General features: G+C 40.6%; 3 protein-coding genes across 12 annotated transcripts in view; 2 read left to right on the top strand and 1 right to left on the bottom strand.

The window, feature by feature from the left end:
• The window catches only part of LOC137258785 (QRFP-like peptide receptor), a 53,554-nt gene extending 48,966 nt beyond the window's left edge, over positions 1-4,588 (top strand). For 9 of the 10 annotated variants that reach the window (XM_067796472.1, XM_067796473.1, XM_067796480.1 and 6 more), the window contains one exon: positions 2,622-4,588. In XM_067796472.1, the coding sequence (XP_067652573.1) occupies positions 2,664-3,920 (1,257 nt within the window). In that variant the 5' untranslated portion in view covers positions 2,622-2,663 and the 3' untranslated portion in view covers positions 3,921-4,588. Of the gene's footprint in view, positions 1-404; positions 505-2,621 lie in introns of those variants that run through there. The other variant, XM_067796477.1, reaches the window with a different exon arrangement.
• A 5,672-nt stretch (positions 4,589-10,260) lies between these two features.
• On the top strand, positions 10,261-19,329 carry LOC137258052 (glutathione S-transferase theta-1-like). The gene is made up of 4 exons (XM_067795597.1): positions 10,261-11,041; positions 16,053-16,183; positions 16,529-16,648; positions 18,545-19,329. The coding sequence occupies exons 1-4, from the start codon at positions 10,901-10,903 to the stop codon at positions 18,903-18,905; spliced, it is 753 nt and encodes a 250-aa protein (XP_067651698.1). The 5' UTR covers positions 10,261-10,900; the 3' UTR covers positions 18,906-19,329.
• Positions 19,330-44,017: 24,688 nt separating this feature from the next.
• Positions 44,018-70,706, bottom strand: LOC137258706 (serine-rich adhesin for platelets-like). Its single transcript, XM_067796397.1, has 8 exons — positions 70,661-70,706; positions 67,440-67,617; positions 65,839-66,056; positions 64,792-65,037; positions 63,416-63,982; positions 62,707-62,980; positions 45,214-45,295; positions 44,018-44,176 (listed from the first exon to the last, which is right to left on the bottom strand). The coding sequence occupies exons 1-8, from the start codon at positions 70,704-70,706 to the stop codon at positions 44,018-44,020; spliced, it is 1,770 nt and encodes a 589-aa protein (XP_067652498.1).
• Positions 70,707-72,089: the final 1,383 nt, after the last annotated feature.

The following is a 72,089-nucleotide window of genomic DNA, read 5'->3' as shown; positions in this document are numbered from 1 at the left end:
TCTGTTCTGCCATGTACAGTTGTTGACTTCTTGTCGATCTTGGCTCAGTCTGATATATTTCCCATGGACATCATGAGTCTTTGTCTTAAACACCTCCACCCTACTTCGAAATATTTAAGGATGTCAGCGAGACCGTGTATGGCTTTTCGCATGTTCTTATGCTTTTAGCATATTCACTGTGACCTGTCTATTTATCATCCGATTATTGAAGGTGTCATACCAACACAAAGTAATTCTAGGGATTGTCGCCTGGGGTCGCCCACCCCAGTGATAACTCATTCACTATTGCTGAGGTGATTTCCAATTTTAATTCTGACGTCACACTGCATGACTGACATCTCCGGGTGTCCCCGACACTAGTCACGTGATCCACGATATCGCTATCTACGTTATCTCAGTCGTTCATTCAGTAAAGCAAATACGCCGTGTAGTACACACGCAGGAATGTAGGATAATACCCACAGGTATGACGGTATCACGATGGTATAGGAATAACCTAGACAGGTAAGGAAAATTGTGCAGACAGTGAAATAATGCTATGTTTAGAAAGCACCTCAGGCTGAAAGTATTCAATATTCATGCTTAAATCCTTTCAGTGACCTACAGTAGTGTTGAATGTGTGAAAAGATCCGAACTGTTTCAGCGTAGTGACTGAATGTGTCCTTCATACGTAGCCACATGATATCATGTATATATATATATATATATATATATATATATATATATATATATATATATATATATATATATATATATATATATATATATATATATATTGATATCATGTATAGTGTATCTATAGTGTCTCCTCATAAAACCCAAACAGGAATAAACGAGGTATATTCATGGTTAAAGTGTACACAATATAGAATGGCGGTAGCTCATATCCCATCATTTGTAAGCAACGATGTTGACATTAACTGATGAATGTTTCAAAGTTAGTGTTGGGGAGAAGATTTGCTCTCAGAGAATGGGAGAAAATAGCGTGTGACCTGTAATATGTATTGATATAATGGTATAAGTGATGGACACATCTGTATTGAACACGTGTTCGTGGTGTATCGATGGGCAGATCGCTCTTTTCCTCATCTGTAGCGGATATTTATCAATTCCCGGAGGCCGCCCTCTAATTATAACACAGGTAGCCGGTTGCAGGTAGTGACCTGTTGACAGTGTTGACAGGTGTCACCATAGGTAAAATGGACAATCCCAGCCACAGGTGTATGCTGCATGTCAGTGGTGTCATGGCAACGTAGGACTGAGTGGCTGCTAGTTAGAAAGAAACTCGCACTACCTCCGAACGGTCGAGACTTGTTTGGGATGAACTTCCAAGATCACGCTTTTATAAACATAACAGGTAAACGTACCAATTGCCAGGCACGTGAGTGGTTGAGTGAGTGATGGAACAAACCTCGCTTCCTCTGAACTGAGTCATTATTGCATTAACCGCTACGATTAACACTCGTGCTGCGCGAATGCAGAATTAATGCCACATGAACAGCAATTTCATGCATGTATGCATTCTGTCTATTGCCATTGTTGCTATATTATCAACATGTGGTGCTAACTTGAATATTTAATCAGTCACTCGTTAGCAGAAACATGTTTTCAATTAAGGTCTCGTCGTAAGAGATGAGGTGAAATGGGCTTTAATGTCTTAATGTTGAAAATATTTCGTTCAAATGACAACGTGTGTGCGTATATGTGTGACTGCTTGTATTAGCCCAGACTTCAGCTGGTTGTGTAGTGCCAGCTCACATAGATATCATTCCGCATATAGACGCATTATACTGACTCGAGTCCGCCAATCCTTGTTGTACCCATTAATGCCGAGCACAAGGCAGGGACCAACAAGTACCATATTTTGACGTCTTTTAGTATGGGATCCAACACGCGATCTTCCGCTCTCCGGGGGGACGCTCTAACCGGCCTTCCTGTAGGATGTAGAATTATTATGTATCTGTTTTGGGGACAATTATGAATAATATCAGATTAAAATGATTGCTGCAGAAAGATCTCTGTAGCGTAATATATGCTATATTTGGGATTACAACTACTAAGTATAGTAAAGATTCAAGTACTTAAATAGGTTGAATGTCATTCGGGATTTGAACCCACACTCTTAGACTCTCCCAATGTTACTTGAGAGACTGGGTGGTGCCACACCTAAGGTACCAAGACCAACGGTGAGTTCGATAGCTTGTTACTTGGTAACCTGTCGAGGATACGTGAGTCTGGTGTATACACATAAGAGTGACTGTAGACACGAGCCCACACGTCCGGTTTATCACAGGATGTGTAGATAAATATATACTACTGACGTGAGCATGTATACACATATTTATTTGTGTGAATACTGCTTATATATATTACCTATCATTGACGTATAGCAGTTTATTACGGAGGTGTGAATAACTGTAAATGTTTGGCTGAAGGCCCTGGTATATATCGTATGTACTTGACGTACAGCTTCACTTCCTGAAGAAAACCATAATAGGCTTCGAGTGTGTTAGGTGGTACAAGTGGCCATTTCCTCTCAGTTACGTTCATAGTATGTCTCTCGCAAAGCAGTGTATGAATACAACCAACGATGTGTGTTTAACACCTTTTTTGTATTACAGGCCATGTGATAACACCTGGAGTCTAGAGATCATCGGGGCATAATGATTCCTGCCATTGAGATGGAAACATCCAGGACGATGAACACCAGTACTCCAGACTCTCTCAGTGCCACTACATTTCCGTCCGACAACTCCTCCTCCAGCGACTACGACTACAAACACGACGTCCATGGACTATTCAAGTGGCACGGCACGGAGATACTATTCCTGGTGATCATATTCCTTGTGGGTACGGTTGGAAATGGACTTGTATTGTACGTTTACCACTTCCGGTGGAGACGCTCCAACTTCACCTTCTTCATCAAGGTCTTGGCTGCTATAGACTTCTTCAACTGTGTTGTATCAGTACCGTTGTTTTTTGTGATGACAGTAGACGGCAGTCATTCAGCGTTCGCTCCGCTGTGTAAGACGACATCGTTCATAGCTATCTCCAACGCCGCGTCATCTGCAGTGGTGTTGACAATAGTTGCCTTTGACAGAAACAGAAAGATCCACAGACCATTGAAGCATGAGATTCGTGAATCAACCACGCGTCAGCTGGTGGTGATCGCACTAGCGATTGGAGTAATAGTGTCTGTTCCTGGAGTCTTCTCCTTTGGAAGTAAATATACGCGTTATAGCGAGGACGGTAAGTTATTCTACATCAGGTGGTGTTTCTTCTCGGACGAGAAGCTAGGCAGTACGCTGGTGTACGCCTATGTAGCGGTGCTCGGTGCTGTGTTCATGGTGATCATGATGTCCATGTCGACTCTGTACTTCTCCATCTGGAGAGCACTTCGGGTTCACCTGCAGAGGAGGGAATCCCTTGGGTGCCACAGGTCCTCCATCGGTATGACCAAAAACGGAAACTACTACAGATCTCAAAAGTCTACAGCAAAGTTATTCTTTATCATAACAGTGGCATTTTTTGTGAGTTACTTTCCGTATTATATCAGCATTGCAGTATTTCTCATAGACGATTATAAGCATCAGTTGACGTCGTTGACGAAAGCTTTTGCCGACATTGCCAAGCTTGCACCACTGGCGAGTTGTGCTATAAACCCTCTTATATATAGTATATCCTCGGCGCGATTCAGGCGGGAGATTGCCCAGATTTTTAAACGTGCCGGCCGAACGTCTGAAGCCAAGAAGAAGATTCTGTTCAACTCACTAAATAGCCAAGAACAAGCCGGACAGCTGAAACTGAAACACTCTCGCTCACAGTCTGGCTCATCATTTGGACTTAAGTCAGTCTCAAATGATCAGATTGTGTTTGGAAAGATCAACATTCCTGGGACTGAGAAACAATCATACTCTTGAACTCCAAATGTGACTGCAGTGATATGAAGCCTTCTACATGTATTTTTCTACAATGGAAAAGACCAAAGCCAGTTGTTGCCTTCTTCCCTCTCATCATAGGGGACAATTCTCTTTGTGTCCATTCGCTGTGTTAATGCGACGTGAGAACAGTATCCTCCAATCACGGGTGTGCATGGTGACTTAACGAGTATTAATTTGGTGATCGATGAACAGAGCTTCAGGTAACATCGCGACTTTACAGAAGTATGCATTATAGATTTATATTTAGAAACATAGCATATGAAATGTCTTATAGCACCACATCTCACATGTCTTTTAAGAAACAATCCCGATTTCTGCCATGTGTTGAATCTAATTTTTCAACTTAAGACTTCACGGAGTTACTCATGATAGATTTCAATCGACTACGGTGTCTTTGAACATAGATGTTTGAAAAACGTAACTTACCATGTCACAGAGGTACGATATTAGTGGTTTTAATGCTAGCTAATTGTCAGGCTGTATGTGGATTGGATGGATATATTCAGGCTATTGTTAACGCGGCGGACCTTTGGTCACATTCGGTATGTTAGCATGCATGACGTCAGTCCAGGATGAGCAACATATATATTTTCATTTTAAATGTGTTTTCTATCACGTGTCAACTTCATATAAAATGTTTCATGTTTTGTTTCTTGTCATTTATGTCACAGTGTGAACATCAACACCTGTTGCTTCAACGCATGGAGTGTACCTAAGAATGTTGTTTTACGCCCAGGGAGTGAGAGAGATCCTTTTACTCTTAGCTATATTCCAATGATAGCACGGTGGGGGACACCAGATGGGCTTTACACATTGCAACCATGTGAAGAATCGAACCCAGGTATTTGGCGTGACGAGCTGTTACCACCGGGCTGCCCCACCGCCCCTTTTATGCTGCTGATATGAAACCGCTGCCTCGGCAGTATCAGTATCAGAGTGTTATCACAACCTTATGACGTAGACAACCTTATGACGTAGACAGCCTTATGACGTAGACAGCAACGTCACACGTTAACATATGCTATATCTGGGAGTAAACTATTGTAGTAAAGTACAAATTCTAGTACCTTTTTGGTTGAGCACCACCCGGGAACTTGATCTCCGGAACGCCGACCGACGCCTTGGTGTCCTTCGAACGCAGGTCGGGAGAGGCTCCATGGAGCGATTTCGTGGTGTAATTAATGAAAGGTATGCAAGATAATGTGTATAAACGTACAAACTCATAAACAGTTGTGCTGTTTATGTCCTCTGATGGTCATTCAGCATTGAAGAAAACATGGTTCTGTTAGAAAACAAATATGCCAAATTAAACTATCTACTATTGCCCTGCACTAGCGGCACATCGATACCAGCACATGAGACATCATAAAGTGTTGTTGGCAGTGCTGCCGCTACTGTCAGAGATTACTGACCATCATTGTTATTTATTGTTGCAGATGACAGTTATATGTGCTGGCCATACATGGGGTGTTGCTTGAACACATACCCTCAGAATGCACAGACTGTGTGTAACCTGTGCTTCCATGTTTTATACATCGTGCCGTGTCAGTATCCATTCCCTCGATGATGGTAATTTGAGACCTCTGACATCTAGACGACCGCTATCTAACCTGAGAACATGTATCACTTTTCATGTCACTACAAGTTCTATTTGGTATAAATATCACATTTAGGAAAATGATATTTTGTTACATATGAACTCTCGAACACATGGCAAGCTATAAACCATGGACGATTTTGATTAAATTTCAATTTCCTCATCCTATGTGTCCACACAGATGGTGCTGTTGTTTGTGTGAATCGCCCGACAAAGGCCACTTGCAGGAATAGTGTCCAGAGGGCTTATGTTCTTTCATGTACCTGGGGCTATTGTTATGACCAGGTGCTTGTTTCTCGCGTGCCCCTTTTCATCATCGATTTCCGTGTCCATCCCATTCATCAAGCCTAATCTACAGAACGCCAAAGGTTGTTGGGTTCCTATGGTATTCTTTGAAATAACAGGATAAAAAGGCAACAGGAACTTTTAATTTCCTTTTATGGAATGACATCAGAGACGTGTGAGACAATAGAATGTTCCTCTTGATTAGGCTTGGTAGTGTGTTAATCTACCGGGGACACTGTAATAGTGTTGCCGTCTTGTCCTGACGAACCTTTCAGCAGATGCTAAATGATTTCTGACCGCTCTGTAGCTTGGTGGGTAGCGCGTCTGCCTGTAGACCGTGAAGTCGGTGGTTCAATCCTCTACCGGGCCCAAGTTAAGATATATTGTACGTGTTGTTTCCCTGTCTGGTTCTCGTTGTTAAGGGGACATAACAACAAGTAGGTGCCGTTGTACAAAGCAAACTTATCGCTGCGCCTGCCGCAAGTCTGTGTTAAGGTATAGGAGGTAAGATCACCCTAACGCTAAGATCGGTTTGTATAACGGCACCCATGTCAGCCTGGCGTTAACGTTAATCTGTCGTACAAACTCTGAAACATGCATACTCATTGTAGCCCATGCAAGTCTATGATGAGTGGCAAGTCTAGATTTCCCCAGTTTCTGAAAATAAGGGAAGTTTCTGTGGTGCTTTATATTGTATTTTTCAAGTTAAAATCTTTTTCTGGTGTAGTAGATACAAGGCTAGCGCTGACACACGAACAGTCCCACGTACACAGTCACAGAGAGAGAGAGAGAGAGAGAGACAGAGAGACAGAGAGAGAGAGAGAGAGAGAGGCTACCCATTTTCTATCAAATGCTGGTTAGATACAAGTAGATACAAGGCTATCGCTGACACACGAACAGTCCCACGTACACAGTCACACACACAGAGAGAGAGAGAGAGAGAGAGAGAGAGAGAGAGAGAGAGAGAGGCTACCCATTTTCTATCAAATGCTGGTTGAACCTTAAATTTGACGGAGAGACACTTGTGTACCATTACTAAGTTACTTTGCAGGAACGACTGAAGGTGTAATCGATGTGAAACATGTCGCAACGATGCTATATGTTTGAAAGTTCAGCGAGTCTATATTCATTGAATAAAGTCATTACGAAAGATAATGACAATCTCTCATTTCAGGCGAGGATAATTTTTAAATTATCGTCGTAAATGGTGAGTATAATTCAAATGGGTATGTTGGGAATAGATAAACTTGAATTGGTAATTTAGCTATTGGATGCAGGGATCCCTTGGTAGTAGCCGATTATATACTAAATGTGAGCACGACCTCAGTCTCTCAGCCAACTTCAAGTATCCAGGCGTCAGCATATTCTATTAAAGCGGTACAGCAGCTTTGCAGATGAATGGTTGTCTTGCAAGGGAGAGTACAATTGTTGGTCAGAATAAACACGCTGATGCTATTTGACCGGATTCTGGTCAGCGTTAATGCTGCAATGTCATGAATATAGCGCGTGTATCAAACAATAACACAGTAGATGCTTGATTGACATCATTTAAGATGTTATTTGATGAACATAGAAAGCTTTCTGGGTGGTATGTTCTTTTTATTCCTGAGTACAACGTTTCAGGGCTTATTCTGGCCCCATCACAAAGTACAACACATCAGTTCTACCTGATGATGGGTCCAGAACAAGCTCTGAAACGTTGTACTCAAGAATCGAAAAAAAGATGTAACCCATTAAAACCTCTTTGTTAATCGTCCTGTAACCCCATTCACAACTAGATAGCATGTTTTAATACGATACAACAACGAATGAATAGTAGATGAAACATCGAAACTGCGTTAACATAAGTGTTAAATGTACTTATCAAGCTGACTGCGCAATCAATATTTTACGAGCGCTTTGTCCAGTCCTACAAAAGCTTACGTTGCCTTGAATCACTTCACCACTTGTGAATGGTAAAGGAAGACATACGTTCTGTTGTTATTCACCCATTGCATTGTCTCAACCGTCGACACGAAATACACAAAGAACTGCATTAAGCACCTATCTATGTTTGCAATGATAGGTTTTCAACACGTACATACAACTTACCGTGGTTAAACGATGGGACAACATGTGTTTGTTTACCCGTATGATCCTTTGACTAATTTAAATGACAAATTATTGGAATCCACGTTGATTTTATGATGGCAGCTGCTCGTTTAAAACACACACTAATTTCATACAAAACCATGTCATTACAAGAGACAGTCAACACTCTTCTCCTCATACCTCCTGCCAGCCGCCTGATCCTCTTATGCAGCAGCATACGCCGTTCCTCGAGTAAACCAGTTATCTGTACAGGAGGATCCCTTTGTTGCACTAGTAGTGTCCCCGATATGCTCCATTTAAACGGTTAAGATGGCGTCACTTTCAATCATGAGATGTGTGAGGGTGTGCTTTTCTAAGTTCTTTGTGTATACATGCAGTTTTTGAATCGCAATCCCAATAATGCACCTTACACACACACACACACAACCCTCCACATACATGCATGCATACATACACATACACACCCACGCACGCACACATGTACGCCGAAACATAAATACATATATACACACATACATACATACATACATACATACATACATACATACATACATACATACATACATACATACATACATACATACATACATACATACATACATACATACATACATACATACATACACACACACACACACACACACATACATACATACATACATACATACATACATACATACATACATACATACACAAAATGTGTCACATTCACTTGGTGATAGATCCAATAATGTATATTTTATTGCTCGTAGACGACCGTCCGCCCCAAACAGCATGGGGCTAGAATTTATTATATGACAGGCATCACACATACAGATTTCATATCACAGACTTTCATTTCTCTTTGTGGACAACCGCGGCTTTCATGTAGGTTTTTAATGGACACTATACACAGGTGTATATGGAAAATGGAAAAAAAACTGCTCGGCGGTTGTTACTTTCCTCTCCGTGAATAGGTGATTGTAGCGCAAAGTATAGACCCACCGTATGGCACTAGGTGTCTCATTGTGTCAGTGTGATCCACACTGATTTAATATCATATAACAAACACAGCGAAAGGAATCCAATAGTTATGTTACAATAGTGAGGTGCACACCTGACTTCACCTGATCGTTAGCCTTTGCTCTCTTGTATAAATATAGACATCTCGAACACGAGGTTCTCAACACGGAGCTACACGCGCCCACAATAGATCTGTATTGGTCTCGCAAAGACGATAATACTTGTGCTTTTCATATGACGGTGATGTTATCGTGGCGAGGTCTTAGAGTGTAACTTGATGATCTCAGTGTACCTGTACAACGCGGCTAGAGTCACTCTGTTGTTCAACTCCACGTAGTGTGGCTCGGTTTGAGAGGGGTCGAGGGTGTGTTGCGGTTAATCAGGGAACAGGTTAGCAGGTAACTAACTAACTAACTAACTAACTAACTAACTAACTAAATAAATAAAATAAAACCACATATACAAACATACACACAGTACAATCCACCCCACAGCAAAATACGATCAACCTATCTGATCTATATGACTTGACTGGTACGAAGTGGAGCGTTGCTTACAATGCCTATCACTTGATTGTCTGGTCCAGACTCGAATACTGACTGGCTGTCTTCATATACCCCAAATATTGCTGCATGAAGCGTTAACCACAAACAAGCGAGTGAGGGAGTTTAGTTTAACCCCGCACTCGGTAATGGTCCAGCTATATGATGGCGGTCTATAGATAATCGAGTCTTGACCAGACAGTCCAGTGATCAACAGCACGAGCACCGATCTGCGTAAATGGGAACCGATGACAAGTGTCACACACACAGACACGCACACAGACACACACATTTTGCCCAATATTTAGATGTGCACTCGGACGCAGATATCTATAATTGGATAGATAGGTATATAGATCAAGAAAATATTAGTTAAGCTGATGATAGATGTCTCGTAAATGGCCATGTGAAGGAACAATGAAGAAGCCGCATGTGACAGTCCAGTAAACACTTAAAACGGTATGACCAGCTATAAATACACTAATAGTGATTGGCACCATTGCCTGTTTAAAGCATGTGTAAGAACAACAATGATCTAAATACCTGGTTTTGTAAATCTACTCCCATTGTATTTAGCCCAACAACAATAGCATTGCCACCCCCTGCTGTGCTGTAACCGACACTAAAACGCCAAGCTTTGTTGTACGGGTGATTTTTAGTCTAAATGTTAACCATTGTGACCTCTTACATGTTTAGTTGCCTACACACCAACTGTGAGGCCGGTGACAGTACCGTGGGTATCGTCTTATTGAACTGTCGTACTTCTGTTGACAATACGTTTCGAGTTTCTTGACGGGCATGTAAAACAGATCGGTGCCTGTCAGGCCCACCTGTTGACGGCCACATTGACAAGTCACGCGCTGCCTGATCTCAACTACACCTCGCGTGCTGGGGTATGAAATTGAAACGTGTCGTTACGGTGACGAGCAAATATTGAGTGGTTGTGTTCTTAAACAGTTATCTTAGATCGAATTCCAGGACAACAGTATGCCAGGAAAAGTAGAACTTGCCCAGGAAAAGGATCCCCTCTGGGTGTTACCAGTAGTCAGACCGCTGAGGATAATTGTCGCCATGGACTAACCCAGATGCATTAAGGATCAAACGACAGTTGACAGATGTTTTCAGACCAGGGAAAACGTGATACAAAAATAATCCCCGTGGTGATGTTTATTGAAGACATGTAGATTCTTTGCTACTGTTACAATTTGGTCCTAAAACAGCTCTGGTAGTACGCTGACATTTTGTCCAGATCTTTTGTAGGACGTCATTATTGGACCTTATGAATGTAGACACAGTTCATCGTCAAAACCAATCTCACTTGGTTGCTTGTGTTGCTACTTTCTCCACATATGCTATTGTGAGAGGCAGCCGTGACTGACGCCAAACATGACCTCACGACTTCTACACACGGCATTGTTGGACTTCTGTATATAAGGTAAACAATGTCCACAGCCAAGATGCCAGGGCAAACATCCACCATGAACGGAGACGCGCACGGTCGAGAGAACAGCCGTCCACCCGTAGAGCTCTACCTTGTCAGAATATCCCCTCCTTGCAGAGTTGTGTGGTGGTACATGTTACAGGTGAGATCTCCACATTGCAGGGTTGTGTGGTGGTACAAGTTACAGGTGAGATCTCCACATTGCAGGGTTGTGTGGTGGTACTTGTTACAGGTGAGATCTCCACATTGAAGGGTTGCGCGGTGGTACATGTTACAGGTGAGATCTCCACATTGCACTGTTGTGTGGTGGTACGTGTTACAGGGCCGATCCCCATCTTGCAGGATTGTGTGGTGGTACATGTTACAGGTGAGATCTCCACATTGCAGGGTTGAGTGGTGGTACATGTTACAGGTGAGATCTCCACATTGCAGGGTTGTGTGGTGGTACATGTTACAGGTGAGATCTCCACATTGCACTGTTGTGTGGTGGTACATGTTACAGGGCCGATCTCCATCTTGCAGGGTTGTGTGGTGGTACATATTACAGGTGAGATCTCCACATTGCAGGGATGTGTGGTGGTACGTGTTACAGGTGAGATCTCCATATTGCAGGGTTGTGTGGTGGTACATGTTACAGGTGAGATCTCCACATTGCACTGTTGTGTGGTGGTACATGTTACAGGGCCGATCCCCATCTTGCAGGGTTGTGTGGTGGTACATATTACAGGTGAGATCTCCACATTGCAGGGTTGTGTGGTGGTACGTGTTACAGGTGAGATCTCCATATTGCAGGGTTGTGTGGTGGTACATGTTACAGGTGAGATCTCCACATTGCACGGTTGTGTGCTGGTACAAGTTACAGGGAGGATCCCCATCTTGCAGGGTTGTTTGATAGTACATGTTACAGGTGAGATCTTCACATGGCAGGGATGTGTGTTGGTATATGTTACAGGTGGGATCTCCACATTGCAGGGCTGTGTAAAGGTATATGTTACAAATGAGATATCCACATTGCACGGTTGTGTGGTGGTACATGTTACAGGTGAGATCTCCCCCCACCCCCTCCGTAGACACACACACACACCACGCACCTGCTGGGATGCATAGTGTTAAATAGCGCTCGTAAACCGGCAGTGTCACATGAGACAGTTTACGTGTCGATGTTTTCAGTCAAACTAACCATTTGATATCGACACGTTAAAGTTTCATTACACACCGAAAGAAAAACTCAAGGAAACCGATGTTTAACGGCGCGTTGTGTAAGCAATACAGGACCTCGGACACCGATCATGTGTTCACGTCTTTGTGTAACCCGAACTATTAAATACATATACCGATTAAACATGTATAAACCTGGAGATACAACTCTGTGTGTTCCCTATCTACACGCCTCCTCTGTTGCCTGGTGAATCTTCATGTTTAATGTACAGATGTACGCTGTTATCCTGACAGTACTGTGGAAGTACAGTCTGTAAGATCTATACTGACTCTGTCACATTGCGATGTCCTCAGTGGGTTGTATCTCGGTTATATGTCAATGCTTAACCTCTTCTTAGTCGCCATTTCTAGTCCTGCTACGTCAACCACTCCACCAACAGCGCAACAACGTCAACATTTTCAAAGCTCTTGAACTTAGAACCAACACACAATCAACGAAAAATCACACTTCACTTGAATCAGTCGTCATCGTTATGCAGATCTTGTCCTTTTAAGGGTCACCACTCGAGATATTTAACGTATTCAGTGGACCGCTATATACTTGGAAAATAATTGAGCACCACTTACTCTCTGTTGAGGTATAATATAAGAATTATAATATCTGTTCGTGAATGTAGTTCCTAACGAAACGAAATATGCAAGTTTCATGAAGTTTCCTCAGGGTTCGTGAAGGTTCGTCAGGGTTCGTAATGAAGCCCCCAGATACTCCCACGTCTCCACGGTGAGTTCAACGAGCTAAAGTAACTTGGCGTTCATAAAATTTCATCAAAACATGGTAGAAAGCAATCGTATTAAAGTGAAAAATGAACTTCACCAATAGTACTAGTTTTGTCTGTCTTCACTGAGTCAGAGGCCGATGACCACCAACCCACGTGCACAGTGGGACTGGATGGCCCACGTGCACTGTTTGGGCTGTTGTGTTGTGTTGTGTTGTGAATGATTGGTTTCTGACATATATTTAACAAAGCTGATCGTTCATCCTTCGGTGGTCCATATCTTATACATCTCATGTTCCCCAACCAAACTATGCGTGAATAACTGAATGTGGATCAACTGTGCTTTGAACTGTATTCCAGCAACATCACATCATGATACACGAAGGAACCCGCAGTGTGTAAGATATTTTCCATTGGTGTAACCCATGACCAAGGTGCAGCTTGGATACTGCTGAATGGGTCTGGGCACTTCATTAACTGCCGCGTCACTGTTAAGGGAACACAATTGCAAGGCTCGTTCATCAAATAATTATTGTTTAACCCACCATGTCCTTCAATGTGTCATGGCCTTTAATATGTCGTTTGATATTAGCTGTGACGGTATGTCTTCCAGGTACAAGACAATGTATCTTAAACACACTAATCCTTTGATGGGACTAAAACTATCATTGCTCTCATTAATGCCACCTTGTGGCCATACATGTGGACTGTTGGCCTTATTACGAGTATTACTATCATTTTAATGACACTCGTTATGTATTGTAGATAAACGGGTGAAATGTCCCTTTTTGTATTCAACCTAAGATATTACCCGGACTGAATGTTCTGGATATTGAACGATACATTGATGGAGTAGAACCGGAACCGTCAGCATCAAATGCCGACAAGCGTCTCCTACGTTTGCTCATTTTCTCTCCCTGTAGCAATACAATCCCACTTCCCAATAATATACATCCAGAAGTACTTGATGCCTTTGAATGATGCCACATTCGGTCTCTTTATGAGGACGTTCCACAGTGTTATTCAGCGGTTGCTGCTGTTGTTGTTCAAATGTTGTTTTATAGATGTTGCAAGATCACAGCGTGTGTCCGTGTCTAAAGGGTGTTATTCCCACGCCCTTCCAGATCCGTCTGTTTGAACATGAGACGTATTGATGCACTGTCTTTCATATAAATCCTTAACGCTATTTCATGTACTGCTAGATCACGGCATTTGTATATTTAAGATTGTTATAATGCAATAGTCGATCTTATCCTGCCTTTATGACTGTATTATCTAACAATGAACTGGTATCAGCGTCTTGATCGCGCGGTATGTACATTCTTCAATACATAGACTGACGTACATGCAGAAATTAACATGTTGACCTGTCCACACCTCTCGTGCATACTTGTATTTAATAGAACTTAACCGTACCGCTAAAATACCCGAACTGTCCATGCAAATATAATTATAATAATCATATACAGTATGGTTCAAAATTATTGAGAATAGCTAAAGCATTTCATATTATTAAACGAGAACAAATCAGATAAAATTGAATGTATTGTTAAAGTGAACTGACCTTTTCATGTTGTGTAGGTAACAATTTAATATTTTATCAAGTCTCCTTGAGCTTCAAGGCACAGTCTAAGACAGGTGGGCATACTTCCTATCAGAGAGGTTAGTGTCTCGTGAGTTATGCTGTCCCAGTATCGGACCACTTCTCCCGTCATGTCTTCAATTTTTGTCAACCCCTTTTGATTCACACATTCCTTCATCACCCCCCAAATGTTCTCAATGGGATTTAAGTCAGGACTATATGCAGGAAATGGTAATGCAGTCACATTTTTCTCCTGAAACCACTGCTTGGCATGTTTTGCGGTGTGTTTAGGATCATTATCTTGCTGCAAAATCCAGTCATTTCCATAAAACACATGTGCACTTGGAAGGAGAAAATTATCTAATATGTTAGTGTAGCGTTGACTTGTCAGATTTTCCTCAAACACACACAGCGGGGTCGTTCCTAATAAGGATATCCCTCCCCATACATGAAACTTTGGGCTGTATTTAGGTCGTCGATACAATGGTGCTGACGCAGACTTTGTCCATATTTTCACATTATTGGGATATACCCATATTGAGCTTTCATCAGTAAAAATCACATTTTCCCAGTCAAAGTTTTCATGTCAAACACCACTCAACACGCCTGTCTTTATGTTCTTGTTTCATGAGAGGAGAAGGAATTCCAGTCTTTTTCTCACATCCAAGATCAATCAAATTTCTTCTAACTGTAGATTTTGATACAACTGTTGATCCCCTTTCTATCATTTCATACCTGATGTTGGAGATGCTTGCCCTTTGCTTTTTAGACGCTAAAATTCCCAGCCGGACGCGATCTGAGAAGTCCAATTTTCTGGGTCTCCCTGCTCCTTTCTGGTGCCCAAAATCCTTTCCCTCTTTAAAATTCTTCCTAATCCTATACACAGTAGAAAGAGGAGTTCCTGTTCTCTCTGCCAATGTATTTACATCATCAATTCCTTGATTACACAACTCAAAAATCAACCTTCTTTTATCTTCAGCAGACATTGTTGACAGTGCTGAGGAAAATGACGGCTGCTACAAATTCAGGGGAGGTAACTCTAATTGTACTATACTCAGTAGGCCAAGATGAGTTACCTCCCTTATACCATTACTTAGTTTTAAGTATCAGTGAATCAGTTGAGGTGTTAGGATAGCTCAAAGTAAAAAGAAAAATTCTCAATAATTATGAACCAGACTATATATCTACTTACAAGATCAAACATTTTCTTTCATTGTGTATTTTCTCAGTGCCGAATAAGTCCAAGCTTCCGTTGTCAGTGGCTACTGGCTTTGATGTTTCTCCTTTGAGTGGCAAACACCACTACCTCCTTTATGCATGCGTCACGCAGCTAAACATTGATCGATGTGTCACTCGAGTGATGTTTTTTTCAACTAAATGCCACTCCAGTTTGTTCTGGGCAAGCGAGACACACTTCTGTTCGTATATACTTTTTGAACATCTGGATAAAGGCATTAGCTAAATAGGTAGAACCTTCTGGACGATGGCCGACTGTATGTTTTTGTGAATCTCGAGTTATAACTGAACCTTTCAATTATTGCCGTTCTTATACTGACTTACACTCACACCGTTATGTGGAGGAGTCTTCTAACGCAATTTCCTGAGAGGGTAATATCACAATGCTGTTTGTTTTGCAGTACGAGATACCCCACGTCCTGATCGACGTGGACTTCACCCAGGGGGAGACAAATCTACCTGACATTGTCCGGAAGCAGCCTCACCAGGAGGTGCCTATTCTACTAGATGGCGACATTGTCGTGTTTGAAGGGTAATATTTACTAACACAGCTGACCGCACAATAAACCACTTCTCTATAAACACTGTGAAATGTTCGCACCCACTGGAGTCATGTCCCACTCGTTACTTTGACAACCGCTTTCAGATGCTGTTGATCACTGACTTGTCCAGAACTGATTATTTATGTTGCCTTGAACATCAAAGTATTACAAACTTTGACACCTCCACGGAAAACATTTCACCTACTGTAGTTGTGAAGACGTATATTAACTGGTATTTGTGTAAAAACTGGCATAACGTAGGTGCATCAAGAAAAATACATTTTACTGTTTCATCACTGTGTTAACGCCTACCTACACATGATCTTACTTCACAGCCCCGCTATACTACACTATCTGGCCACCCAGTTTGCTGACCATGCAGGTTTTGGGATCAGTCTCAGTACCCGGATGATGAGCGAGTCTCTGGTCAGTTGGGCTAACAGTGAGCTGCACAGGTCAGTAGTCATGGCTTTACCATATATGGAGTGTCCGTATGAGTCCACTGAAGAATCTGAGTCACATTCCACCAAACAGACTGAGTGTTACCCATCACGCGACATCCCTCAGGAATGACCTTTACGTACAGCCTTGTGGTTGACCGTAATGGTGACAGTCGGGGTTTGATGTTATAGCTGAATCTGTTTACACCGATGTCGGCTTTATACGTCGACAAACTGTAGTCGTAATTTTTTGTTGTCACGTGCATAACAGGCGAGAGAGGGTGGAAGGATCGTATCTGTATGCATGACCGTTTGTTCAGTTCGAGATTTGTGACTTAGCATGAGATCCGGATCATCTCTATGATACACAGTGTAACCTTGAGAGCAGACAGTGGGGCCATAGAATCCATCCTCTAACAAGAATGTACATGAGGTGGTGTTAGTGTTTGCCTGTGTTCGGCGTTTGATTACATGTGTCAGTTCATACTCCGTTCATACTCCATATTGAAATAACAACCCCGAAATAAACCCGTGGTTACAACACGTGCAACAGAAACCCTTCAAGGTCACTTTAAAATCAAATCATACCCAGATCACATCGGTGTGAAGCAAATTTGTGGTGATATTGCTGGAATATTGCTAAAAGCGGCGCAAGACTTAACTCAATCACCCACTCAAATTGAAACACCCTCACATCCAGAGAATGATTTGAGAATGTGTGAAGCGGTTGTAAAATAACTTATACTACTCGACGCTATCTGTACCTAAACTTACATGGAAACATCGAAACACATGGCTTAGTACTAAGTGTACTGAAGAGTTTCACGATAAGGCTTTGTAAAGTGTATACTGAGAATTTTTTTCATGCGCAAATGTTGCCTTTTTAATTAATACTGTGCATGTGACATTTGGTTTGAAGGAAAGCTGTGACAGACATGAGTAATATAACGTAACAGAATCGACTGCGATTTCAATTAAGTCGGTCGAGAGTAATTACATTCACGCCCAGCAAAAAAACGTAAAACTAAAAAACGAATTTTAGGAAGATGATCCTTTTACGCATTGAATGACAACTTCCTGGTACACCCAAGCCCAGAGCGTGAATAAAACTCTTTCTCAACATGCTATAGTGTTAAATCAATGAGTGAGTGAGTGAGTGAGTGAGTTTAGTTTTACGCCGCTTTTTAGCAATATTTAAGCAATATCACGGAGGGGGACACCAGAAAATAGGCTGAATCGAACCTGGGCCTTCGGCGTGACGAGCGAACGCAGTAACCACTAAGCTACCCCACCGCCCTTTGTGGAATCAAACAGATGAAATACTCACTACACTCACAGAATAAACACCTATAACGTGGGACTAAAGAATACACTACACATCCCGGCACATTAAACACCTCATGCCTTGCAAGTCAACTCTGTTGTCAACACCAAGAAAATGATTGCTGAGTTTGATAATGTCTGAAATGTAAAGTTCGAGAAGTATAACTTAAAAATATATTTGCAGCACTATTCGTGGGACTTGAATATACATATAAATTATATTTGGATGACGTAAGTTGTATGTATCTTCCTGTAAATCTTTTGTTATCATTCAGGTGATAAACTACAAACATTTCTAGGCTCCGGCCCTTCTCTCTCTCCCCCCTCGTTAGCAGACCGTTACTTTGAAGCCATGAACATATCGTATAATGCGAGTGAGTTTAGTTTTACGCCGCCTTTACCAATATTCCAGCAATAGCACTGCAGGGCACACCAGAAATGGGCTTCACTCATAGTATCGGACCTGGGTTCGTTGCGAACGAACGCTTTAAGAACTATCCCTATTCCGCTTTAACCGCTACTCAACCGCCCCATCCCCACCCCCTTCAATGTAGCACTGCCTTTATGTAACTCCTATATTTGTATCAGGGTTATTGGGTATGGATACGTGTACCCGCAGTTCCTGGAGAAGTATGCCCTGCCTAACGAGGAGGCCACGGAGGTCCTGGTGGAGAAGGGTCTCCATTACATCACCCGTCACTTGGAGGTCTTGGAGAACAAGTACCTCGCCAAACACAAGTACTTGACGGGCGACAGGCACACCGTCGCCGACGTCTTCGTCGCCACCGTCCTGTTGCAGCTACAGTGGCCCAGCTTCCAGTTCCGGATCTGGCCTAAAGTAGACGCGTGGTTGTCACGTGTCAAACACGTGGAATTCTGGGATATTGTGCATGTTTCACATCGGGATTTTCTGCAGGAACTCGATAGAAATCGGTATACATTTGACTGACGGATCACAGGGTCCGATAACCAAACCGTGAATACAAACCATACACCTAGGAGCTCAAGTATTCGCAGGAGTATTAACGTGAAAGGTGATGGAACAATGAACAAACTGAAATATGCTTATAGTATAAGATACGGTAAGATTTTAGCAATACAACAGTTTTACGGTGACGTGGAGAAGGCAGTTTTTATCACCACGTTTTTGGAGGCCCGCTTGTTTGTTATTTAGGAGGACCAAAGCACTAGCAATTTTGTGATATGAATTACTATCACCTGAATGATGAACTGTTTTCCAGTGCTTTTATTGGATACTTCGTGCCTGTTTTAAAAAAGGGTTAAATTCGACAAGGTACACATTTGAGTTACCTAACTGAAATAACTTTAAAGGGATGATGTATATGTCTATAAAACAACGTTCACACAGGGTTGGTATTGCGTTTGTTTTTCTGTGACGAATTACGGCAGAACCTTTCCTAAACACGAAAATATCTTGTATTGCTGGTTAATTGCAGTAGACTGAATGATATCAGCACAATAACTCCCAACACGACCTTAACACTCATACAACTGTTGCCATACAACATTAGTGCATGCACTATGTCCACTTTACCCTAGCTGAGACAAATCATCACAAATGTGTAACAAGTGCTTGTTTGTGAAATATGTAACAAATGCGTGTCTGTTAAACGTGGAACAAGTGCATGTTATGGAACTAACTGGTTCACGGCTTTACATGCATTAGTGTATGCTAAACCTGCACGTAGTGTCACTAGTACTGAGAGTTTCTATCTATCCAGTTAGCCGCTGACGCTTACTCTGTGAAGACTGATGTAGATTGTTTGCCGAACATCTGTAGCTATTGTCTTCACGTACTTGTCATGTTCCTACACAGTACAACAGAACTAACTGTGCTCACAAAAACATCGGTTGAACACCTAGATACGATCGTATTCCGTGGATATACAACGCATCGATCTCTATGGAGAGCCATTAGTGTTCGTCAGCATGGTGGATCCCCCAGCTCGTCTACCAGGACATGTGTTATTCAACACCAAGGACAACGTGAGGATAAACAGGATGTGCACAACAAACATGTCGTTAATGTTTACAGTGTGAAGGTATTTGAATAAGTCTAGATATTGCCTTGCCCGAAAGGTTCATTACGTCATTGAAATATATTTTCCTATGCAATACTGTTATTGTCAATATACATCACGGTATGGGTGGGAATTGTTAGGAGTGGCGTTCAAACTAAGTTAATGGTTGACCGGGAAGTCAAATGTTTCTGTCCATCTCTGTTTACCTCGCAAACACATTTGCGTTCCTTGACTGTACGAAAGCGACTTAAGTCGTGAGGTTTACACAAAGTGTCAGTACGAGTTTGATGTTTTGAATATTTTAAAATATATCACACTGAAAGAATTTTGTTATCACAGGCTCTTAGTTTGTACATTCACTGTTATGTCTTGTACGACAAACATCTGACGATGAGTACTCTTAGATGAAGTATTATCAGAGGATCCACCGGATGTACGACACATGTCACGTGACTGTACCCGACTGTGTGGAGGGTGGGGTAGTTTGATGGTTCGCTAGTTATGCCGATGGCCGGGTTTTGATTATATTATGTGAAGCTCTCTTTCACGTCCTGGACGTGATATTGCTGGTATATTTCGGAAAGTGACGGAAAAGTATGTAATCTGTGTATTTTAGTATAAGAGAACGTTGTATTCAATGTTTCATGTTTGCAAGCAAAACATTGCGATCGATTCCAGGTGATTTTATAAGCCCCAATCAAATGAAAATATTTCTCAGCTCTGTCGAACTGGGGATCCACTGGGGTATTACTAGTCACGTCAGGGAAGCGAAAGTCTGACTGGGGATGCATAATTCGTAATAACGTGATAATATCACGAATATGTCACAACACTGACTGTAGCGAGTCCCGAGTCGCGAGTTTTTGTACCCTTAGGTCATGTATGCCTCATCACACAGCTCAAGGCATGTGCTTCTGAATGCTAAGCTTTGACTCAACATATCTTTATTTCAGTCAGGTCGTATCACATCACTGTCGTTCCTTTTAATATATACACACATTACTCAATATATATCATGGCAGTCAAGGTGAACAATAATATATCATATAACATATGCAATCGGGGGAAAAGTAATTGTGTTTCATGAAAAGGCATTTAAAATATCATAGCAGTTGTCTATTAGATTGATCCATTTATAAACAAAAAATCATTGTCAAAAAGCCATGTATGCAACGGCTCAGTTCACAATGTCAGTATCATGAGCGGTGGCTCATAACATCAGCTGATTGAAAACAGCCTGGGGATCTGTTCACTGGTCACGACGGGGACGAGGGTTCATGTACCAGCGATGTTTTCTTATGTTCCCCCTCGTGACCAGTGAACAACTTATATTGCAGGCATCGCTACATTTTGCAGACAAGAAAAACAGATGTAGAGTTATCTCCCTTCCATCTTTTTGCATTCACAAGACATCGGTAACTTCCGTACCTCACACGCAATTCAGTGGATAATAAATGACTAGCGCGAAGTACCAAATGAGTTCGGCTTTCCCAGCAGAGTACACAGAAAATGTTACTCGCTTGTTAGCGGGGTCCACTGAAAATAATAGGCGCTCAACCAATCCAGAGAAGGCATTTATGTGTGAGGTAAGATAAAGCCTGATGTTCCAAACAACTGTCCTAATTGTGTGCGGTGCATGAACAGCACATGCAAACTGTGAATCATGTAATTCTAGACCTGTTAGAAATCATATGAAGCACAGTCACATTTACCTGATAGGACCGCTTGCATGAAGTCATTCTGAAAAGAAAATGCTTTAGTAGAATATGTTATACACTGTGTCAGATAAGAGACAAATGGTGACGAAGAATTTCATTTTTTCTTCGCCAACTGTTGACAAAGTGTCAGTGTATCGGCTATGATCAACACACTAAATACAGCAGTTATAAACACAATCCCAGTGTAGCCAATGATAGTTGATGATGGTCTGTCATCAGTCTGGGATATCCGCTTCCTTCGTACTGCCGACAGGGTTGATTGGTCAACTTTCAGCCATACACGCAGCTCATCAATCACGTCTTGGATCTCGGAGCTATTTTTAACCATGACACATAATTCGCATGGGCAGGTGTCTGATGTTTTGTTGCCTGAACGTGAAGAAAACAAAAATAAGAATAGACTGTATGACAGCACTGATAGAATACATTTACAATGTTCAGTTTTCATATACTGAATTTGATTAAACTCTCTAGTAAATAAAAAAAAAACATAATTGCGCATAACACTAGACACCTAAAGGGCTTTCTGCACAAATCTACGTATCATACATGTTTGGCGTCATGTGGTCGTGAGTTAATTTGCCAGCCCAGTCTCTCTTTCTGTCTAAAATGTCTCAGTTTACCTTTTCATAACTTGTCTCAGGAACGAGTTAAGGCTAAATTGCAATGGTCAAATTTAAGAGTTGTGTGAAAAAACCCAAACAACAATAGCAACAACAACAACCCCACCAAATCCCATCAAATCAACAACAACGAATCCAACTAAAAACAACAAACTTGCTTTCGTTTGTTTTCAATACAACATGTAATCGTATCTACTCCCTTTTCCCCGGGATGCATACCCCATATCACGCCCCATCCCGCAGTCTGTGCTCTTACACACATGTAATCTTTTCCCTTTTGACAAACTGACTGTATCTGTTAAATCGCGCAACAGAAAGGTGTTAGAATGTATCTACACAGACACAATAATTACAGACTCCAGTTTAACTCACCGACATCGATCTGGGACGCTGCAGAAGGCCCATGCGTAACGTCGGTGTGCGAAGTTGTTGGAACAGTTGGCTGAGTGGCTGGTTTCGTCATAGGTGGAGAGGTCGTTGCTGAGGTACGTTGAGCTGTCGTTGTTGCAGTAGGTTGAGTTGTCTTTGTGGTAGGTGGAGAGGTCGTCTTTATGGTAGAATATGATGTTGCGAGTGGAAGGGTCGTTGTTGGTATAGGATGAGAAGCCGTTGTTGTGGTAGGTGGAAGGGTCGTTGTTGGTATAGGATGAGATGCCGTTGTTGTGGTAGGTGGAAGGGTCGCTGTTTGTATAGGATAAGAAGCCGTTGTTGTGGTAGGTGGAAGGGTCGTTGTTGGTATAGGATGAGAAGCCGTTGTTGTGGTAGGTGGAAGGGTCGTTGTTGGTATAGGATAAGAAGCCGTTGTTGTGGTAGGTGGAAGGGTCGTTGTTGGTATAGGATGAGAAGCCGTTGTTGTGGTAGGTGGAAGGGTCGTTGTTTGTATAGGATGAGAAGCCGTTGTTGTGGTAGGTGGAGGGGTCGTCGTTGATATAGTATGAGAAGCCGTTGTTGTGGTAGGTGGAGGTGTCGTTGTTGGTATAGGATGAGAAGCCGTTGTTGTGGTAGGTGGAAGGGTCGTTGTTTGTATAGGATGAGATGCCGTTGTTGTGGTAGGTGGAGGGGTCGTTGTTGGTATAGCATGAAAAGCCGTTGTTGTGGTAGGTGGAAGGGTCGTTGTTGGCATAGGATGAGAAGTCGTTGTTGTGGTAGGTGGAAGAGTCGTTGTTGGTATAGTATGAGAAGCCGTTGTTGTGGTAGGTGGAAGAGTCGTTGTTGGTATAGCATGAAAAGCCGTTGTTGTGGTAGGTGGAAGGGTCGTTGTTGGTATAGCATGAAAAGCCGTTGTTGTGGTAGGTGGAAGGGTCGTTGTTGGCATAGTATGAGAAGCCGTTGTTGTGGTAGGTGGAGGGGTCGTTGTTGATATAGTATGAGAAGCCGTTGTTGTGGTAGGTGGAGGTGTCGTTGTTGGTATAGGATGAGAAGCCGTTGTTGTGGTAGGTGGAGGGGTCGTTGTTGATATAGTAGGAGAAGCCGTTGTTGTGGTAGGTGGATGAGTCGTTGTTGATATAGTATGAGAAGCCGTTGTTGTGGTAGGTGGAGGGGTCGTCGTTGGTTTAGGATGAAAAGTCGTGGTACGTGGAAGGGTCGTTGTCGTGGTAGGGCGAGTGGTCGCTGTTGTGCTAGGATGAGTAGTGGTTTGCGTGCTATCGGGACCGTCTCCTTGTGTCTTCCCTAGATCCTTACTATTCTGTTCAGTCTGAGAGGTAGCGTGCGTGGTAGCGTGAGTAGTGGTTTGCATAGTATCGGGATCATCTCCTGGTGCCTTACTGAAAGAGTTACTATCCTGTGCAGCATGTGAGGTAGCTTCCGTGCTGGAATATATAGTTGTTTTTGCAGGGTGAACGCTTTGAGTGTCATTTGATCCAGACTGAGTCGTTGTCGAGGCTGTCGTGGAATTCACGTCACAGCTGGTGATGGGATAGTTGCTGTCATCCTCAGGGATCTTTGTCGTGGATTCATGTAAACGAACTGTCAATCAGAAATATTTAAAGGAGTGTTACTTACCACCAGTAACGACATGGCGAGAGGCAAATGTACGGGTAGCATGAATCAGTCTGTACAAGGTTAAGCCGATTTTGCAATATGTCTTTTCCTTTAAAGGTTTTGACCAAGTCAGTATTTGGAATGGACAAGGATATGTTATTCGAGTATGTTATAATCCATTTTAATGACTCTTCTGTCTCACAAACCAACCAAACTTGGCATTGCTTCGACACACTTCTTGACATTCTACAAGAATGTGCTGATTTGTAGATTATGTTCATTGGTTGCGCCGTTAATGGCAGGGCAGTTAGTTCATCTATTTTAGTTATCTATATGATGAGTTTTCTCATGTGATACAAATATTCAGTCAAACACCTCTCCGTTTATTTAATTCATATTCAGTTTTTAATTTGTGTATTGATACTGGCCGTTGTGGTACTGATTCAGCAATAGTCTTAGTTTCCCCTAGAACAACTGTCTTTGATTACCGGTGTCCTCTGGAACAAGTGTCTGTGATTACCGGGTGTACCCTGTCACTGAACCGGATACAGTTGTTTTAGAAAGGGTGAGGGGTGCACACTCTTGTGAAAGAGTGACTGTACACGTCATTTTCAATAGTCGTTTAGTAATCGTTGAGGACAGAGGGGTGGAGGTGGCGGTGGGTTTGGAAGTCGCAAAAGGGCACGGAAAACCGCAGAGTTAGGGTCGGACAGATATGATCCCCGATACCTACTTTAGTTCCCTCTAACGTTTGAAGTCTGCTGTCGGAACTAGAAACATGTTAAAATATCCTTAAAGCGATTGTCTATTTACTGGATTCCTTACAGTTTGCTTATCGACAAGAGCGGGGATTGACGATGCTTCAAAACCATTTTGAATCTCAGTCCTAATATAGACCGGAGTACATGAAGTGCCTATTTCAGAAATGTTTTAACTCACAATAAACACTTTTACACACCATGAAACATGAGCACTTGGTACGAGTACTTCCCGTGAACAAAATCACCCATTACCCAATGGATATTTTCCTTGTCTTATGATAGATGTCCATCGTCAACAGCTGGCTAATGACGCATGCACAATGCAACACTCAGTCATCATAATCACGTTGATTGTAAAGTCGTACGAACACCGTGTGGCACACGAGTTCATTATATCAATCATAACGGATTCATAATAGATGTGAAACCCACCTACGCCCAAACGCAAAACAGAGTCGCGTCATTTCCATGCGTACATTAAGTTAATGGCATTTATTTTACCATCCATAACAATACGCATAATTGGTACATCGTACAATACTCAATAGCTGGATAACACTGAAAACGAGAACTCGTGAGATCACTATCCTTGAATACTTCTCCGGCTTCTGAATACTGGCGTACAAACTTGACCTACACTGTGATCTTGAAATACAAATATAAAATAACCCACGACTCCAACTTGACCAACTCATTAACCTAAAACCAACCACGACCTGCTCAGCAACTTGGTCGACACATTTATCATGACCTACATAACAGCCTTGTCAATCATGACCTAAAAAGCAACGATGACCCATTCAACGGGCCAAACGTTGGCCCACTCAGCAACCGTGGCTTTCTCGGCAACGTATGGTTACAAATCTACTATGACCTACCCAGCAACCTTTATGTACCAAAGCAACCACAGTCTAGACAACAGCCGTGACTAATACAGTAAATATTACTTACACTTGAAGCAGTTCCTGATTCCTACAGTACCAGACATATTGGATGTCGATGCTCCACACTGCCATGGAATGCTGGCGAAGAACAGCCGACAATCCGGACTTTGGTACATGAACATCCAGCATGGCATCCCAGCTGTGTATTCACTGTCGCATCTCTCCTGACATTCCGTTTGGTTCCCAACCTTCACAGAGCTCCGTGCTTTAGCTCCGTCGTAACAGTGGCCATTGGCCAGAGTGTATTTGCATGGTCCTGGAGAAGAAGGATGAGGTATTCCTATGTCTTGATAGTACAGGGCACGTAAATAATTACTTTAGCCGAGGGCAAAATGTTCATAGATGTATGTGGTTTGTACCTCTGTTGAAATCAACACTACAGTTAAGGCGATTGTTAGGTATGCAGTAATAACAGAAACTTCATCGATTTTCTGTTTAACAATAAAATGCAAAAGAACCATACAACATTAAAAACAAACACAGAAAAGAAACTAAGAAAAAGAGGGTGGGTTTCACGTCGGTATTTCTTCGGTATTCCACAAATCGAGAGAGCTTCACACATTGTACTGAAGGTAGTCGAATCGGGGTTTGTCGAGCGAACACTTTGACCAGCAAATTACTTTGTGTTCTGCTCCCAATTTCGATGACATAAAACTGAGACATTCCGCTATCACGATGTCAAATACTGTTTTGTACAGTTTAAACACTCACTGTGAAGAAACCAATCACTTCATACAAGAAATCAAGCCCCGTTACACAAAGTACTGTGGTATATTAGGACTTGAGTACATGGGGGGCCTTCAGTTACCTGCGACAAGGTCGACCAAGGTGTTTCCTGAATGTGTCCTACCTGTTTTCACCTCGCATACATACTGATGTCGCTCCCGGCAGTGTTCTGGGTCCCACGTGCAAGTATCCCTATTCGCCACAACGCACAGCTCAGAACCTGATTCTAGTCTCCCGGGAGATGTCCAGTGATCAGCTTTCAGTGATATACAGTTAGCCCATCGGTATTTGTTGTTGGCGGCTGGGGAGTTTAATCCAATCCAGATATCTGTTTTACTGGGAAACAAAGACAAAAGACACACCGTTATGTGAGATTAAAGTTGTAGCCCTTCCTCTTCCTGCCACCATCACGATCACCATCACTATCCTATTTAATGTAGAGGGAAAAGATGTAGTCATGGTAACCGTTAATGCATTCCATTTATCAGTTAATGAACGTTAGATTCACTGTCATATGATCGACCTGCAGGTAAAAACATATTATAGTGTGAACCTCACATGAATTTTTAGAAGCTGTAGAAAGTGTGATATGAATAGACGTACACGTTTACGGTCCACAAGTCCGCCATAGAGTATCTGTAAGCGATTAGTGCATCAAATGTTTCATTTCTGTTAAACGTTGCCAACTGACCCCACTCGGTCTCGCAGATAGCCCGTGCCTCGTTCCATGTCCTTCTGTCCTTGTGAATGGAATACATCTTGCCCGTCAGACTCCTGGAGCGGGCACCTGGTGCTGGACACAAGATTACAAGTCATTCTAATTCCACCTAGTTATATCAACATATGATCGGATCAAACAGCTGAAAAAATATAACTTACTGGAAATAACGGAAACATCGTTGTGGTATCAACGTTTATCTTCATCAGTGAGTGAGCATAATTTGTACGCCTCACCCAGCAATATTCTAGCTATATGGCTAGGAAATAATCGTGTCTGGATCAGACAATTCAGTGATGAACAACTGGAGCATCGATCCCACGCAAATGGGATATAATACATGTCCGCCAAGTCAGCGAACCTGAGCACCCTATCCCGTTAGTCGCCTCTTACCACAAGCATGGGTTATTGAAAATTACTTTTATGAAACACGTTCCAACAGCTGCTGCCACATCGCAAACTCCTTTCCCGCATCAGGAATACTAATTATTGCTAAAATGAATGTAATATGTCGCTTTTCCGACTTTTAATGGACAATTATGACTATATCAATACCACAGGGGCTTGTAACGTGAAAAACTGCCGTCAATTCAAGGTATGTACTGTCACCAGCGGGGTCTTGGCACTACATAAAAGGAAAGGGGTGAAACACCATGTTCGTGTCAAGACGAATTCAACATTACTCACGATATTTACCCCATTAAAAGTATGCACTAATTTCAAGCCAATAGATTTAAATACAAATAAGACATATTACACAAAATTCGAAGCAATAGTTTGGAAGTTTGGATCTGTGGAACCCCGAAAATTCGTGATTTCTCGATTCCGAGCCAAAATTCCCGTTCAGAATTTGTAGCGGTAACTTACCGATTTTCTTGTTTATTTCTCAGTATACACAAAAAACATACACAGAACATGTTAAAGTGATGGCATCTGTCAGCGTGCTGATCGCTATTCTTTCGGAGACACTTACACTTAAACCTGAAACGTTTCCCAATTTAGAAAGTATTTGGTGATTACAAATCTTTATGCAGTTTAGTTCCACGTGGGAAAGGATTCATCTCATTTCGTACTCATCTTGGTAAATCAGCGAACGCCAATAGGATGTTTAGGTATCATTGAATCTTGTCATTGGATAATATGTATGGAGTATCCGCTAAACATTTTGCTCAGATTTGCTCGTGTTGATGTTACCAATCTGTGCAGAAATTCCGATTCATATGTATACCGACACAGATCGGCAACACGGGTGCACAATGTGTGCCCATTGGGATGATTACACCCCGCCTTACGTTGAAACAAAGTGATGCAGCTATGCTGTCATAGAATGGAGGCATTGTCTGTAAAGCAAACAATGTGGTGTAGGACAGCTAGACGTTGGACGACAACTGAATAACACAGTATATTCCATTCTTGTCTCATATTTCACTTTCACACACTGGCTTAAAGACTAACGGAAAATAGTCTTTACGACTGTACTCGCTCTGAAAGGCATTCGTGGTCTCTGTCGGTTAATGTTTGGCTTCCGTTTAGGAGACATCTAAAATGATAACGCTATGATAACTAATAGCAGACTGCTCAAGATACTTTGTGACCAATGGACTAACAAAACAGTTATTACAGACAATTAAGAAGTGCCCAGTGACTGTATGACCAGCATGGCAGTGCCAAAATGAATAATTTCGAATTTCATTTTTACATCATGTTTTCCTTTTGTTTTTGTTTTAAACCCAGTACTTATATCAGCACTATCACGAAGTATATTGTATATCACGGCATCTATATGTCGTCATAATTTTACACTGCTTTAAGGATTAACTTCAAATCAGTCACTCGGCAAAGAAACATTGCAGTAGTTAGTTCCAGACTCACCTGAGAGAACAGCTACTACAACTAGGAGCAGCATCCGTCCGTCCATCATAAGTAGCACCTTGCTAAGAAGCTATTTCTGACCGGGGAACTAACTTCACTAGTACCACATTAAAGGTTTCCAATAACACGTACTGATGTAAACTAAGACCATAGGAAAGGTCAGTGTCAATAATGCTATGCATGGCAGCGTGCCTCGTGTGTGTAATGTTATACACAAAATGGTATGTCTCTTTGTTTAATAGAACAAGAACGGTCAACCGTCGGGTAACTGCTCTTAGAAAGTGATGAAGTGTCAAACCTTTTACTATTTATTGTAAATACAACTGTGACAGTACAGTCATAAATGTGAAGGTATAGCTCTTACATTCTCATAAGCTGATCGATAGAAAGTTAAAAGCGACCTGATCCTTTGTACGTGTCCATTATAGCTAGAAGCTGAATCAACATACTAAGAGACAGCACACGTAGGTCAACAATGAGTGTGATGCCCTGTGCTTGTTTTAGTCCCAGTCCCGACGGTATTCTGACAAAGTGGTAAAAGCTAAAAACACGTACCCTTTGTCCAGAGCTGCAGCAATCAACTGGTTGAGCTGCTGCAGCGATTGTGTCGCACCGCGGAATGCTGGCTTGGACGACTACTGAGGTTCCAGTAGCAACTAGTGTGCCACTTGGTGAAAAACGTATATTTTCATGAAACGCTGATTCTGTACAGCGATGAAACATCAATATTTTACTCGTAAATACGGTAATGGCCATCAATAATATCTTACGAGGCAACGTAATTGATACAATCTTCGTGACGATCCTGGTTTGATTTGGTCTTCAGCGATCCTTGTTGAAAGAGGCGACTAACAGAGGTCGGGCCATTTGGTTTGCTGATTTGGTTAATAGCTGTTTTGTAGCAGAGTAATGTATTTAAGTACATGCGTGCGTGCGTACATGCGTAAATGCGTAATACATTAAATACAAGCAGAGGTGGAAATACATTAAGGTTTCAGTCAATAGAAATTCAAATGGAACATGGAAAATAGACTTCACAAACCTGTGATGTGCGACAGTTTTGTCTTCAAGTTTGGGAAGAGGTGGAATTCAGATAGAAGACTTCAGAGACTTCAGAAAGTAGAGGCGTTCCTTGTCAGTGGACACAGACGATTTCAAAAAGAGGAGGAGAGTCTTGTTAGCTGATAGAGAAGAAATCAAAAAGAGGAGGATAGTCTTGTCAGCTGATAGAAAGGACTTCAGAAAGGGGAGGCGTTGTTAGTCAGTTGATAAAATAGACTTCAGGCTTAGGAGGCATGGCTTGTTAGCTGATAGAGTAGACTTCAGAAAGAGGAGATGTTGCTTGTCATCTGACATAAAAGACTTCGTAAGGAGGAGGCAGAGGAGGCGTTGCGTGTCTTGTCAGTTGGGGAGTTAATACAGCCACGAGGTGACACAGGGTGCTCAGCCTAACCGGCAATGTCTGGTTCAGGACTTTGTCAGTCACGCAACTGGAGTGTTTGTAGAGTCAGAAGGCGTACAACCGTCAATGCTGACACTTTTGTCATGATCAGTTCCTTACTCAAGTCTCAATATCGTGACAAATACCCAATGCATTTCTGTTAACGCATGGTGAGAGGCCGATAATCCAGTATCACGCCATGTTTTCAGTTAATGTTTTCCGTAGTTGCAATTGACAGATGAGATAATAACTGACATATCGACAGACAGGGAAAATAATGAACTAATTTATTGAAAAAGTAAGTAAGATGGACATTAATTCAGGACAAAAACCTGTTTCACAGAAACCAATCTTGCACAACAGTCGCTTTTTTTCAAACGAATACATCAGCAGCTAAAAAAAAGAGGCAACAACTTTATGGATACCAGCTTCTTGTATATTGTACGGAGCGACGTAAAGTGTGAAGATTCGTCCACCGTTATCAAGCTTAGAATCTACACCGATACTCGTTCTAAGTTCTAAACAAGAACTTCACATGCACAAAGTTATAACTTTCTTGTTGACTCACAACTTCTAGAATGCCTATCAAACAATTATGAGCATCTACGTCACCACGTGTTTGGTCTTACGGAAGCATGTCCTTGGAATTAAAAAATGTGTATTTTGTTTCTTAATCATAACAATTAATATGTTTACCTTTTGTAGTTAACGAGAGCATGCATCCTAACGATGTTCAAGTAGAGGCCGGTAGGTACACGAACTGTATTATTCTTCCTTTGTTCTGCCAATCGATCATTATGACAAGAGGGAATAGTTTAATACAAAACTGTTTGCATGATCGAATTGTATGAATCTTCACATAGAATATTTCATGACTTTATGTTTGTGAAAGATATTTAAAAAAGCCGATATTGACCAAAAACAAAATCCAGATGTATTAGAAGACTTCTGCGCCTTTGTTCCATTCATATTTGATGAATCACGACAGAATATACCTATAATAAGATACACGACAAGATAACCAAAACCCTTGCCATAAACACGTGACAATATACGTTAAATGCTTAGAAAGTTTCGATACATGCACTGATCAAACACTGCCAGGAAGTGTCCTATTTTGTAGAAGGTGGAGTACCCTGTCAAAACATATTATGCATTGTGTTACCCATTACACACCCGCATGCATGCATTTACATACATATACCCCAATAAAACTGTGATTAGTCTGCCGACAAGTTATGCTTGAATTTACGCTTCGCTAATCTGGAAGATATACAAACCAACAAACGGTATATTGGAGGAGCTCCAGCCTTGGGTTTCAACATTGTTTCGGTGTAATCGAGCATTTTCTTCTACCAAGGTTTCAAGAATCGTCCTACAACTTGCTCAAATGTTGTAGACACGTGGAGGGCATTTGGTGCTCACTGATAGACAGCAGTGTTTGTCGAACAAAACATCACTACTTTTCGAGGTTATATGATGAAAGCACGTGGGCTTTTGACATACGAACTCAAAAGCCAGGTGGTGGCAGCTTTCAGTGGAGAGCTGCAGCACACGTGGTACAGGTAATAACAAACAAGCAACACTCATTTACCTAAGAAGTTCATGGCAACAATCAACATTTAATTTCATTTACATTTATTCTCCACTTTGCACTTGTACCATATGTGTCTGTGTTTTGGGGAAATTGAAAAAGTTTTTCGCAAATACGTTTATGAACAATTTATGAATGTGCAATAATTGTCTTAACATTAACTTCTGCAGCACTGAGAAAGGAAAGCTGTATAGAAAATCACCTGAGAATGAAAATGCGAGGCGGATGATGTGAAGCATAGAGAAATGGGTGTCATAAGAGTTGGACTATACGTTCACATGCCGGGCATGTTTATCCTGGTCTTGGCCACCTGGTGTCGTCACAGAATCATATAACGTTCTAAATTTCACAACTGCACCACGGTTCTCATCATCTTTCGTTGTTACTCTTGGAAGGATGACATTAATAAAATGGTGAAAACAACACATTGTCCTCAGGTTTCATGTCATCACTTGCATCATCACTGATTTTCAGAGATTTCCCTGGTATCTTGACTGTTACTCCGGTCTGTAGTCACTTGTGTGCGTTTTGCAGTTACAACATTAATTAATAGTTTCGTGGACGTTGGAAAACACGTCTTCAAACGCTGGTCTGAACCTCTTCCAAAAGACCGATTAAAATACAAACATGCATTTATAATAGTCGTTTAGTATTTACTTTGATACTTCACTTTGAAATCACAGTCTCTAAGCGTTATTGACATTGTTGAACATTTCTTTTCATTTTACTGAATTGAAAAGGGTTTTCATCATCACATGCACAAACAAGTAACACCGAATACAGTGATTTATTCTGTTTATACCGAAAAAGCAAGTAAGTCTATTAGATGGGAGGTGCATCTTCAATATCCTCACTTGTGTGCAGAGGGATTGTGAGTTACAGAACTGAAATATTTTATACAATAGACATCCCTGTTGATGGCTGACTCGTGGCCTTACTGATGGGTGTCCATTTTCAACACTAGTCAATTACGAGCACATTCCATCTAATAAATGACAGGTCTTCAAAAAGTGTTCGATGTATTGGTAAATTGGAATTCACCATCACCTATTGAAACAGGGCACGTTTGTAAATATTTGTGAACCATGTCCCCAGCTACACCGAGCATTTGCCTCTGTTGCCTGATACGACACACAGCAGGCTATCTTATCAACCTTGATCTCAACCTGACCAGAAAAAGGGTTCCTAGATCTCTGAGTTGCCCAAACTAAATATATACTTAACAGATGACACAAGCCATGACGAATGAAAAATAGATCACTACTTTATCGAAACTGTATGATTAAAGCACGCCATGTGGATGTTTGTTCTTCGAATTCCTCACAACACTCCCAATACATTAGTCGAGTGATGTCAGTATTCAGTCTTGAGTTGCAGCACATTTGGCACAGGTAATAACAAGAAGCAAAACTCATTTCCCCAAGTACGTAATAGCAACATTGAACATACTATATACATACTGATAAATGATAAATGATTTCAGCTCTCTGTGGACCCATAAACAAACATTTAATTTCCATTCCTTCAAGGCACGTAATGAAGGTGAGGGTAAAGAAGCGCAGACAGTGTGGGATTCCTATGTCAGTCTTCATGTCTGATAATTGTCAAACTTCCCTCGCCGGTTGATCTGTCCATTCAGGAAAGTCACAAAACAATTTAGGTAGTACGTCGTTTACTCAAGTACCTCATCAGATCATCGACTCTAAATCTATAAAGTGTTGGGCATGCAGTTTAACTCTCCACTCATAGCTGTCCTTCATCGACCTTCCATGCCTTTGTGTCAGCGATATACTGACAGAGACGTATGAAATCGGCAAGGACAAAAAAACTGACTGCGATGATGATGAAGAGTATTCCCGAGTAGCCCACGGCCTGGGCTGAAGGTCTGTCGTCCGGTTCTGAGTTCAGCTTCCTCCTTGTTGCTGACAGCTTCGACTTATCAATTTTCAGGATCCGTAAAATGGCGTCCACAATTGTCTGTATCTCTGTCATATTTTTTACCACTACACAGACCATACAGGGACAAGTGTTGCTGTTGACAGACGAATCTGAAAGCAGATGATCATACCACATTCTGTTAATATATCAACATATTTTAATATATATCAACATAACTAAAATAGGAAGGATTTCAGAGGAGAAAAGTAAATGTTGTAAGCGTCCTCTGTATTATGTGCTGGATTTTAATGGTCTGAAGCACATGAATTCTGATACCAGATTGAATGATGATTTACATCAATATATATTTTGTTTGCTGACTTATTAAAGTAATTTCGACTTACTTCCTACGAAAGTTGTTATGCCAGTTGTTGAACGAATGGTCGTTTGTGTAGATATAGTACCTGACGTTGTTTCATTTTGTGTAGTGGCACCTGCCATGAGTGTTGCTGTTGACAACGGCGCTTGTGTGGTGGTTGCAGGTAGTGATCCTGTGGGCACGGTTGCTGTGGTAGGCATGGTAGATGCCATGGTGATATTTAACGTGTCCTCGGTTGTGGCATCAGTTGCCATAGTAACGGTTGCAGCGTCTGGGGTAGTGTTTTGAGATGCCATGGTGGTACTTGTTGTGTCCAAGGTAGTGTCATCAGTTGCCATGGTGACGCTGTCCGTGTCCGGAGTAGTGGGGTCAGTTGCCATGGTGATGCTTGCAGTGTCTGGTGTAGTACGATCGGTTGCTGTTGTGGTAGGTGATGTTGTTGTCCATGGTGTTGAAATATCTAAAGCTTGGGTTGTATATAAGTCGCAGTCGATAACTGGTTTGGAGTTGGAGTTTTGGAGGGTTGCGGTCGAGGTTAAAGACTGAACTGTCGACATAAACGAGGATAGACAAAGTTAGAAACAGAAGAGCGTCAAAGTGATAACATGTGTCGGCTTTGAGAAACACAGCTAAGACGACGCTCACTTTCTGTTTATGTAAACGCGGTCTTAGATCAATGTATGCATACACATGTGTTTGATCCAGCTGTACATGGAAGGCAACGTGTGTGTGATCCATGAGTATACGGAAGGCAACGTGTATGGCTGAAGGGAAACACCCAGTTACCAGAGGAGTACAGAGGTGACAACACGCCCAAATTTGCATTCGACAGAGTTTCTCAGAAACAGACAAAATGGTAAATTGTCGGTTCCACAGAGTCGTGGATGTCAACAAACTTTCAAATTAAGAAAAATATACCTCTCCATTGTTGGACAAGTACCGTCAAACAAGTGGAGCTGTAAGCAGGACGACAAATAGTCTCTTTATATTAATAGAATCTAATCATAATCAGGAAAATTCCGTATAATATGAAGACGGCGAATTTCATCACCGTACATTCAAATCGGTTTTTCACAGAGCGCCTGAAGGGTATGGCCCTGATAGATTACCACAGGTGGCAAAATCTGGGAAGTGCTCGGCAGGTACGGCCTTTTTGCAAAGAGTGCCTGGGCATGTCTACTACATACTGATCGAGGGTTTGTGTCAGAATTATGTAAACACCATGACATATCTGAGACTGAGCAGATGTGGGATGTCCACTGAGACCCAGCACTACGATTCTAGTACATGGTGTGGGGATAGCAAAACTGAGCTAGATCTGTACACACATGTGAAGCAGACCCGTGTCTTGACAGTAGAGTCAGCTGAAGGTTTTGAACATGCCCAAGGGTTCTTGTCGAAGTACAGTGTACAGTTGTGTCTGTCGTAACTGTACATCCAGCATGCTAGCTCATCCTGTAGTGTGCTGCTACACAAGTCTTCACACTGAGTGGCATCCACATAAGGAACAAGAGACATCTCGTCATGGCCGGATCCGGTACACGTCCCACTGAACTCTTTGTATGTACATGGACCTAGAACCAACCAACACAAAGCCGATTTAGGTGCTTCTTAAGCTCCTTGCTTTCGTACTCGGACCCCATAGAAACAATTTACAACTAAACGAGGCAGTTTATACTTAAAAAGTTAAAAAATACCTGGATCTTGAATTTTCGACCTAAGTCAGTGTGGATACAAACCGTGTTGGCGTTAGGCAGCGTTGATTAAAAGCGCTTTTTTGTATGTTTGTATTGTGAAAAGCGTTTTTGTGTTAGTATTGATGAAAAACGGTTTGGTGTTTGTCGGTATTGATGAAATGCGGTTTTGTGTTAGTCAGTGTTGATAAAGTACATAAACGTCCTAGTGCCACAGCCTGAATATTTTGTCTCCTAATTAGGACTTAATATTTCCTAATTAGTACTTATTATCTCCTAATTAGGACTTAATATCTAAGTCCTAATTAGGAGATACGATGTCCTAATTAGTAGATATTAAGTCCTAATTAGGAGATACTATGTACTAATTAGGAGATATTAAGTCCTAATCAGGAGATAAAAAAATTCAGGCTGTGGCACTAGGACGTTTCCGTAATAAAGAGTGGTTATGTTTGTGGTTTGTGAATGTAAAGCGGTGTGGGGTAGGTAAACATTGATAAACAGTGGTCTTGTGTTAGACTTGATGAAAAGCAGTTCATACGTAAAAGATCAAAACTTGGTCCTTGGGGTTTCGACGTAAGTCAGTGTAGATACAAACCTTTTTAACGTTAGTATCCATGATAAGCGCTTTTGTGTTAGTCGTTATTGTTAGGTGGTTTTGTGTTAGATTTACGATAATTGCTAACTCTCAAGTTGAAAAAAAGAAATTCTAAATTTACAAAATGCTCAGATAAGAGATATATCATTCAGATAGAGACAATAAATAGCACAGACATTTGAACACTCTAGTATCTTAAGAGCTTTAAGTGTTTAATACTTGTGTACCAATTTGTGAAAAGATATGTCTTTCAGTCGTTGAAACAACATATTTGAGAATAACGAAACATTGCCAACATCTTGACTTAACCACACATACGAAAAAAAAAACAACCCAAAAAACATGCAAATAATCACATTATTAAATGAGATACTTTCCACTTCCACCCATTACTTTTAACATATTATAACACTGGTGAGGGTAGCGATACGTTTCTCACTATAATCAATCCAATATTTAACAACACGCAGCTGTGTAGTTTTAAAAATGTTATGCCGCTTAGCTTCGCCAAAACTAGCTTTATGAAATGAAAGTTTCCCAACCCTCCAAAACTGTTTAAACATGCTGCATGATTTTCATCTATGGCATTATAATAGTTTATACCCCAAATTTCAGCACCACATAGCGAAACGTGAGCAATTTTGCAATAAAAAATCCTACATGCTGACTTTAATGAAAGTTCGTGTTTTTTTATTGAAAAGATTAAAGATTGAAAATAGGAATCCTTGCTTTTTAAAGCTTGAGATTCTAATACTGAGCATGCCTTAGTTCATTTACAAGCAGAGGAAAAACTCAAATACGTATAAAGTAACAGACTTTAAATTTACTTTAACAATTTTCAGCCTTTCATGCTGTGCAATTTTATTATCGTTCTGAAACACAATAAGAATACTCTTGGCCATATTAACTTTAAATCACCATTTCTGACAAAAAATGTTTACGAGTATTTAATTGCTTTTGAAAATCATTACACAAAATGAAAAGCAAAAATGTCAGCAGCGAAAAGTGAAAGTAATAGATCCTCAATTTCTTAATACATGTCTAGCACAAGTTAATTTATGATAAAAAGTGAACAAAATGGGACTGAGCAGACAGCCTTATCCAACATCCATGGGGGAGTGTGTGTGGGGGGGGGGGGAGGGAGAGATTCACCTGGTGATATTATTGATGATAAGCGGTTTGGTGATGGTCAGTATCGATGATAAGTGGCTTTTGTGTTAGTCAGGGTTGATATAAAGCTGTTTGGCGTCAAAAACTAAGAAGGTTTTCCATGTTAATATATAGTTGGCTCTATGAGGCTCTAACAATAAATGTTAATGTAAGGTTACAACACTTAGTCTCCTTGGTGACGCCCCTCACCTGTGTCCTTCTGGCACAGATACTGGTAGCTGGCACTGTCACAGACTTCGCTGAACCACCTCAACGTGTCCCTTTCAGCGTAGACGCAATGTTTGCTGGGATCCTGGGATGTTGCGGTGTCCCAGAATGTAAAGGAAGGCCCTTCCAAACTCTCACAGTGATCCCAACGGTAACCTTGGCGTTCATCCACCCGGTTCAGTCCAATCCAGAAATGACCTAGCCTAGATACACAGTCACACTGTTAAACAGTCATTGTCTGATGGCGTATGATACACTGTCCTAAACTGACTTTGCATTAGTAGAGGGATAAGTGAAAAAGACAGAGGAAACAGATAACATGTGAAAGATCCCCACCCCCACACACGCATACGCACACACTCACAAGCACATATATATTTTACCCCTTGTTGTGACTGCATACATTTTATTTGACTGTATAGAAATTATTACAGTCAGCTCCTGGGCAGAAGGTTGTGAAATCAACATTAATCGCTAATACATTTCAAAATCCAAGATGATGATAAGATGACTGTTTGTACTAATTATGAAGATATTCATCCTATGTAGTTAAAATGTAGTGGAGGCTAATCAGAAGTCGTGTACATGTAGTTCATAAAAACGGGTTTATTGTCGTACATGTCATCTCTCCAATGATCAGTGCTGACATATGCAAGGAGAGCGTCCTGTGTTTGCTGATTGTCTATCTGGGCCAGACGTCCTCCTTTGTCCTCGCATATTGTCCTAGCCTCATTCCATGTCCTAAAGTCCTTATACATGTAGTAGTCTTTGCCTGTCAAGCTGTCGCACTGCACGCCTGAAATCGAATGAGTGAGGTTTAAAGCCAGTTTGTATTTTACGTGGATGGGCGTCAGCCAAGAGCAAAAGTGGTGGTTTGTACAGCCTGTGTGTAACCCAGGAGGAGCATGGGGCTGGTATAAACAAACCAACATAAGCGGGATTCGAACACACATCATATACTAAACGGAAAAAGAAACGCAACTCTTTTTTGTCATGTTTTCAAATAGAAGCCATAAACATGAACACTTACTTATGTGTGATTTCATTTTTTCGAAACTTGCGTTTCTTTTGCTGTTCAGTATAGTTTTCATCGCTATGTTGTATCTCTACCCGAAACACAGGACGTCAAATCGTACCAGCATGATAAACGGTGTGTTGTTCATTTACCCATGTTAAATAAATTGTTCCGCAATCATCGAACAAATAGCCCATCCTTGTAATTGGTATTTCGGCAACTCATTCTTGTCGTGAGGGGAGTAACGGTGGTCAGGATCGCTGACTTGGTTGATACATGCCATCGTATGCCAACTGAGTAGATCGGAGCTCACGGTGTTAATCACTGGATTGTCTGGTAGAGACTCGACTGTTTACAGACCGCCGCCATATACCTGGAATATTTCTGAGTGAGGTGTTAAACAACATACACACACAGGAGGTGGCGACAAGGATATGTGCAACAGGTGCCTGTGCTGAGCGAAATTCATAGATTTACGACGGGTTCAAAAGACGGATCTGGATCTCAGTATGGAATTGCCTTTCCTCTTTGTGTTCACGAGCTTTGGTCGTAACGGTCGAGGTGACGGTACCAGTGCCAGAAGGTACAGTAAACCACGCGGTCTTTGTAATGTACTTGTTACTGGATTCCTTGGAGATTCTCACGTGTTTCTAGAAGATGTCTGCGCCATTTACTGAATACAGAGAATATAACTCTGATGAAAATACTCCCCCGTGTTTCTCACGATTAAAAAAGGTCACTTTTACATATTTGAAAAAAATACAAAAAAGCCCCCACAATCAACTGTTTCAATAATGTAATATCGTATGTGCCTGATTCAGTTAGGCAAATAGTTGATACGATCAAAGATGTGGTTTCAAACCGGTTAGGGGATACAGAATGTTAATATGGGAGGTAATTGTGAAATGGGATATTTATGGAGGAAATGAGGGAATTGCAGCATTGTTTCAACAGGCATTCAGCAGAGAAATGATTTGGTTGCAGAATGAGAGACATTAGTTCTAGAACAGTGTTTCAAGTATGGTTGCATCGCCAGAAGGAATCACCACCTGTCATTTGTTGTAGAGGATATGGGTTTCGTTTTACAATGAATCCAGGCCATGTGCAATATTCATATATATTTGTTGTATAACATCGCATGTGGCATTATACCAAGTAAACGTTCGTCTCTCTATCAGAGGTCCAGTGGTTAATACCATGAGCACCGATCTACGCAAATGAAATATGACAAGCAATGAACCTAGCCAGCGAGCACGATTATAACAGGATATGATACAAAGACATTCACAGAACATAATTCACACTATGAATTACAGTTACTAACCCATAAAACGATTTTAAATATACATTTATATGTAGAACTTTTCAGTCTTATTGTTCCTTTGAATACTTACATGCAACAGCTGATATGAAGAGGGCTATAGTGTTCCTCACCATCTGCAATACATGCATATCTTTACTTAAGTAAACGCACACAGAAAAGTACATGTTTGAGAAGTGAACAACACTGCACGCGCGTCCAAGGGCACGTAACTCTATGCAACTCGGTTCTCACGTCATATACGTCATAAACGTCACAACGGTAGCGAAAGCACAGCTAAAAAGAGAAAAGTAGGTGAAACTGTGAATAGGTTTGAAGATAAATGTACGAAAACCTGTGCTGCCCACTAACAGTAAAAACAATACAACAAAACATCACGAATGTGTCAGTTGCAAAATTAATACAAACAGTTAATTGTGTTTGAAGCATTTAACCAAATATCGATTTAGGGTGGGTAAGTTTATATAATAAAAATTATACAATTTATATTTATATATACATACATACATATATGATATGTTTCTGAAATAGAAAAAGATGAATTCTTTTCAGCGAGTGTAGCGAAAGTTCTGAAATATGGACTGGTAGAAAAATTGTTTCAGTGGGTCACAGCTATAGGATTTGGGCATTTGATTTTGAAATGTTATACCGTAGAGGGTTTTTCTACAGTAATTTGTAATGTACACTCCTTTGTCGCCTTTGGTTATTATATTTCGTGATATTCCAATGTGAAATACAGGCATAGCATCAAACATAAAGCCTAATAAATTCAACAATACCACTGTATTTCAATCAGAGGAGTGAATAAGTTAGTGAGTGAGTGAGTATGATTTTCAATCGGTTTTAGCAATATTCATGTAATGTCACGGCGGTGGACACCATTAATCGCTTCATACATTGTGCACGTAGAGAACCGAACCCGGGTCTTCACCGTGACGGATCTCCACTATTCCACCGCCCCTTCCCAAGATGAGAGATACAACAAGTGATGCTAGAACAACATGATAATGGTTTTTGTTATCACGTGTTTATTACAATAAACAATTCTATGAGTCACAAACAAACAACTGATAAATGTGATAAAATAATCAAATTATAAATCAATACTGGTATGAACAATGACACTGCCATGGCAGTTCAAGAAAGAGTGGTAATATATATGACAGAACAAATGAATGGCAATATAAGATGGAAGCAGCGATTGTAACGTTAAAAGACAGAGACGGCACGTTTCATCTCACAATAATGGCCAGACTTCCCTAATCGATAAAAACCGCGAATTGTGGTCCCACTGTGACCTTCAAACAACGTGTGGTCATCTTGCAAAACGAACATTAATGTCAGGCAATATGACTTAAGCAGAACCTCTGATGTATGAAAAAACATGCAAGAGCCTGCTCTTACTCCCTGGATCAGTCTACAGACTGCACTGGATTATTCCGGAGTAGGCCATGGCATTTTCAGACCAGTCTTGTGTCTCATTCTAAAAGGCTTGAAATCATGTATTTGAGACACGTGTCTTACTGATGTAAAAGGACAATGGATGATGATACTAATTATCAAAATACATGTTGTGTTAATGTGAATGGAAACAACTGATATAATGTACATGACTATGTACAGATAATTCATATGAGATTCTTTATTGCAGGGCTTTTCAACAAAGCGACACTTTCGTCCCTGTCCTGATCGACCCCAGTTGCCCGACATGGTAGTGGTTTCGTATGTGTAAAAGAAAACTATCCTGTCGATACCATGTGCGTAATACGTATGCCATTAGCCGGCACAACAACAGTAGGTTTTAATCGATCACTCGTCTCAAGCTTACCATACCAGCTACATTGTATGTGTTGTGAAGCAACTAGGAGTCTGGTGTGTATTTGCTTTATTAATTCGGATCCTATCTTTATTGGAAGAAGACATGCTTTTCGCAGTATCGATAATCGTGATAATTTATCGAACGATAAATGTATCGATACTTTTTTCGTATCGTCATACGTAACGTTGACCTCAAAATTGTTAATTGGTAATGGACACCTTGCTAACGTCAACATGATGCAGCAGGACCTATTTAAGTCCATGGGTATTTAGAGGGATAGGGCTGGGGATGGGGTGGGACCTGTGATAATATGTGCAGGATATCAAGCACCACCAGTGTTAGTGTCCCTCACTTAGCCAGACTGGGACTCATTCATTTCGGCAGCTCACAGGTTTGGCGTATCGTGCATACATAACCCATATTGATCACGTCATTTGAAGCGTTCATCCTTTTTCTACACTCTCCATTTCTTGGTTCTTTGAGCATGGTCGGTTGATTGGCATCTTACATCTGCCCCCATCTACAGTTCGTATCCTTGCTCTAACATTAGCGGACTGTGTTTATTTGTTGTTTCCGTCACCCTCACCAATATTCCTTCTATACGACAGTGGTCTGTAAACAATCGAGTCTGGATAAGACAATCCAGTGATTGATTTCATGAACAGTGAGGGCATGTATTAAGCAAGTCAGCAAGCCCGATCCGGTTAGCCGTCTCTGGGCTGCTAGAGATTGTACGAATCCGTATACTGTACCCTTTCGCCTACAGTTGCATTTCGCCTACAGTGCAATTTCGCCTACAGTGCAATTTCGCTAACACAAGACTTAATTTGCCACCTGATTACCCTGTGCTCATAAATGGACTAGTCCAATAACTGTTAACTGTAAAGACAAACTGTAAAGACAAACTAGGAATACTAGATTTAGAATAGAAAACAAAATATGCGTTTATGAACCAGAGTTTATTGCATGATGAATTCCATGGACATTACATACAGCAACTGGGGATATTCCAGGATTTTATGTACACCGCATACAGCCAGAGATGTTACAATTTTATCAGATTTTAAACTCAACTAAGTGTCCATCTGCGTCAAGAAACTGCATAGTGTCTTAGTTCCTGCTGCCGGCTGATTCTTAGGGCGTTCAGGCGACAATCCATCTCTCTATACACACATGGGCGAGGACGGGTTGAGGCCCCAAGATCAATCTGAGCTCTCTTGACTCGTTGACCTCGACCTTCTTGATGTTGTTGACAAATTTATATATGTTAAGATGTTGTTTTCCTACACGTAATTATAACTTGTTATGGAAGCCTTCCAAATGGTTATTTGTTCGCGGACCAACAGTTCCATGGTGATTCCAAATTGCTATCTTAAACACAGCGTCACAGTCTAACCAATTTCTTGTCACACAGTCATTAAAAGCCTGGATTTTCTCTGTTGCAGGGCCGTCGTCCATGATCTCAATCCAATCCTCTCGGACTCGATCCGTAGGTAGGAGTGAAAGTGCAAAAACTCGACGAACATGGGCTTGAACATGTGGATTGTTCTGGTAGTCTCTAGATACCCTCCTCTGCTGCTCGCCTCTGGATTGCTTGGGTGTAGTGGAAAAAGCACCCTCGTATATCTGCATCTGGAAAAGCCTCTTCTGTTGCACGAATAGCAGCACTCTCGAAGTCTGTCTGCACTGGTGTTGGGCATGGTTCCACTCCTATTCTCTGTTGACATATCTCATTTAAAAGATTGAAAAGTCAGCAATATGTGTCTCTCGTCTTGGTGGGTAAGAGACAATAAGCTACAGGAAACATCTAATCTTGCTCCATGCAATGAATTGTATATATCTGCAATCAAAAACTCGGGCACTCATGGCCAGTTCCATCCATGAAAATACACTCTGAGTCAGTTAAAATATCAAGCATCTCATCCATGGCGAATATAAGAATCTTATTCACATCACCGTCATCCACACGTAATAACTGGCGACCATCTTTTGTCTGTGTCCAATTTCCATCCAATCGGACGTCAGATAGAGTCTGTGGCAGTGGGGACAGAGTCTTCCTTCCTTGTCTGTATAGTGCAGATTTCATGGTGACAAATGCTGGAATGGCTGCAGCTGCAACTCCCCAACTTCATATATCTGTTGAACTGGGGTTGCGTCTTCTTGAACTCGGTTTCTAAGTGTGCTGAGGACATTAAACTTTTCACGCTCTTCAACTGGAGGGTGTGCATGTCGGGAAACTGAAGATACATGGTCACCTGTAGTACTTAATCGGGCATTGCATCCTGCAAAGACACATTTCCAATGTGTTGCTAATTTACGTTTAACATTGAGACGATAACGATACCCTGCATGGAAACCTGTTGTCCACCTCGCTGAGACGTAACATATTCCACACGTTGAATATTTGCCATGCTGGTATGTCAGGAACATGCAATATCTTCATTTATATAATGTTCATACTGTATATTTCCGTACTGTATATCAGAGTAAAAAACCTTGTTACAGAGATCACTTAGCCATGACTCCACGTCTCTAATGATCTCTTTACAAAGTCAATTGTTCAAGACTGCTCTAATTCTTTATAATAACAGCACTCTACTCACATATCTCCACATAGCCCCCATCTGTAGTAGTTCAAATTAATCTCTTTACTTTTCCTTTTTACATAGGTTTATACCCCGTAATTCACAGTTATTTGGGTATGGTGGTTTATTACCTATTACCCCTTATATATTACTTACTATCCCCACCTACCGCGTCGGCGAGATTGTCGAAGCCAAAAACTGACGTTAAACCCCTTAATATCATCATCATACCGCCATCATCATTTCTATCACTGAAATTGTATAATTGTATACTAATACAAATTGCTCAGCACATTCAAATATTGCGTTTGGGCGATCCGCTCCTCTGATGAAGGAAAACGCCATCCGTAGAAATATACCACAAAGATGCTCCTGATAAAAGGGAATATGATATGAAAAAGATTAAATGTGAGTTCATTTCCTCGATGTATACCTGCACACGGTAGCTTCAGGCACAGGAGGAATCGATAAAGGTTAAGGCACTTGGTGGATTTCTTTCACAAAACAACTGTACGATTTCGGGTATATCATAGTCACGTGTTAATGATTCAGTATCATGTAGTGATAATACCAGGGTTTCTACCCCGTCATCAAGAAACACAACAACTTTTGAACACATCCTTCATGAAACCTTTGAAGGGAGATTATGTTCGGTTACCCGTCCAGAGTTTTGACATGCCGACACCAGAATCTGGTGCGGTTCGAAAATGGCTCTGTTACCGAGAAATTACCACGGTAATTTTCATGACTGCGCAAAACTATGCAGAGTGAAGCAACCTAGTGAAGGGTATTTTAACTGCCAGAACATCCTAAACATCTCTTCCCACTCACAAATACGGATGTTCAATGAAGGAGGTTGGGAGCTATACTTAAGAATGTGCCGTAAATATCTCCAGTGTCCAGTGTCCAAGAGGCGACTAACGCAAGGATCGCGTGGCCAGGCTCGCTGACTATGTTAACACTTGTCATCGTATCCCAATTGCATAAATCGATGTTCATGTTGTTGCACCCTGGACTGTCTGCTGAAGATTAGATTATTTGCTGAGTGCGTCGAAAACTAAAGTCACTCGATCACTCACCCAAAGGCATTGGGTTTTATCAAAGTGGAAGAAACACGTTTTCATTAAAATGTGTGTATGTTTTCTTGGTGCCAAAAGGTATATATACCAGCCATGAAAACAATATGGGTTTGTGTACTCGTGTATTTTATCACTAACTTTCATTTCCTAGTTCAGCTTTTATAAGCAAACTTTCTGAAAATATATTTTATTGATTTAACCCAATTACAAGCACTAGTATAAATACCAAATATGGCATCAGAACAGAATTCACTGGCTTAATGACATAATTAATTCCAGCGAATGGACATCATTTCATCTGCATAAAGGACTGCGATACTGATGTCATACTCTGTTATTGTGCTAAATACAAACAGAGGATGACTAGCGTCCTGATTAATTCTGTATCACGGATGTGTGTATTGCTGCTGGCTATTCACTCTTGTTGCCCAACAGTGATCATCTCTGATAAAACATCTGTACGAGACAAAGGTGAAACTCTGATATTGTCTTGGACATTGTGTGCGCGCCATTATTCTCACTTTTCATGAAGTATTTACATCAGAAATCCATAACAGCTGCAAAAGAGGTATTCAATTGCATCCAGCTATTCAAGCCATTCTTTTATGATATGTAAGGAGATAAATCCTGTCCTACAACACACTAGGTAACGAACAAAAGCAACATTGATGTCTTAGAAAATGTAATTGAAACTCACTGTTAGTGGAGTAAAACCACAAATTATTGTTTGAAAAATAGTTGTTGACTTGTCAAACGTGTTTCTTTAAAAGTGAGATCTAGATGTTGAATGTTCCTGAGAACATTAATAGGTTGTTGTATGTTTCTCTGCTGCTCCGTACACACTGTAGAACAATAATTCATGCTGATGTAAGTTTCAGGTTACCCCTGAACATTGTTACAGGTACCTGGGGTATTGTGCTGAAATTCGGGGATTAAAACAATCCAGTATGCTTGGTGAGTGGGTGAGGTTAGGTCCATGGTTGTGTTCAGGGTACATGGTTGTGTTCAGGGTACATGGTTGTGTTCAGGGTACATGGTTGTGTTCAGGCTGCATGGTTGTGGTAATCCAGTATGGCCTGTATATTATTCACGCGATCGTGTGTAGCGTCAACATACCGAATAGCTAGTAGCTAGTAGCTTCGTAACGATGTAATAATCTACACCGAAAGATGACTCTGTGCAGAAAACATGTAGCCGCCATCTATGAAGTCGCATTCTTCATTATAACCAGGTTCTATTTATAACAGCTTCATCAATGTCAAAGAACACAAACGTCACAGGACTAAGATGACAGTTCATTTAATGATATTTCGCGAATACACAAATTACACCACACTGTCCTCAAGCACAAACCCAAACGGCCTGCCCTTTGTGACAAGTGTTTAATTAGAGAATGTATTTCACTACAGTATCCCTACTACCTGCCGGCAGGTTAACATGTAATAACCCTGTTCTGTCAGTCCGTAGATCTGGATCAACTGTTATTAAATCCATGTAAAAATAATATACACAGTTACTCTCTTGGTGATAACAGTTACAAGAAATACTGAGTCAAAAAAGAAGCTTCACATCCTTTCTTCGGGGCACTATTAAAAAACAAGTGATGGTAAGATGTTAAATTGTTATCATTTCATTGCTGAGATCTGTGTGATGTATTCGATACACTGACAGTGCCACAATCAGTTCCATTCGGCTACACCGCTGTTCCTAAACATGGGTATACAGAATGTCAAGTCACAATATTGACGTCGAGAATGGAGATTGGCACCCCGCAACCGATTTCGAATGGTCTGTGAGGATAGTCGACCTCTAAACATCTCGGCCCTGGTTCGTGTAGCCGGCAGAAATCTGTCACGTATGTGACGTAGGACGATTTGATGGTCTTTTGCTCTTGACGTCACACGTGGACGACCCGACCTTGGGCGATCAGAAGTGGTGCCAGTTTGTTGTAGACGACCTCGCAAGTCATACACAGTACGACTGCTGCATCCCATTGCTCTTGCGACGTAAGTAAATGATCTTCCCGCTTGCAACACGCCAACGTTGCACATTTGACAATCGTGGCATTTAAAGTGCCGTTAGAACTATGGTCTAAAAGTTTTTTTAATTCTTGAGACCAATGCAATCACGTGCAAATGAAGAAAGCTTCGATGCGAAAATCAGGTGATCGACTGCACGTGCAAAACCTGATTTGGCACTGACGTCATTTACACGAAGAATGGATGGGTTTGAGTGGGTTTTGCTAACGTTTATCTAGAGTCGAAAGATAGGGATCCCATTTCGGATACATAGATATATCATCATTCATTATTTTCAAAAATTACATTTTGTGAAGTTTCTTTTTTGACTCAAGGTACATTTGAAACGGTCATTTGGAAATGTTGGCCATACCAGTGGTGACTATAACATCCAACTTATCATAGTCAATATCAAGTTTGAAAGATAAAACAAAAGGGAAGGCGAACAAAGGTATTACAGAACTGCGGTGAAAGAAAAACATTCACTGCTTTGAGTGGCATTTTGGAAGTGGGGAAGTACAATATTGACAAGCGTTATGGATACCAACATGTCAAGCATGACATTGGCACAAAAATATGGAGCGAAACGTCGCACTCACGAAATAAAAGAAGTAGTTATCCATATATAAAGAGTGTCAATATTGCAGAAAAAATATCCAGACTTTTGAGAATTTTTTGGGGGCCAAATAAATTCACGCCAACGTAGTAATGGTCCGCATAAATGGATTACACTTAAAAAGCTATTTGTTCCTTCAGTTTCGATCACATTTAAAGTCATGATATAAGTGACAAATTGTTATGATCACTTGGGAACACTGACTATATTCGAATGTTTATCTTTTTATAGTGAAGGTTCGGGTTAGAATAGGTTAACACATTTCATCGGCCCCAGTTACGCAGATAGATGCTCATGCTGTTGACCACTGGAGTGTGGGGTCCAGACTCGATTATTTACAGACCGCCGTCATATAGCTTGAATATTGCTGAGTGCAACGTAAAACTAAACTCACTCACTCATTAGTGTTATTGAGAGTTCTTACAAATCTTGAAATATTCTTAACAACTGAATGATCATCTAAGGTAAACAGTAGTTTCAATTTTGCTAGATTCGGCCATTTACTGTAATAAGCGGGAATATACCGGGATCTTATGTTGTCAAAAACGAAAATTTAAACAGATAGCTATCGCCGGTGAATTACAAAGATTACAATTTCTGTTTCTTCTTGGTATACTTGTTTCCAGGGGCCATCTATTGGTCAGTGATGGTTCGATGTCCGCAATGACACAATAGGCCGAAAGCCGTATTCTGGTAACAGAGGGTATTTTCCAAACGATGGCAGATCTTTGAACATTTTGAACAGTTTATAATGATTACTTAAATGAATATCTTCGCTCCATATCTGTATGACATGACCTTTAAGTGTTGGTTCAGCCACTGAGACTAGCCAATGTTTACAAACGCAGCTAGGGTTATCACATTCATAAATTAAGTCAAAGCTTAGAAAACCATTTATATGAGATATCCATACCTTATTATTACGGAGATTAATATATCTGTCTATTTTGAAGATGAACCAAAATCCAAACCGCGATTATAACCAAAACGGGGAATATCTGGTCTCTAAGTTATAATAAAATGTCAGACATCCTTTAGCGATTGTACTGTTCGCAGGGAAACGACCCAGTTCGCCATAAACCACAAAGCTAGGGATTGATAGAAGCTGACCGGTAGGACACTTAAGAAATTTAATATGAAACATTTCAACATTTACAGTACTTTCGTACCTCTATGTTTCTACGGAATAACGAGGTGCGCCGATATTACTCTTCTTAGCCCAGCGGCTTCAAGCATGCAGAAATAGTGAATATGTTAAAAACAGGCTCAGTGAACAATGGCGTATCTTTTTGCGGCAAAAAGTAACATCATGGCGTTTGCCAAAAGAATCTGAGAACCAAAATACAGAATTCTTCCATATGGAAAAGAGATACCAACCACATCAAGTATAAAACACGTTGGCATCGACCTCCACTATCATATGGAGTCCTGGAATAGATCCATCAGTGCCTGCGCAATGCTCAAAGCATCAATGCTTGAGGTTAGGGTGCGACGGCAGAGGCCTACACCCGTTGACAAGCCCTAAGGTGCTAAGAACAATCTTTCCTGATCAATTACGAGCGTACAAAACAACGTGATGAACCGGTTTAGGATCGAATGGAAGATATATATCTCAGATTCGTAAGCTTGCATCCATGCCATCCTGAAATTGTACATTGTATCTCATTCTCGCATTTCTGAAACTCTATACATTCTCGCATTTCTGAAACTCTATACATTCTCGCATTTTCCCAATTGGACATTCTTTCGCATTCTCCCATTTTGAAAGTGTATATTCTCTCGCCGTCTCGTGAATCCTGGTGTAACCCTCCTCTAGAGGAATGAAGAAAACAATAATACGTCTATTCTAATAATAATGTAGCCTATTAAGTGCTGGCATATAGATTGACTGATTTGATTGATGAGATCCCTCATCTCTCTTGATCAATTAATAGCGAACAAAACAACGTGAAAACCCGGTTCAAGATCGGATGGAGGATACAGAATGGCGTAGTGCATTGATAATATTGCCGTCGTCACCCAGTTGCATCTACGAAGTGACGTGGCGCGCTGATGTCCGCGTGGAACCTTCGCGACATTATCAGTAAAAGGCTGTAGGGAATCTATACTCAACCAAAAAAGAAACGCATAAGTGCATTTCACGAATTTGATCTGCTAACTTTAATATAAGATAACACATGTCATTCTGGAATGATCAGTATGTGGAAAAAAAACAACCCCAAAAAACTAGATAACTGTTCCACAACTTTAGGTAGTGAATTCTCAAAAGATTTAGACCTCCTCACGTGTAAGTCAGAAACCAAACAATAAAAGGTATTCCCCTTTACCAGTTCTTTCCCCATTGCAGCAGTGAGTCACGGCTTAACAATATAGCAATATTCTTTCAGGGGCAATGTCCATGCTCACGAATCCAAACTGCACATGCACATTTCAAACCACATTTTCTCCATGACACCCTCACGCTTTCTAACATACACGTGCATGAAGCTTTCGACGATGCGTTTATGAGCCGTGCAATTGTTCCACGTGCACAAAACAGCATTACAATGTCGGACATCTAACAATCAAACACTAAGTTTGATATACATGTAAACTTTCATATATCCAAATCTCTTATGGGCTTTTTTGGTGCGTATATTTCCACATCGATCATGAAGTGATGTTTTCATGTTTTCAAGAGTCCTTCAAATCGCATCTCAAAAACGCCTACGAGCTGTTTCAGGAATGATTTGTTTTTTCCCCTGAAAGCTTACTGTGAAGCAGCGATTGATAAGGACGTTGTGTTGCTCTCTCTCTTCTGTCAGGTAGTGTCTCACAAGCACACAACACAATGTCTATTGATTGCAGACCCGCATTGTCAATACAAACTAAGGATGTAGATTGCCTACTTCTCACAGTAGAACCTTGATTCAGTATCTGGAAAAAGTTGTATTGAACTCAAGTTTTGTTGAGCCTTGTCTCGATGATGTTTTTCCTAAATAATCTGAAACTTTTAGGTAAACGTTTTGAGAATCTGAAATTTGATTACTGAGAACTTTGTGCAGAAAGTAAACCAGAGTCCAGTCTGCTCACAACCTTCAGCCACGATAGGATATCAGTACCAGAGAGGTCTTGCAGTAATAAGCGTTCATAATCGGTATATAGTTGGTCTTCTTACACACTGCCTTAGTTTTATCAAAACTGCAGTCCGAAACTTTACAGCCAAAGCTTACACATAATTGTTGCTAAAATGACCTCCATACAATCTAAATATAACGCTTTGCAACCCATTGGGTTTACACGAAAGAAACTGTCTTGCTATAGGCCTGAAAACTGTAGACGAGATCCTCACATTTGAGTTCTTTTGGGTAACAAGGGAGTCAGACTCTGGGCGGCCTTTGGATTACAAACAACCAACGGCAGTCACTTATACCTGCGACCTGCCGCGGGAGGATAACCGGGGGCTACTAGAACACTGAAAATTATATAGGCGCTTTATTCAGTTTGTTGCCACTCATATTCAACATGACCGCGATAACACAACTACTGGCATATTACTTACTATTACTGCAGTGTAAATAATTCCTCACACTCCAATGCCATTAACGGCTTGTGATATGTGGCATTACAACAGACGTAAACGCGCTCTTTTTGCTGGAAACAGAGGAAAATATTGTAAATATATACTTCTTGAGGAGGAATGTGGTTGCTATTTATGGCCAGAAATATTTACGTTACCATGGTTACAAAGTACATCTCGTGCAAAATGTCACAGACAAAAGTTGGACACACACCATCAGGCTTTATGGGAGGAATCAGAACATGTTCTGAACTAGTTGGTCCTGGTGGTGCTTGAGAACATCATACGCCTCTCGTCAAAGGGAGAATCCAGAGGAAGCAATCTAAGACAAGCTATCTGAAACACAGAGCTGTTTGAAAACCAAACCGGATAGTCACAGACCTGTATGCACGTCACTGTGAGCTGTGGGACCTTAGGTCGAGTTTAGCATAAACATTGAGTAGTGATGTACATACAGGCTTAGAAACAAAGTTTGTTTTTACATTACCATACCTCGGGCAACTGTGGACACGCCTATGCAGATGAATTATCGTGAGCGCTCAAAACCCGAATTAAAGAACACCTGGGCTAAGTGTCCTAACTAGATTCTCTGTGAGTTCTACGTGACCATATCTGTGACAAAGCCTATCACAACATCAACCCTCAATAACAAAATCAAAATCACAAAACATACTAGCTGGAAACCTCCATGTAGAACTACATGCCAAATACTACATCCTCAGCAGGCCGCATGTGTGTTCTTCACAGTATTTTCTCAGTGCACATGAATCACGACTTACTTGATTTACTAGTTGTATTTAACAATACGTCTGCTAGATGACGGTTGTATGTAAACAATGGCGTCTGATTTAAGAACCACCACTGCCTGTTATCACTATATATACGAGGATTTCTTGGGACGAGGTATAATCCTGGAAATATCAGGGTAAGAAATCTAAGGTACGCTAATACCATATTATGACCGGTTTGTTTATAATGTAAAATCTTGGAACACGGTAGTGTGCCACGGATCAGTCTAACACCTTCTTACCGGATCATGTAGACATGAACCCCCCCCCCCCCCCCGCCCCCCCGAGGTCCTCCGTCTTCAGGTCAGCGTTTTCTTTTCTGTCTTTCAGTAAAGGTTGAGGGTCAAAATCGTATTGCTCGATATTGTTTCACTCACATGTGTGATCACGTCCGTGTTGTACTTGTGTGAACATTGCCTATTTCTTTGTACCAGAATACAGAGAAGTAGTGCTGAAGTACCCAACTCGGACATAAAATACTGCTACGGAGCTGACCAGTTCTTGGTTAATGTTCTTCTTGTCCAGATAGAGTAAACAGTCCACTTTATGGCACAGGCACCAACCTTCTGTTTGTGTGGAACACGTCCTTTTTTTCTAGACAAGAGGCTCGGGTAAAGTACAAAGTGTGGGAACGGCGGGTACTGTAGAGTAGGAAACATTGTCCTTTTTCGCAAACACATAATTTCGTGTATTTTCACCCCAAATGCATCTACTTCGGGGGACAATAGGGACAGGGTGTTCTCTGCTGCTGGCATGTTACATGTTAAATGCATCTATTACAGATAGGTTAGATAAATGTACTCGTTATGGATTGAACCATCTTAAGCGTAATACTGTTCATTTGGCAGTTTCTGTATTTTAGTATCTGTAAAATAACTGAGGATTGTTTGTTACCTTTCACTGTCTCTCCTCCCCGTTGATGGAATATGACAAGAGCTGTGCAGGTTTAAAGTATCCGCGACTTACAGCAGATTCCGAGGAGCTATGGCGAGATCATCTCATCTCTATAAACTATTAGCATCTGTATGGCTGCATGTACTGCGATCAATAAATAGGTGATAATACACTACTCTTAATGGAGTTGTCTTGGGTTGACGATGTTACGGAACAGACCATTGCATATTCTGAGGTAAGAAGGATGATGGACGTGAGGCAGTGGACGGGTTGAGAAGGTTAGATGAGGAGATACGGTTACAAAAGCTTGAAAAAGGAAGAGGTTGGGGTATATACTTTTTAATATTCTGGACTGATACGTTGTGATGATTGAGCAATCGAGAGAGTAAAGGTAGTATTTCCCTCCAGCGTTCGAAAGTGGTAAGACCATTTTCACTCAAGAATGATAAGGTGTTGAGCGTGAAGAGGGTGTGAGGGTGTAAGGGCGCCATCTTCATTTAACGTTGATGGAGGTTGATGAGCGTATTATTCGGGGTCCATTCACTGGGGTAGGATTAGATGCAGTCTATAGAAAGGTAAATAGAACAAAGTGCAAAAAGCAATGCTATGTGACGTCACTTTCCTGCCTTGGGCATAGTTTACTATATTATGTCTAACCGCAAACACAGTCAACGTCGACTTTCGGTATCCCATGGCGCCTTTACGGGTCTGTTGCTAATGGGTGGATCTGCAGACACCAAAAGCCCTCAGTATCGACTGGAGAGTATAGTTCTTGATATTGCTTCGAAACATTTGGCAAACCAGAAATAGACTTTGATGAGTCAGACAAAGGCCGCATGTTCTTCAAATTAGCGAACAAGGGAACTGATGCCTGATTATGAAAAGAATAGTTTCCGGAAATAGACCCAAATATTTAAAATACCTACAATTCCACTGTCCATTACGAACAGATTGCATCCAGGTTGGTCAATAACAGGAACGTGTTACAGAAAACGGATCTGGCAGATCACAACATGAATACAACTTCATGTGGCTGCCAAGGCTCAATGTTTTGCCACATATGCATGAGATATAATCACAGGTGACTTCTGCATTTCTGACAATATCAACCTTCGCCAGCTGCTATTCAGACGTAGAATAAACTACCATGAACAGCCTCCTGCCAATTGGGATTACAATTTATTGTCGATGGTGTAAGAGAATGGGATAGGGGTGGGGGGTGGGGGGTGGGTAAAAAGGTGGGAGAGAGAGAGTAGAGGAATTCGTAGAAGGTCTCTATGGACACAGACAGTATATGGCATCTGCAGAATCAATATCATGTTGATTCCAAAACGCAGAGGAGTTGCTTTTTCTTGTAGTCTGAGTAAAGGACCGAATTTATTTCTGACAAAATATATTCAACGTTGTACGCCGTTGTACACACGCACGACAAACATGCGGAACAAATCATTGATTTATCCATGGAACATGTGTTGATAAATATCCAAGATATATTTGCGTATTTTCACCGAAAATATAACAACATGGAAAATAGCTGAGAATTTAGACAAATACAACGTCGAGTCCGAGAATTCTTGTATTGGTGATGTTAAACAACATGACAGCAGTGGGTGAAATTACTAGCTCAACCATAAGTGAGACGCGTGGAGTTCCATCGGAACCTCGGCCCGTTACATACCACCATCACACCTTGCTCCTGGCTCACAAGTAGTCGGTATGGCCGGACTATCGATCAGCAGATATCTGAACACATATATATTTAATGGCAACAAGGAGACGTCAGAGAGAAAACAATGGACAGATAGAAAGAACACAACATTGCCTTGGACTTGATATGATGACAGATACGACCAACGGGGTAACCAATAGGAATCATAAATGTCACACAATGAATATCTTGATTGATACAAAAAACAGAGGTATGGGTTTGTTGGCCATGCTGTGGCTATCAGGATTAATTGGACAATAACTAACGAGTGACGGGAAATAACGCATTACTACGAAGGGGTATTCTTTTTATTACCCGTATCAGTTTTCGATCTAAAATACGACAAAATTAATACAGAGGTTTCTCTACATATCCCTCCGCGTGTGATGCGGCTTCACCCTATGTCCTGCTTCCATTATAGGTAATAAAGGAGAGTACCAAAGCCAATGTTTTTTCCATACGGTGAAAATGCACAGACCCTGCAGCTAAGTATTGAGAGAAACGATTTTTAGCGCTTATGATTGACATTGTTTCTGTGTAAACTGTGTTGCCTTTGAATCACATGATGAACCCGATATGCTCTCTTTTCTATTTGGAAGTGAAACTGTCTTTAATGATAATGTTGAGCATGGGAAACATTTATTTTAAAGTTTCCCTTATACATTAACCCAAAAAGACGACACGTCCTACAGTGTTTCAGTGATTGGTCTCTGCTGATGTATAATGATGTATGTCCATCCTCGGATGTTTCTTGTATACATGAATTGTATACTAATGTAAATCCTTGGTCATATGTAAACTGTAGCTTTAGGTAACCATCTCGACTAAAATCAATCATTGTATATACATCTACATCAACATTGTAACGTTGCCCCTTTCTTGTATTTACATGTATATAATATGCTTGATTTCCGGATGATCGACTGGAGGAAATAAAAAAAACTCTCTCTCTCTCTGCCTCTCTGTCTCTCTCTCGTGACATGACGTCACATAGGCCTGTTTGTGGAAGCGTTCCTCTTTATTATCACTGGTCAGGTTGACAGTGACTATGGATTCTGAAGCTGTACATTAAGTTCCCGGTGTAAATTTTGAGGAACTTAGACCGAGCCAGTTTTACTTGTTAGAATCAAGTGAAAATAGAGCACTTTCAACTTTTTTGTTATACAATGCAAAGAAATACCGGGCATATACTCTCCATTCCGTCTTATTCTTCTACTGTACTAATGAAGTCATTATTGATGCCCAGTTGAGGCATATTTTATTACAGCTCTGTTCATCAAATGCCTTTGTTTTCAAGACTGTATCCATGGGGATACAGGTTCATACCAACAATGAGGAAGAAAATACACAAATGTGATCCATCAGTGACAAAAATGATATCCGCTGCAATGTCATATTTTGACCATCCGTTCCCAACGTTTTCAGGTGACTTATTGATTAGCCATTGCATATGTTATGGCGACTACCACCAATGGGACCGCATTCCAGAAATAACTATTTGATTCATAACACATGCTCTATCACCGTATCTGATAATGCCAGTCAAAGATTGGCTGCTCCAGACACGATCCTTTAGAGACCGCCGTCGTGCAGATGTAACATCTGAGTTTAATAAGAATGAGACTTGTACAAAAGATTTCTTACAAACATGGGAAGGATTGTGTCGCTTCTCGTTTAGGCAGACAGAGTTTTTAATTAGAGGCAACTGGCGCAAAATACAGTCAAGTGGTCACATGAATGAATGTTTTGCATATGAATTTACAAAAATGTTCTCGTAATTCTAGTATGTACACACATGTAATATAATCATAAACTAATATTCTTCATCAAGTCAACTTTGGCATGATATTTATTAAGTCGTTTACCCTTGGAGGTTGACTAAAACATTTCACAATATGTTTATATGGAACATCGAAAAAACACTCGCATAGAGACGCATACAGCCATTTTGATTAACAAAATAAGCAAAATCTTTCATAAGAAGCAGTATGTCATATCTTCCCGTGTGTATAGCTAAATTTAAAAATAAAATCCACATCTCAATTTTGAAATTTAAGATCTCAAATTGAAACAAATGTGTGACTTAGTATTTTGTCACATCTAAAATGGTTTCATACTGATTCTAGTGTATAGTTATATGCACAGTTTTAGTGAAAACACAGTAGAAGTACTGTAGAATTGAATTTAAGTATCCGTCTTTTTTGTGTGGACAGAAACCTAAAATTATGAAATAATTTCCAATATCCTGACTGACCCATCCATAGACAAACCCATTATTTTAACATTAGTTGCCCACAGTTAACGTCCAACATCAAATAATGCTTTCAGCAATTCGTACCAGTCTTTTGAGGGTGTATTTGCTGGTGCATACAATGCATGGCACCATTATTTAATAACCTTAAAACTTGTAAAGGCAGTCTACCACATTATTACAAGTAGATGCACAAACTTTCACAAAATGCCTACAAGCTTTAATTTGCACACACTCTATGAATTTACAATAATTGATGTCTCAAACGTCAGCTCCAGAACACAAGACAGGTGAAATCATACATTCAAATCACAAAATCTTTACAACTGACACTACCCAATTTTCTTCTAGTGATATTTACAGATGTACATAATGTATTATTCGTCTAAGAAACAGGTCATGCCAAGTCTGGGTGTAAATACAAGTCCTATATATTTACATTCAGTGTGTTGAACTTAAAAAAACAACATTTTTCACAATCTTCCTGATGCCCGCCATTACCATAAGCAATAATCTTAGTCTTTAAGATTAGTTGACAGATCAGTGAAAATATAACATTTCTAAAAACATGGCTCTTTTCCTGCTGAAACAACATGAACAAATATAAGTCAACATACATGATTAAATTCTGTGGAAACGGTAACACCCGAATCACCCCCCCCCACCCCCCATTTCTGTTAAAGTATACTACTTGTTGTGAAGATATAAATATTTGTAGACTAAAAACACAACCCTGACGGGTACCACTATTACAAGAAAAACATTCAGACAAACCCGCTGACACACGATGGCACAAATCTGATACATTTTTGTTACAAGAAATAACCAGATATACCAGCTTCAGGGAAGAATTGAAGCAGACCATCATGTTTTTAGTGTCGAAGGCTTTGGAGTAATCAAAAATCCTTCTTTATACAAGAATGCTTCTGAATTCAAGCTGGGAGGTAAAATATGTGATCAATTGTAGAATAATATGCTCTAATACCCACTTGGGACTCACTAATAATTTTACTGATATCATGCATTTTTGAAAGAGTTTGATCAAAACAGAAGTACATATTTACAAAAAGAGTCAGTAAGGGATATACCTATTTAATTACTGGAATCATCTTTACAGCCAAATTTGAATTATATATTCTTACGACTTCTCTTTCATTGATCAGTTGTCCGAGGATATTTTGTGATGTAACGAGATGTAATGCCATGCCAAAACATAAAAGCTTTAATGTCACTTGCCAACGAATTCAACAATGTTCATTGTAATACCACTACACAAGAACTCAGAACTGAATAAAGTCGGCTACACAGTGAAATGTCTCAAAATCTTACGCTGGAAGGAGCGCCTTCTGAAACCTTGCAACAATCCCTTCTCAGACTTTGTACTGCTAATTAAACTCAAATCGATGGCACCTATTAACATACGACACAAGTTTCTAATGGCTGAAGAAGCTCACAACATTATTTCATCTCAATGGGTCCATTGTAGAGTTTGAACAATATATACTACTCTAAGATATGAAGTGAGATTACTGGGCGTCAGTGTTGTATTCAAGTATTGTTCACTTCAAAAGCAACATGCGTGTATGAATGTGTGCATCTACAGCTTTTGGACTTTATATATGCATTTTCGCGTTTGGGAAAATACCTTTATTTAGTTTCCTAAATAATGTTTTTGATGGACTCATTAAGTCAAGTGTTAGAATTGCTGTTCAGTAACCCATATTCGTCGTAAATGGAGAGTAACGGGATCGTGTCGTCATGGCTATCATGTGGCATAGCATCCTCATCGTGTATATCGATGCACATACTGTCGATCACTGGGTTGTCTGGTCCGGAAGCACTTATTTACTGACCGCCGTCATATAGCTGGAATATTGCTAAGCACGGCGTTAAACACTAAACCAACCAGCCAATAATTTCTTAATGTACAAATTCAAATTACGTTATCATAGTGCATAACTATTGGCCATATGTATTTTATTTTAATGGCAAAAATAAACAAATCTTATCAAAACTGGCCCGGTGTCTATATCGCGCTGTCCATGTCATCGTGCCAGCTGTGGCAGTCTCACAAAGGAAACATCTCTGCAGCACCCATTCATCTGGCTTCCAGTCAAAGTTACATATAGCCGGACACTCAGAGACAATGTGTAGATCCGGCAGCTTGGAATAGTCGTGCCCGACTGATACAATAGCAAGGAAAGTCCAAACCTCGTTTTTCGCCACTTGTGAGTCAAACGGCTCTCCTGAGTACGTTGAACTCATTATACACAGAAAGAGTACCAAACAACATATGAAAAATAGATTCGATAAGAACATGGAGAAAGAAGAAGAAGTAACATGACAGCTGACTGAAGGGATCCACATTCTTGTATACACCAACAGAATCGTGTATTAATCAAAAGTTATCAGACATGTTTACAGTAAGTAGAACATTCCTACAATACGTTATAGAATTACCGTTATGTGAAGAGCATTAGATGCATACGACACAGATTCATTACACAAGATACATAATACATTAGTCATGATACATGGTACACAATACAACAGTCTTTGATATGATTGCGAAGTGCACCCGACTGACTCACACGAAACCATTGCCTGAGTGGGATACATCTTAGCTCAGACAACAATACATATTTCAAAAGGTGAAAGGCGTTATGCCCATAAAATTAACATGAATTGGCATAATCTATGCACAACGACGTTACAATGAGAATATACAATTCAAAAAAGTGTTACAATTACTAAATATGATTGGTCTTGATCCAAACATGAAGCAACTAGAGTCTCCCCAGAAGTGCTGAGGTAAATGCCTAAATATAATCCTGGCCATTGTATTCTGATTTCCTTGTAGTCGGTAAATTTATGTTAGCAAATCAGCAATAATACAGTAGTTTAAAAGAAAGGAAAAATCGGGCTCTTGTGAATCTTCGCCAGATGTGTCTAATCATCTGTTCAGCACAGAAAAGCCACGTTGTTTTTTATGTCCTGTTGTTGATCAAATATCCCCCCATCTTCACGGTGCTAGATTCAGCAATCGCTGAACAGAAACCTGGTTTGGAAACCTATGCTGTTCTGATAATTTTATCAGAGCCGATCACAATAAATTACATTTATGGATTTCAGTGCTAAATTCAAGCATCCAGTGTCAGCGAAACAGTCTTACTTTATCAGCCGTCACATATGATCTGACTCGTTAAACTGTCATACAGCGAATGGTCATGCATATGACTTTAACCATACAAGCGTAGAGTTTCTTTTCCGGTTCCTGTTCAAGAGTCTAACAGTATCGTGTGGTCCACAGTATCAAAAACTCTAATACCTCTAATACATTTACAGCTCACAGTCCTGGATCCTTTTATCAAAGCCGATCACAATAAATTAATTTTAAGCATTGTAAATTTAAATTGTGTGTGATGTCAGCGGATGGTGCCCATCTGATCATCATACTCATTTGAGCTCGCACATGTTACACTTTCATAACTAAATATCATCAGCAGTTTAAACTCTCTCAAGCCATATATGTCAACGTGTTAGGTGGAACAATGCTGGAACCTCCGAAGATGGACCAAGGCCAGCGGCAAAGAATTGCCGAATACACCTTCCAGAACATCCACCCTTTGATAAAGGATCGGCCATGCTGGGTGCTGCTTGTTCTGAGACCTGAAAATCTCAGTTTAATGTTGAATTCCTTCACTCCAGCAGAATCTTTACGTATCGACAGAATATAATATTATATTTATGAATCTATGCACTTCGAGTCAAATACCAGGAACAACAAGTCTGACAACAATAATACGGTAACTGTACATCATTTGCTGTTTTGCATTTTTAAAATGCTAAAATATGATAACAGGACTTGTTTTCCTGAATGACTGGCAGACTGTAGAAAGGATAATATCGAGATGTTGACAACAGGCATCGTGAAACGCCCTTGAAGAAATGTGGTGGCAAAAGTCGGTTCACAAATTCAGTACCGTGTGTGACCACCTTTGGCGGTGATCCAGACTTGACGCCAGACTTGAGGCACAGACGACATTAAGCGGTTGAAGAAAGTTTGGGTAATGTTGTTCTATGTTTGAACCAACGCGTGTCTCAATTCAGTAACGTCCATGACTGATTCTGGGCTTGACGTAACCATTTCATCCCAAGCGTGCTCGATCGGGGAAACCCAAAAATGTCTGGACACTTCATTTACGGCCTTTCCAGTTTCTAGCATCTCCACGTCGCGGACATTCTCATCTTCTGTATGCCGTAGCATGACGTAAGCGCAGCTTACGTTAAAATAAATTGTTTTCCGCAACATTCAGATGTAAGAGAATAAGCAATCGTTCTTCATGTTCTCAACTTTCATTACCAGGCGAAGTGAGGCAGTTTACAGTGCACAAGCACGTGTCACGAGCTTTATGTGACATCAAAATTCATACGAGTGCTTTGCTTCATTTGTATTTAGGGTTCTGTTTTTACTATTTTCAAATAACATTCTAGTATGCAGTTTCATGTCATGCACAATTACTTACGTTAGAGTCTATACACGTGCAATATATAGTCAGAACTGTACATGTGACTCATCCTTCAGCAGTGATTTCTTATTACACATTAACATTACACCAAATATTTTCTAAAATGTCATGCCATAATTTTCATACTTTGCTCGGGAAATATTTAACACCATCAGGATTGTAGGACATAATTTACACAGTCACTCAATTTTGTTCCTCATCAGCAATTTGTGTGTTGTACCTTTTGCCCGACCAAAACTGACAAAGTCGCATCAGATCATTGACGACAAAGAAACTGAATGTGATGACGATTAAGATTATTCCGGAGTAGCCAATGGCCTGTGCGGAAGGTCTGTCGTCTGGTTCTGACTTCCTTTTCCTCCTGGTTGCTGACAGTTTCGACTTGTCTAATTTCAGAAGTAGTACAATGGCGTCAACAAAGCGTTGTTTCTCGAACATAGTTTTAGTTTCAACGCATACCAAACATGGACATGTGTCTTTGCCTCTAGAAGAGTCTGAAAACATATTGTACATGTGATATTATTATTTTTGTCACATCGTTGTAAGACAATGAGAAGCATTTTAGGTGAAAGAAGGGTGGTTGTGTAGCCTAGTGGTTAAACCAACGCTCGTCACGCTGAAGACCCAGGTTAGATTCTCAACATGGGTACAATGTGTGAAGCCCATTTCTGGCGTCGTCAGTCGTGATATTGCTGAGATATTGTTGAAAGCGGCGTAAAACCATAACAGATTACCGCTTACATAATGACGTAACATTAAATAACCCTATACTTGTAACTCTTACTGATAGGATCTGTGCTTACCTCCATCAAAAGTCGTCATGGTGGTTACTGAAAAAGTTGTCGTTTGAGAGGATGCTGTGGGTATAGTTATTACAATTTGTGCAGTGGTGGGTTCAATGCTTCCTGCAGTAGTAGGATGTGGTCTACCTGTAAGCTTGCTTGCTGGGTAAGTCTCTGTAGTTTCCATGGTGATACTTGCAGCAGTCACAGTAATGGAATCAGTTGCCTTAGTGATACGTGTTGTGACCAGGGATGTAGAAATGGTTGCCTTGGTCATACTTGCAGTTGCCGGGGTAGTAGGACTAGTTGCCGTTGTTGTACCTTCTGTGCCTGGGTTAGTTGGATGTGTTGTCATGGTGAAATATGCACTGGGGATGTACGGATCTTTTGCCGATGACATGGGAGCCTCCATTGTCGTATACGATGTTGTGGAAGCCGCGATACTGTCACTGTTTGAAGTATTTGTTGGACCACGATTGTTTGTTGCCTCTGTGTTGTTAGAAAGAGATGTGGTATTTTCCGATGAATTAGTAACTCCGGGTAAAATAGCATCCATAGTAGAAGTGTTGGTAGCGATAGATGAACCAACTAGTGGGATAACTGTGGTGGTAGTTGCCATGGTGGTAGTCGTAGCTTGTGTTGTGTACAAGTCGCAGTTGATGATTGGTTTCTGTTCAGAGCTGGTGTAGCTTGACGACGAAGTCCGTGTTTCAACTGTGGGAACACAATGAAAATACTCATGAGCATGTGGTTTTATGAAAAACTTCATGAGTTGTTCACTGGTACAAGAGGCAATGTGTTGATGCACTTTCTGTGTTTTATGTTTGATCGTCGAGCCCGGGTATATCAATCCATGGGTCAATACGATAAACAGTGTTTTACGTCACAGATTGGTTATGTCAACTCATGTGGCTTTATTTGGGCAGAAGCATCGGCATAATAATACTTTTCGAACAATATACCTACTCACTGTTTCGAAAGAATATTGTAACTGATCAGTTGAATTTTTATACAAATTTTCACCCTTTGCCCTATCACTCTATCTGTTTCCTTTTTTTATACACAAACATATTGGACAAAATCACGTTTTACTCAAAACATAATCGTGTACTGGCCATGTCCATTTATTACTGTACTGGATGTATGGTGGGACCAGTAAAACTAGGTTACTCAAACGTATGCTAAACCGATCGAGGCTCTAACGAAGCCAGGTACAAAAATTTACTGTTTCCAGAAACAACATACCACGTCAAAATCGCAGGCGAAGAGAAAAGATGACTTTAAAAAAACAACAAAAGACATAGTACAGAACTTTGAGATGAATTCCGACTCATATTAGTCAACAGTACAATACCTGTGGAGTATTTCGAATCAGGGGTTATCTCAAATTTATTTTTTAATTTAATTATTTTGATTTTAATCTTTAACCATCGCAAAGGCACGAGGTCATGTGGTCAAGATGGGATGTAAAACAGTTCGAATCAGACGAGGATGTAACGAAATTACCAATGATAAATACATACATGTGAAGCAGACCCGTGTCTTGGCAGTAGAGTTAGCTGAAGGTTTTGAACATGCCCACGGGTTCTTGTCGAAGTACAGCGTACAGTTGTGGCTGTCGTAACTGTACATCCAGCATGCTAGCTCATCTTGTAGTGTGTTGCTACACAAGTCTTCACACTGAGTGACATTCTCAAGAGGAACATGAGAAATCTTGTCATGGCCGGATCCGGTACACGTCCCACTGAACTCTGTGTATGTACAGGGACCTAGAACCAGCAAACATAAAGGAGCAACATTCGTTCATAACCTTCTACTTTCGAATGGCAATATGCTCGTTCCCACCAGTACATTAGTTAAAAGAGCGTTAGTCCTTATTCACAATATCAAGAAAATCATCAGAAAATGTTTCAAAATACTGAGATCATGGGAATGTTCTTTTACAATTTCACACACTCTTCACCAGTTGTTTCTTGTTTGTATATTTGAAAAATGGTGACTCTAAATCACTGTTATTGGTTTATTTCGGCATGGCGATAAGTGGACAATTTAAATCTCCCGAAAAATATGCATTTCACCTAAATAGCATTTGAGAATGCCTTTTCGTGATTGGCGTGAATTAGCTTTCTTGTGACCGTATGGCCTCTACTACATCGTTGATAGTTTTTCAGTAATTCATAGAGGTAGTAGGATAATGTTTCCACTGGCGTTAGTGTATATGTATGCTCGACAATGCGAAGTGCAAACCAAAAGTTGTGAGATCGGTTTTACCCCAGGGTTCCCACGTCTGAGGCTACGTGAACACTATTAACAGTATGTCTTTTAGCGACATTTAGAAGTTGATACATATGACCAAGATCTTTTATGAATAAATCTTATCTTCTTTTTGTAGCTGATGAAGGGGGATGAAATGACCCAAAAACGTTGCGTGTCAAAGAATTAAAAGAAAATTTATCTATAAAAGATCTTGGTCACTATTAACATTGTCTTTGTCACTGTCAATATCTAAAATTCATGTTATTGTAATGTAACAACCTTACGTCGTGGAGCCCTGGTTTCCGGTTACTTACCAGCGTCCTTCTGACACAGGTACTGATAACTGCTACTATCACAGACTTCACTGATCCACCCCAATTTGTCCTTTTCAGCATACACACACAGTTTGGTGTTGTCCTGGGAAGAGTCTTTCCAGAACGTAAAGGATGAAGAATCGACACTCTCACAGTGATCCCAACGTAGATTGTGTGCTGTGTCATCACGGTTCAACCCAATCCAGAAATGTGATACCCTAGGGTTAAAGATACACAAAACGGTATATGTGTCTAAAAGTTGTTAGAAGAACAGATTTTGTATTCATAGCCCTCTGCAACTCGTACATGCACTATGTTTAGAAAATTAATCGTTCAACTCGGTCTGCAGAGTTATGTTTGGAACACTCATGATATAAAAATGATTAACATTTGAAACAAACACAAAGAATCCCTAAACAAACTCAACAATTATCCCTCAAAAGAGACCGATGGTGTCCTTCTGGATTCCTTGACCTTGTAACAGGCCAACGAATACGACACTGATGGACGGCAGTACAACAGCGAGTGGCCTGACTATCTTCATGCAATGTCCTCACTGTAACTTCATCCATATATCCGTGTGTTTGCGAGCACATAGCTTTGCCCGTTTGTACCGCAAGGGAGAATACGTTTAACTTGTCGCGAATAACTTGTTTGATTTACTACTGAATAGCATATTTCCAGTGATATTATTTGAAAAGAATCGTCTATAATCGTGGAAAAATATAGAGACAGCCCATCCGCCTGAACGCGTATTCTAGGCACAGGAGTTTGTGAAGCAAAACACTGGCATCACGGTATATTTCTGTCACTGACGGGATCAAAACGCTATATAAACGTGAAAGGGATATAGTCCGATTCAGCATGTTTAATTCCATGTCGTTTGTGTGCAACTGAACCAAATAAATTGGCAAGTTAGCGGTACAGATGCTTACCACTGATTTTGGCTGGGAATCAATAAATCAAGATTTTTAAAGCTTCCAAAGACACTGGCTGCCAAAGTACTGCTTCGATTCTTGTGATCTGATGCTGTGGGTAAATCGTGATATGCATGCATAACTTTAATGGGGTATGTACATTGAGCATTGATGATTTCGACCTGAAACGAACTAGGTGTGTTGACGTTGCTAGACCCAGTCCTTTGTATTATGTGTTGACCCCGTCAGTAACAGAATAAAATATTTGACGCTGGTGCTTTGCCCTACAAACCTATGTGATTCAAGGAATGAACAGTTTCTGCTTTATCAACAGAGAAATCAACATTAATCACTAATATATTTCACAAGATATTTCAAAGATGTTGACAGGAAGACTGTACTAATTATAATTATAAAGGTATGCATCCTATGTGCTGCACTTAACAAGTAGGGGAAGGCTAATCAAAAGTCGTGTACAGTGGAAGCTCTCTAAAACGGAACTCATTGGGACTGAAGAAACAATAATGGTTTACACAATGGACCGGATTGTAGAGCTGATGATAAATGTACAAGTCACAGTTGGGACTGAGATTTTATGCCGGTGTGGACAACTTGCTGGATTGGACAGGTACCGGTTTTGACAGCTTCCACTGTAGTTCATCAAAAATGGGTTTATTGCCGTACATGTTGTCCTTCCAGTGGTTAGTGCCAGCATAGGCAAGGAGAGCGTCCAGTGTTTGCTGGTTGTCTATCTGGGCTAGGCGTCCCCCTTCGTCCTCGCATATTTTTCTAGCTTCGTTCCATCTTCTGTTGTCATTATAGATGTAGAACTGTTTGCCTGTCAGACTGTCACTTTGAACGCCTGTGGCGAGAACGAGAATGAGTGAGTTGGTGAAGCTGAAATTCACTTTGAACATAATTTAGTTTCATCACTTTCACATGTGAGTCAAGTACAAAATGAATATGGTTCAACGGTTCCTGGCATAACTAAGGGAGGTAAATCCACAGAGGTTATTTGACAACAGGCTCACATATGGCCGATGTATAAATAGGATGTGATATCAAAACAAACGTGTATGTCTGTGAATGTACAATGGTACTTCTATTTCAGTCTTAACACCCTCGTGTCTAAAGTCCTATGTTTTCAGTGCCATTCTCATGTCTGAACTATACGTGATATATACATGTATTGCAGTAATATGGTTGTGTATATTTGCTAAGTGACATGGGTGAGTAGGTTTAGTTTTACGCTGAACCCAGCAATATTCCAGTTATATGGCGGCGGTCTGCAAATAATCGAGTCTGGACCTGACAATCCAATGATCAACAACATGAGTATCGATCTGCGTAATTGGGAACCGATGCCACCCGATGCATTTAGTCGCCTCTTACTACAAGCATTGTCGTCTTTTATGATTGTTGTATGTAACATGGCAATACACAATGATGATTGTACAAAACAAATATGACAATACATGGTGAAGATTGTACAATGTAACGTGGCAATACATGGTGATGATGGTTGTACTATGTAACACGGGAATATAGGCAGCTGATTGTACTATGGAACATGGCAATATAGAAAGGTGATTATAATATGTGATATGGGAATGCAAGGTGATGATTGTACAAGGTGACTTTGATGTGTAACTGTATGATTGTACCAAATATGACAAATATAGTTTTGGCAATAAAAAACCGAATGGATGTGTTTAATACATTAATAATGAACCGGTTCTTTAAAACCCCCAAAATATGCAATGCTGCATATTTTTACACGACAACGTGAAGATATTTTGTCATGTTCTTCGAAGTGTTTTTGCCCTGTTTTCCTGTATGTAAGTGGAATGTCTGCAATATAGATTTTAAACTTTTGGGACAGCAAGAAAAGGCTTTTATGCACGGCAGAAATTTGTTAATTAATAACACAAGAAGCTTCTACAAGATGGAAAGAGAATGATCAACGAAATGTATCGTTAAGTAGAAGGATGTTACATATTGATCCATTGACATTACGTTATTAACTCTGTATCAAACACACGGAGTTCAAGACATTGGATGAAATCGATACCATTTCACACTTCACGATTAAAACAACCATAAAATGACATTGGAATGTAATTGTGACACAACGTGGGATTCGACAAGCTTGGGTTCGCGACTTCTCCGTTTGTCTAAAGCTGAATCTTTGCTTTAGTCGTTGTGGGACGCTATGAAACGTGCCTGGATGACAGTTTTCATCATTCTTCTCGGGTCACCAGTGAGCCTGTGGATAGCTTCTGGAGGTAATTGTCGCCATGCCTCATGCACTGCTGTCTCCAGTTCAACCATATTTTACAAGAGGTACCCTTTCATGCAGTCAAGGCTCTCCCCAATGTCCTCGATGGGACACAGGTCAGGGCTTCTGGCAGAGAGAGTCTCAATAGCATTATCATGCAGGGTCTTTCCCACAGCATGGGAACGGTGTGGAAAATGAACCTCCGACAAATGGAACAGAGTGAATGTTCCTCAGCACATAAACAGCGTTAGTGTTACTGTGGCTCCATCCTCACGACAACAGTCTGTAACAGTAAGCAGGAACCCAGTTTCCTCGGACCAGTGGATCTGCGCGGTCGAGCACAACACCATTGCAGCCGTTGCCTTAGATGTTCGTGGGTCAGATTAGGACGTATGATGATATTTCGTAGCCTCAGACCAAGAACCATGTTGCGCATGGTCATGGTTGACAAACGTCATGCAGATTTGCATGAAACAATATAATCTTCTCCTCACCATGTTAATGTGTATGGATGCAGCAAATTTTAACAGGTGTATACCCTCGAACGATAAGGCATGTTATGAGTGGATAGAATGCTTCACATGAACCTTGGCTGCGTTTTTGGCAAACCCTCTCAGGCTGAAACCTTATTTTTCAATACCTGAAATGTGCTACTAAACAATGGCAACAATGACACATGATGCTCACCAATAGGTACACCACTGTGATGAAATATTAAAGCGCTCTTAATTATACCATTCTATTGCATCCATGGAATAAACTATAATGCGAAAGTTACGAATTAAATATATAAGAATAACAACTCAAGATGTTTTGACGAGCTTTTGAATAGAAGACATAAACATGAACTCTTGCTTTTATGAGATTTCACATTTTCGAAAATTGCGTCATTTTTGCTGCGCAGTATATGCAAATATGAGCTGAACTGTCTCTAAAGCTGAAAAAAAATGTGTTATATGTATATGCTACTTAGTTAATACAACAACCATGCCACTTACGGTCTAAGTAAACTTATTCTCAGTGTATTTCGTTACACTCCATCACTGAGTTTAACAAAACCTAGTAGAAGGTTGCGTCAGGTAACCTTTGAGCGACCAATGACCGTCCAATCAAACGCGAAACGGTTAAATAGATTTAACCAATCAGACAGCAGCTACTATTTAGGGATCGGAGGGACTTTCAAAATATTCAGGCCACTAACACGAATCTCTCCCAAACAAAAAAAAACAGCATATAACTCATTTATTTGACCTGCAGTATATACGCTATGGGGTTTCTGTTGACATGGTTACCATTAGCTAATATTTCCGCAAGATAACATCCTTGAATATTGCCCAAAAAACTATTTTCGGCGACTGTTTACTCACCGTTGGCATGGTTGCACGTACGGAGTGCATCACCCGGAAGCGAGCGTACGCTAAATAGCATTCGGAATCGTTCGGGTACGAACCTTTTCGAGATAAAAAGTACAAAAGGTATGTGCGAATGTGCACTTTGGTAAGCTGTGTTCTGATTGGTCAATCTCAAAGGTTACCTGACGCGACCTCCCATAAGTTTTTGTTAGACTCAATAGTGGAGTGTAACGAAAAGTACTGAGGATAAGTTTACTGAGACTGGTGCTACTTACATGATACAACAGCTAAGATGAACAGGACTGTTAATTTTGACGACATCTGTAAGAAATGCATACGTATCTGAAACAAAATGTCTAAATAATAAAATGTACACTGATGATGGTTAATAACATTAAAACACGTTTGAGTTGTTAATTTTATCGGATGGAACTACCACGTCCAATTCCTGAGCAACATACCATTATCTCAGAGTAGACCATGACTACAGCTACAAGTCAGTATTCTTTCTGCAGTCACACTCAAATGGCGACTACTGGATCGCAGCAGTGATGATATGGACGGTGAAAAGTAGCATTCCTCTACTCTGAAACCATTTGTGAATGCCAGTTGCGTGCATATAAGCCAAAGACGATCAATTGCTATCCATTAAGAAAGCAAAACGACAAAATGTTGAAACATGTTGTCATGAGCAATATCTACTTTGTGGCAATATTGATTCAAACAATAATAGAGACAATGTCGATTGTCTCATACAAGTTCATCAACTGTGCATGGAGTGAATGAAAGGTTAGACCTTTGAGTCAGTCATGGTGTCACGCTAGACGGAAACTATTATCACATGGTGTCACGCTAGACGGAAACTATTATCACATGGTGTCACGCTAGACGGAAACTATTATCACATGGTGTCACGCTAGACGGAAACTATTATCACATGGTGTCACGCTAGACGGAAACTATTATCACATGGTGTCACGCTAGACGGAAACTATTATCACTTGTTTTGAATGTGCCAAATTTACATCTTGCTTTGATGTTCTTCCCATGAGCATTCAATAGCTGATATGAGAAACTGATACACGGGGTAAACTCTGTAATCTGGTTTGTTTACTTTTCACACAAGTGCTGTTTGATTTCATGCCTCGTGCATTTCGTTGATTCTAACGAGACACTTGATGTCGGTGAGAACCATTTTACCGTTTTATTATGTAATATATGTTGAATTCAGGGACTGTACACTTTGAGCTTGAATTATACGTGGTGTAATAGACGTCACATAACCGACATACATTTAACCTGAACATAAAAAAAACACTCGTTCGCGTTTTCGTATTTTTCAGACCATCCTTAAAGATTCTTGTGTGTTATCGACAAAGTTTCAGATGATCATTTAGTTTGGCAATTTGATAAAAAAGGTACCCGTGACCACTAATATATATTCTAAATGGTTGAATATTCGACATTCAATTAAACGAAATACACTAAAGATGATATAGTAACGATTAACGATGTATGAATTTTTCACTACTGTTGTCCTTAAAATGTGCCGGTGACATCACGGAAGAGTTGATTTCCGACAGAATAGCGAAGTGAATGTATGTGTTTGATGTTCTGAAGAACTACGAAGTGAATGTATGTTTTTGATGTTCTGAAGAACTACGACGTGAAAATATGTTTGTGATGTTCTGGAGAACTACGAAG

This window comes from Haliotis asinina, chromosome 12 (genome assembly GCF_037392515.1).
Source record: "Haliotis asinina isolate JCU_RB_2024 chromosome 12, JCU_Hal_asi_v2, whole genome shotgun sequence".
Classification (NCBI taxonomy): domain Eukaryota; kingdom Metazoa; phylum Mollusca; class Gastropoda; order Lepetellida; family Haliotidae; genus Haliotis; species Haliotis asinina.
Note: the sequence above shows the minus strand (reverse complement) of the source record. Positions and strands in the feature narration are given on the sequence as shown.

Coding starts and splice junctions, on each gene's coding strand:
- LOC137258052 (XM_067795597.1), top strand. CDS start 10,901: ATGTCCACAGCCAAGATGCCAGGGCAAACATCCACCATGAACGGAGAC. Junction 11,042..16,052: donor TGTGGTGGTACATGTTACAG/GTGAGATCTCCA, acceptor TTTGTTTTGCAG/TACGAGATACCCCACGTCCT. Junction 16,184..16,528: donor GACATTGTCGTGTTTGAAGG/GTAATATTTACT, acceptor CTTACTTCACAG/CCCCGCTATACTACACTATC.
- LOC137258706 (XM_067796397.1), bottom strand. CDS start 70,706: ATGTCGTCAAAATTAACAGTCCTGTTCATCTTAGCTGTTGTATCAT. Junction 63,983..64,791: donor GACACGGGTCTGCTTCACAT/GTATGTATTTAT, acceptor GTGTTCCCACAG/TTGAAACACGGACTTCGTCG. Junction 44,177..45,213: donor TCGACAATCTCGCCGACGCG/GTAGGTGGGGAT, acceptor ATATGTCAACAG/AGAATAGGAGTGGAACCATG.